This window comes from Lolium perenne, chromosome 7 (genome assembly GCF_019359855.2).
Source record: "Lolium perenne isolate Kyuss_39 chromosome 7, Kyuss_2.0, whole genome shotgun sequence".
Classification (NCBI taxonomy): Eukaryota; Viridiplantae; Streptophyta; class Magnoliopsida; order Poales; family Poaceae; genus Lolium; species Lolium perenne.
In genome coordinates, this window is record NC_067250.2 from 104,355,868 (window position 1) to 104,427,499 (window position 71,632).

General features: G+C 45.2%; 5 protein-coding genes, 1 long non-coding RNA gene and 1 pseudogene across 9 annotated transcripts; 6 read left to right on the top strand and 1 right to left on the bottom strand.

Moving 5' to 3' along the window:
• The first annotated feature begins 10,460 nt into the window (after nt 1-10,460).
• LOC139833373 (chaperone protein dnaJ 11, chloroplastic-like) lies at nt 10,461-11,562 on the top strand. The gene has a single exon (XM_071823644.1). It carries the CDS (start codon nt 10,760-10,762, stop codon nt 11,177-11,179), a length of 420 nt encoding a protein of 139 aa, XP_071679745.1. The 5' UTR covers nt 10,461-10,759; the 3' UTR covers nt 11,180-11,562.
• A 99-nt stretch (nt 11,563-11,661) lies between these two features.
• LOC139833372 (uncharacterized) lies at nt 11,662-12,842 on the top strand. The gene is made up of 2 exons (XM_071823643.1): nt 11,662-12,286; nt 12,362-12,842. The coding sequence occupies exons 1-2, from the start codon at nt 12,068-12,070 to the stop codon at nt 12,740-12,742; spliced, it is 600 nt and encodes a 199-aa protein (XP_071679744.1). The 5' UTR covers nt 11,662-12,067; the 3' UTR covers nt 12,743-12,842.
• A 17,149-nt stretch (nt 12,843-29,991) lies between these two features.
• On the bottom strand, nt 29,992-33,297 carry LOC139833340 (uncharacterized). Of its 4 annotated transcripts, none has more exons than XR_011748909.1 (5): nt 32,854-33,297; nt 32,078-32,155; nt 31,877-31,933; nt 31,651-31,769; nt 29,992-30,471 (listed from the first exon to the last, which is right to left on the bottom strand). It is a non-coding gene; the product is annotated as an uncharacterized lncRNA (long non-coding RNA). The 4 variants fall into 4 exon arrangements; XR_011748910.1 differs by having other exon boundaries at nt 29,992-30,230; nt 30,397-30,471; nt 32,078-33,297; XR_011748908.1 differs by having other exon boundaries at nt 32,078-32,159; nt 32,854-33,296.
• A 2,062-nt stretch (nt 33,298-35,359) lies between these two features.
• Nucleotides 35,360-36,193, top strand: LOC139833212 (chaperone protein dnaJ 11, chloroplastic-like; annotated as a pseudogene).
• Nucleotides 36,194-37,432: 1,239 nt separating this feature from the next.
• On the top strand, nt 37,433-38,719 carry LOC139833658 (uncharacterized). The gene has a single exon (XM_071823994.1). The coding sequence runs from the start codon at nt 37,433-37,435 to the stop codon at nt 38,717-38,719; it is 1,287 nt and encodes a 428-aa protein (XP_071680095.1).
• A 7,598-nt stretch (nt 38,720-46,317) lies between these two features.
• LOC139833047 (chaperone protein dnaJ 11, chloroplastic-like) lies at nt 46,318-47,196 on the top strand. The gene has a single exon (XM_071823161.1). It carries the CDS (start codon nt 46,535-46,537, stop codon nt 46,952-46,954), a length of 420 nt encoding a protein of 139 aa, XP_071679262.1. The 5' UTR covers nt 46,318-46,534; the 3' UTR covers nt 46,955-47,196.
• Nucleotides 47,197-63,439: 16,243 nt separating this feature from the next.
• Nucleotides 63,440-64,252, top strand: LOC139833107 (chaperone protein dnaJ 11, chloroplastic-like). The gene has a single exon (XM_071823278.1). It carries the CDS (start codon nt 63,577-63,579, stop codon nt 63,985-63,987), a length of 411 nt encoding a protein of 136 aa, XP_071679379.1. The 5' UTR covers nt 63,440-63,576; the 3' UTR covers nt 63,988-64,252.
• Nucleotides 64,253-71,632: the final 7,380 nt, after the last annotated feature.

Genomic DNA, 71,632 nt, shown 5'->3' on the forward strand with positions numbered 1-71,632 from the left:
ACCACGACGTCGCCAGACATGACCACGACCAGACCCTGGACCGCCGCCGCCGGAGAAGGAGAAGAAGATCCCGTGAACGCCGCCGCTCGACATGGAAGCAATGCGAGCGCCACAGACGCCGGCCGACCGCGCCGTCACCGCCATTAGCTTCGCCTGGACGTGTAGAGCACTGCCGCACCCTCGCCTAGCTCGACCGCTCGCCGGAAACGCCACGCCCATGTCGACCACCACCCTGCCCCGCAACCCTCACTCGATTCTATAAATAGGGAGTTCTCTGGAAGCAACAGAGCACACCACCTCACTCCCCACTCTTCACTGCCTCTCCTCAACCACTTAGCTCACTCGATTGTCGCCGGAGCTGCTCCAATTTGAAGATCGGAGCCGCCCGTACCCGGAGGTCGCCGCCGTCGATTGGAGCCGTTCCAGGAGAAGCCGCCGGTACCAGGAGCTTCTCCGTCGTCCACAACGTCATCGAGAACACTGCCAACCCTAGCTGGAGCTCTGGTTAGCCCTCCGACCCCCTACCCTCGCCGTGCCAGTGGCTCGATCTCGCCGGAGAAGATGACGCACCAGCGCCGTCCGATCTGATTCTAATCCAACGTCTCCCTTTAAAACGTACCGATTCGGTGTTTAAACGTCGCTGACGAGTGGACCCCACTCTGTCAGGTGGCCCAAACGCACTGGATGCGTAGCTGGGCCGTTTTCCTCTGTTTCAAACCGTTTCGGCCCACCTAGCTTTCCCGCCGGCCCTTTTATTCAAATTAGATTTAATTCAAATCCATTTCAAATCAATACTGGCTCCAACTTTGAAATTCAGTAGAATCAGTTTGGCTTCGCCAAATTTAACAAACTTTATATGGTTGGAAAGCTATGAAAAATATATACAAGATGCCACTGGTCCCATGTCAATATTAGTTGTAGAATTAATCTGATAAAAAGAAGAAGACAGGGACTTTTCCCTATTCAAATAATTATTAAAAATCAACCAAAATAGATATTAAGTTAATTCCAACTCTAATAGCTCACATTTGACTTACACTAATTGTTTATGCAAGAAAATGGTGTGGTCACTTTGCATGATCATGCCCTAGTTTAATTAATGGACAATATGGCTAGTTTATCTAAGTGATATTGTCCAAAACTATTATGCAAATCATATGAAGTATTATACTTCATTTAAATCTTGTCTCAAATGAATTCATGTGATGTTTGGACCCCTGGCCAAACTCACTTATATGAATTACTTGGAGATTTAAATCATTTGTAGCATTATTAAATGGTATGAGGTGGTCTACCTCATTTAAATCATTTTCTCAAATGATGATGATGAATGTTTGACTTAAGTCAATATAAGTTCATGTATGATTGTTTGAGAAATTAAATCTTAAGAAGATTTCAATGAGAGGAAATTATTTCTCAAGAACCCTATGGAAACTATCATTTACATATTAACTAAAAGGAAATTAAATCCCCTCAAGCAACACAACCCATGCACCCTAATTAGATTAATCGTGTGCATAGAATAGTTTGTGTGATTATATGTGATGTAGGGAATAGCCATTGAATTAGTTGAGTAATTATACTCGTATTTAAATTTAGACGCTAGCACCGGAGAATACCCGGAAGAGGAAGGTTGCTACCAAGAGGAGGAGGAGGAGAACTTTGAGAACTACCAAGGCAAGCTAATATTCTTGCAAAGTGCAAAGCCCTTTGGGGCAAGGCACCATTAGTCTTATCTTTTCGTACCATAAGCCTACCCCAAGTTTCTACATTACAAGTTTTACTTGTTGTTTTCCAAGAGTTACTTTTATAGTTAACTTTGGTCAAAGTGAAAGAAGTTACTAGAGTAGTAAAGTTGGTCTCTATCTAGCAAAGCAAGGTAGCACCCCTCATGATTTAGAGCTAGTGCTAATGAAATAAAACTGGACTACTCTAGATGGGAACAATGTGACTTGAACTGAATTTGAAACCTTGGAATGATGAAGCATTCCATTGAATGATTTTTGAAGGTGAATATGACCAAGAGAAGATGGTGATTTTTGATAAAAATGATATTGGTTTGAATGCGATACCTGTCCAATATTGAGTACCCCCACAATACCTGATTATGGGTAGGGCTTAACTGGAAGTTTATGCATCTTAGTATGAGTTCCCTCTGAACACACATCATAGGGGTTATGCTTGGGGCTGCCTCCGTTGTTGAGAAAATATGTGAATTGAGGTGAATTGTACGGCCAAGCCCTGTGCAGTTCCCAGGTTGACAGTTGGTCTTCACTGGGAGGCCAAGCTCATGGGGAGAGGTGCTCATACTAGGATTTGTAAGTGAAAGGTTATGGTTGATGATCCGCGTACTGTGTTACGATGATTCGGGGTAATCCCGACGGATGAAATCAAATGTTGTGGCACAAGTGTGCAACCTCTGCAGAGTGTCAATCTATTCGAATAGCCGCATCCACGGTTACGGACGGTTGGAAAGGCCATATAGTTTCCGATGTCAAATTCTTGAAAATGATGTTGAAGTGAGATGGGTGAAGTGAAATGACTTGTGGTGAATTGAATTGAAATCACCACTTGAATGGTGGGAATGACACTAATGTTCCCACTTGAGTTAGTTAGCACTTGAATAAGCTTTTCTCAAATACTTGTGAACTAAAATTGGCTATTATGCAAATAAACTAGAGCTTAGCAAACCTTACTAGAATGTCTAGCACTTCCATTAGTATTAGTTTGCGAGTACTTGAAGTACTCACGGCTTTGTCCCTGGCTATTCAAATAGCCAGAGTATGAAGATGAACAAGGAGATGACCAGCAGGACGCTTACGAAAACTAGGAGTCTTCCGACGTCAAGCATTGGCCTGTGGACTAGAGAGTCCTTGTATCTTACGCTTCCGCTTTGAACTTATGTTTGTTCGTTGATCAATAGATCAACTATTTGTGTAATATGGATCATGTGATTCCAATTTGTAAGACATTATGGGTTGTAATGAATGATGACTGTGATACTTAACTATTATGCCTCGCAACAACAATATTCCTGGGATTGCGATGTATGACATAATAGGAATTCGGACTTAAAAATCCGGATGTTGACATGATGCAGGTTTCTTGCAAGTAGACCGGAAATTCTTGACGAACACCCTCGAAACTGTCCCAGCTGTCGATGGAACCCGGAGGAAGCTTCTTTATCCAAGACCTCGCGGCTCCACTCAGATGTACATGATTGCTCTGCATGGCTGTTGCTCTGGTTCCTCCTATCAGCTTTACCGTCTCGAGGTAATCAACTAACCAATCCTCTGGATCTTGCAGGCCGTCGAACTTTTTGAAGTTATCGGGTAGCTTAAACCCTGAAGGAACTCGAGTTTTCCGGACCCTCCTTGTGAAGCACGGCAACCCACACATATCTTCGTCATCTATCTCCGGGGAGTGCCGATGTTCCCTTCTGTTTTGTCGTGCTCTGTCCACCCTTGCTTGTGCTGCTGTGTCTCTTGCTCCTCCTGTTCTTTCGGGAACTGTTGCTGCTGCCGCAGGTCGTGGACTATTTTGCCTTGCTGAACCTTCGGGAGGTGTTGATGCAAACGCTGTTCCCATGGCTCCAACACCTGCCATGGCCATGTTGTATAATGCTTCCCTTGGATCTCCAGGAGGTGGCCTAGACGCGAGGATAAAGGCTTGTGTCGCCATATACCCAGCTTCCGGTGTTTTGGGGATAATGTTTCCTCTCGTGTCTATCGACATAAAGGACATGTCGAGGTTTTGAACCAAGTGCTCTCTTTCTCCTTCAGGTATGTTTTACAGCCTTGATCTTGCTCTGTTTCGAGCTTCCCTATGGCTATCTCCCGAAGTTCCTGAATGTCGACTTAGTTCTACCCTTCGCCTGCTTGATGCGGAGGCTGCCTCCCTTCTTCTATTCAGAGCTGATGTCTATTTTTCCAATTCTCTTGCAGCTCGCGCGAGCCTATATTGATATGCTTGCAACTCTTCTGGCGTGGCTGTTGTGGCCATTGGTCCTGAACCATCCATAGCTCTTGCGGCTCTATCCCATGCTGCTTGTGGAAGTTGCACCCTAACACGTGGTGTAGGTCCGACATATTTATTGCCTAAACCTCGTCTTAGATCGGAGGGATCGACGTATGGATTTCCCAAATCGTCGAAAGCCTCCGACGTTTCCTCCTGATCGCGGCTTGGCTCTTCGATAGCATAAATCTGATGATATTTTGAATTCAGATCTTTGCCAGGTTTGGTGACACCATCATAGAGATTGGTGAAGACCTTGCCCACAGTGGTGGATTTGTCGATGAAGTTGAAGCTGTCGACGCTGCTCGAGTCATCGCTTATATAAGAGTCCGCAGATGACTCGAAGGACATGTCGCTGGAGATCTTGGCGAGCTTTTCGCTTGCCCTGGTGCTGATGAAGCGTGGCGATGAAGTCTCCTCTTCGCCTGACTCGATTGACGATGTTGAGTTTGAAGAATCGGAATCGACCGCCGACAATCCCGGCGAGATCGGAATTTCGAGACGATACGCTCCCTCCTTCTCGACGCGAAAGTGGAACTTTCCGAACGTCATCTCCATAGGCTCCTCCAGATACGCATATGCATCCAAACGGGAGGGCGGGTGAGGAACAAAATCGACAGGACCAGTTTCGATCTGTTTACCTCGATCCATCGCGTTGCTTGCTGTTGACAAAGTCGACGATCTTGAACGTGCCATCGAGATCAGAACCTTGACGCCTCTAATTCCCACAGACAGCGCCAATTGACAAGGTATTAACTTGTCAATGCCTACGGGTTGTAGACCAGGGTTTAGTTAGAAGTAGAGGGCAAGTAGATCTCGAAGGTTTCAGCCGAAAAGTACTCGACGATATGAAAACTAGGGTTTGTGAGACAATGAATCGATGCTTTCTTTGTCCCTCGACTCCCCCTTATACAGGAGGTGGAGCCGAGAGATTCTTGATGTACAAGTTACAGAGTTCGGGAAGGTTTCCAACTCCTCCCGTAATATTACAAGTGTTCTTTCCTAATACAACTCTAGCTTTCCTTAACTAACAAGTTGGGCTTCCGAATTCTTCTTATCCTTCGGGTTGTGGGCCTTTAGTAAACCCCGGGTACCATCTTCGGCAGGCCCATTGGGGATGCCTATGTCAGTGGGGCCCTGAACTTACCAGTCCAAAACTCCTGTTATGCATACAATTTCACGATCCCAAGATCATTCCATCGTGAATACATAACCAAACTGATACCAGATTACATCATCCATTACAGTACCTAATTACATATATTACGGAAGTCTTACATCATAGGCCATCAAGGCCGTAGTTCAACAAACAACAGCGGAATTTATTTGACTCCAAACAGCGGTGGAACCCAAGTCGGGCCTTTACCCTACATGCGGCTGACTGAGAGATCGTCCTAGTTCGCGTCTTTGGCGTCGTATTCTTCTTCGTAGTACTCCTCTTCAAAGTCTGGCCAAGTAAATAGCTAGGACAATAATGCCAATGAGTGTGTTTGAATGTACTCGCAAACCACCTTAGAGAGAAATAAAGGATATGCAATATGGCAGTAGCAAGGAACATGCACTATACTAGGGCGACAAGGAGCGAGAGGTGGTTCCTCTCGAGAGTATGAAGTCTATATACCTTTGTTGAAAAACTTTTTGTAAACCATTTTGTTTGCAGACTAATAGGTAAGGGTGACCCAATTTTCTTTCCGGCCATCTCATATGGCCAACACAACCATTCCAGCTTTCCACCGTACCTCCCATGTACCTTTTCCACCAGTCCCACGGACAGCACTTTTCCAAAACAATTTTTACAAAACCCTTTTATAAAATAAAACTCTTTAGGCTAAGCAACAGTCTTCCCGATCGTCCATAACCGCGGGCACGGCTATTCGAATAGTTTTCACTCTGCAGAGGTTGTACACGTTCCCCACAAGATCCGAATACTTATCGTGTGGGCATCATCCCTGCATAACAACATATGCCACGACAAATACCCGATCGCAGTTCTTCGCCTGCTCGCCTTAGCCTAAGACACGCCGCCTAGAGTTGTACCTCCCAACACCAGAGTTCGAGGAGTCGTTTACCTGGGCCCCCGACCAGTTCGATCCTCCGAAATGCCGCGATCAACTGTGGGGCATTATTCAATGGGAGCCCATAGGTTGTACCCCTGCCATTGGTACGCAATGGAAAGGCGTTCCCAGTTCGCTGGGAAAGCCACGGTCGATAGGTGTCCATGGTCAGACTACCCCTTACACTTGCAGGACCCAAACTAAGGCGAGACAAACTACTACGCTACGCCCCGTGCCCACTTTGGGATAATGTAGTTGTACTGTCTTTCAGTCCGGGTGAGTACTTAGGCGCGAAAGTTTTCAAAAACATTTTCTTTTCTCCACTTGTCTCCAGCAAATCTTCTTTCCATAAACATCTTTCCTTTCATAAACCCACACTTGGGCAGGGATACCCCATTCCAAGGTTTTCGAAAACTTCTTTTCAGGAAAACATTTCCATAATCATTTCTCTAGGGCTCCCAACCTATAGTCCGATTCTTGTTCAAAAATTGGCGACAAGGATGACAAGGTGGTAAGCACCATACCACTAATAGAGATGTGTTCAGTAGGTACCAACGAGGGATGCACCCTAAGGGTGGATCAATAAAACTCCGAGTTGCACTAACCACCGACATGAAAATTAAAAGACATGTACTTTATAAAACCTGTAATAATGCAAGAGCAAGATATATAGGATCAGAGATGCATCAAGAGATGGATTTCCTTGATCAGCAAAGTGTCCCTGGTCTTCCTCTTCAAATCCCCCGAAATCACTTCCTCCTCCTTCGGTTCCGATGGCGTTCGAATCTAGCGTCGCAAAAAAAACAACAAGCCATACCGAATCAACAAACCACACCAGAATAAATCACACAAAAATTTGGAAAAATCACAGTATGTAAAGTTTCACAAATACAAGCAACTGAAAGTGGTTTCACCCATTTATGGTTTTAAAACAAAAGATATGATTTTTTCAATTCCAGAATTGACTTAGGAACCATTTAAATGACCTAAATCTTTCTGGAAGTCACAAAAATGCATGCAGCATACGTACTGAAAGCTAACAACATATAGGACACACATGCACAACAATTATCTGCAAACAAATTATTAACTAACCTAGGAAAATTAAACAAGACAGTAACCAAAGAACATAAAAAGCAAGGAACACCAGTATCAGCGCATCAAAAACCAGAGCCAAGCATACCCATGGATAAATAATACCAAATGTGAGCTAACACCACTGCTTTGGCATTTTTCTGATTTGTAAATGATTTTACAAAATTCAAATACTAAAAAGGTATACTGTTTCAGTAATAAAATTCTTGGAATTAAACTGCAACTCGGAAAAATATTTCCTTTGTCACAAAATTACGCTATAGATATATATACCATTGGCACTTGGATTTGCTTCAAAAACATTAGCAGTTTTCAAATTAAAATTCATTTATTGGCTCTCTGGACAAATTTTAATTTGCTAACCAAACAAAATCCAGGAAGCTTTTGCATGTGGGACTAGTTCAAAAGAAAGGTACTCACATATAGATGACAAAAAAAATTGACGCCTATCGATTAAGTAAGTACACTTCACAGGCGGAGTGAGAGAACACGTGTATTTCCCCTATCGATCTAATTTGTCAGCATATAGCTAACGAGCCCAGCGCCTTTCAGAGTGACGTTAACGGAAGCTACTATACGCCTGTGTGAATTTATTGGTACACAGTTGACAAAACTCTGGAATGGAATAGAATTACCTAAAGTTTGGCGCCTCGAATCCTGCAAATAGGAAATGGTTCTCAGTTCACTCACCACTAATTCTGCGCGCGAGAGAGTATGCAAATCAACCGGTTAACTGGAGGAGTTGTCGTACCGAGAAGGCGTCACTGGCGAGGACGACAACGGCCTTGGAGCTGGAATACGCGCGGACGTCCCCGGCGGCGGCGGAGCACCGCAGACGATCTGGGAACATACGGACATCCCCGACGGCGGTGGAGTAGCGCAGACGAACTGGGAGACGCGCGGACGTTCCCGATGGCGGCGGAGCAGCGCAGATGGGGAAGAGGGCGCTGGGGAGCAACTCACGGTGGAAAACGAGGATGGTGGACGCGCGGGGAAGGAATATTGAGAGGACCGTGCGGAGGTCATGGAACGACGACCTGGGAGGCGTGGCCGTCCGTCCAGCTTGGCCAGGATCTCGCTGATGAGGAGGGGCGGCCGTTACTGTGGGGGCGGCGGTGACTTGCGCTCGTCAGGCGACAAGAATCCCCTGGAGACAAGGACGGCGCCGCCGCCGCTCATGTAGGAAGAAATCCACCAGGAGAGGGAGAGAAGGATAGTCCACGACCTATTTTACCAGCTTTCATTTTTATTTTTGATGAACCGATAGCCATCAATGACTACTCCGATATATGTTTTGGATAGTTGAAGTATTATACTACCTCCGTCCCAAGGATTAAGGCGCACGCGTATTTTAAGACGAAATTTGACCATAAAAATTAAAGAATTATATTATATGTAATTAGTATCGTTGGATTCGTATTGAAAAGCACTTTCTAATGATGTTAATTTTATATAAACAATATTTATATATTTAAAGTAATACTTAGTCAAACGAAAAACACGTAAAACGAGGCCACCTTATTCCTTGAATCGGAGGTAGTATGAATTATGCAAAAATTATTACTATTTTAATCAACGGTCACGAAAAATTAGATTACACGAAACCTAAAATTAGATTAGAGGGAACCTAGGTTTTTATGCCAATCACCATAAAAGAGCTCATAACATAATACAATCCACACCATTTTACGTCCATCCCTGGTTACTCTGAGCTATGTTATTTCAATACCAAGTACAGATTTATGCGCATGTTGTCTACTTAATAACGAATCCACTATAACTTGCAAAATACACTGGATCATGAAAAAAGTGCAAAGAGTCACGCCAATGGTTCATGTAATCTAGAAATTATTATGCTTAGAATCGTACATTAGAAACCGCTTTTAAGATATTTGCTAGGTCGCAAACTGTAGAGATTTCTGATATAATTATTTATAGTCTATATATTATGCAATTGTCAATAAAGGGTTCAAAAAAAGAACTCATATTAGAATATGTATCACAAGAATATTTTTCAGTGATACGTTGCAACTGTATAATCAAATATGACTACAAATATGTCAAATAATCAACAAATAAAATATAATGGTTAAGACTATAACATGGTAAAAGTTGTATACAATCATAAAATTTTAGTATAAATTGCATTTATTTTAATTTCTTGTAACTTTAAAAACATCGAAAATGGAAAATGAGACAAATAAAAAGGTAATTGTTTTCTGAACATAATAAAAAATAGAAAAAGATAAAAAAAGCTAATATAAAGGTCATCACCGATCATAATACTAGAAGAATGTTATCCCACTTGTATTCCCTTATATGATAATGTACGTGATAATGTAGCAAATTATTGTACTGTAGTAGTTTTGCAATGCTCCCAACTATATCACCACGATAAAGCACAAGTGTAATAGAGTGCAGAAAAAACCAAAAAATTCCGGTGATATACTTTCATCAGTGTCGTATGTAAATATAAAAAAAGCACCCGTGGCATACATACATGTACAAATAATATTTTAATCTCATTTTTATTTTTTTAAGTTTATTACTATATTTTCTTGTTTACAAGTGCATGCTCAAGTTTTTTTTGTTGCAGCGTAAAGAAAATGTTTGAAGCAAATAAGAGTGGTAATACAAGTCATAAAAAAGGAGTGCACAATAGATTCAGTCCTAGCCATGCATCAGTATTATTTTTTTAACAGTTCTACCGTAGAAGAAGCCCGGCCAGTAGTGTGATTAATTCTACCAAAACTTGCTAACATGTGAGTCGCTACATTTTGCGATCTAAATGTTATTCGCAAACAAAGTTATTCTAGACGTTTGGTCTGCAATAATTCCTCTAAGCACTGCGGGAGAAAGAATCAATATGCAAAAAAAAAAAAAAAGTAGAGTAGATGCAACGGATCCCAGATATTTTGATATAACTGTGTATTTGATCCGATCTAATCAAGGTTGTTCACTTAAAAATAAAGTTGGTCCGGTCCTTTAAAAAAAAAAGTACTAGGATGTTGACAACGATAGCATTGCTTCTAGATGCAAATCCATGAGCTGTCCGCCGTAGTATGATCAGTGAGGTCGGCTGAACTGCCGAACCCGCGGGCGCGTGTCTATATCAGCCCACCCGCCCGTAGCGAATCAGCAGGCACCGCCGGGGGGAAAGCAGGCAGGATGATTCTGAACCGACGAGGAGTGGAGCCCATGGGCCATGACCATGGCCGGGGCGGATCAGGCACCCACCCGGACCCGGTACAGAACACGGTCACATCACACCGACGTCCACCTCGCTCCCGTATTCAAAGGAAAGCCGACTTCCAAACCGCCGAGCCAGATCATGATGATGCCGCCGCTGACTCACACGACGTCCCGACCTCTCGCCACAAACAAACGGTGCCACCTCGAAGCAATCCGCCGCGTTATTATAAAGTCGAACCTGCCGGAAGCCAGCGACGACATACCCACCTCACCCGCCCGCCCGCCTGCTCTTCCTCCCCCACCACCAAATCCTCCGTTCCGTCTCGCCGACGCCGTTCCTCTTCTCATAGCCGCGGCCTCCTGGTTCCCCCATCGTTGCCTTGCCGCCCTTCCCTTCTTCCGCGATGATCTCCGCGCCTCCGCTCATGCAAACCCCGGCGTCGGCTGCAGCGGCAGCCGGGAACCGTCGGCCCGCCTCCCGCCGGACGGTGCGGTGCGCGGTGGCCGTCGCGTCCGCGGCGCCCGCCGGCAGGTGCACGCTCTACGAGGTGCTGGGGCTGCGCGCTGGCGCGACGGGCGGCGAGATAAAGGCCGCGTACCGGCGCCTGGCGCGGGAGCTGCACCCTGACGTCGCCGGCTCGCCCGGCGACGGCTTCATCCGGCTCCACGACGCGTACGCCACGCTCTCCGACCCGGACGCCCGCGCGCGCTACGACCGCGGCGTCGTCGCCCAGGCCTACGCGCAGCCGCCCGCGGCCAGGCCGTCGCCGCACAGCTTCTGGGGCCGGCCGCGCCACACCTGGGAGACCGACCAGTGCTGGTAGTGGTAGATCCGACCTCGCCTCGACCGGCAGCTTCGGACCTGTGAAACCAACGCCCGCACGGCCGCACCGCACTCGTTGGCCGCTCACCTGACATTTTTTTACTACGGTGAACACCCCGTGCGCCTGTGTACATCTAACCCACCGGCATCCTCTCTTCTGCCGTTCTGAATGTGTAGTCATCTTCAGAAACTTAGTACAACTAATCTTCGCGGATATGTAATCCTAGTAGCAATGTGATCGATCCCAGGTTCAGAATTTGAAGAAACCGGACTCCGCCCTTGAAAATGCAATGTGTTGGAGGCGCTAAAGCAGATCATAGGAGGACGATCAATGTACCAAAGATTCGCGATTTTTTTTTAAATAATACACTTTTTAATGTTTAATCCAGAAATAATATTCGTTTTTAGGAAATTTCAGAAATAATACACCGTCGGGGTAGTGGAACCCGAATTTACAAAATCGGGTTCGGCGAACCCGAATTACCGGAGTCGGGTCTGACAACCCCGATTTCTAGAATAGCTCTGCTGCGTCGGAAAAATAAAATATAATTCGGGGTGTAAGAACCCGATTTCAATTAATCGGGGTAGGTCAACCCGATTTTGGCTAATCGGGCCAGGTGAACCCGATTCCAATAAATCGGGATTGTTGAACCCGAGCATCAATTTTCCCGCCTTTTTGCGTTCACACAGTTTCCCGCCCGCCCTTGCCGCCACTCCTTCCCGCCACCCTTCCCGCCACTCCTTCCCGCCAATCGTTCTCGCCACCATTTCCCGCTATATTTTCCCGCCCCGGTGTCGAATTTTAGCCTATAAAAGCAGGCAGCGCTACTCTGGATTGCACAAGTTCTTGTATCTCTATCTTTGTTCTGTTTGCTCACTCTTAGCCATCATGAGTGTGCCGTGCTCTGACCAGGAGTTTAGGCCGGTGAAGGCGAAGGCTGCAAGTTTAACCCCGGGTGTGACTGCGGAGCGTTATTGGTGCGGCCGTCTTGCTAAGGTTAAGCAGGTGGAGGATTTCTCCGACCAGTTCGGCATGAAATTTTTCATGTGTGCGAGCTATGAGCATGATCCACCCCGTAGTTCAGCTTCGTCGTCCACGAGGCCGCCGGTATGTTTGTACTTAATTTTATGTTGGCTTAAATTTTTTTGTGAATGTGATTTAATGTTAGTGTTTGTGTTGCAGTCTCCCCCGCCCCTATGCAAATGGTATCACTGGATAGACACGGAGCAGCCGGACTGGGCGCGGCAGGAGGTTGAGGAGAAACACCGGCGTGCGTGGGCAACATTCTTTGAGGAGGAGCGTCAGGAAAAGGCTCGTGCTAATGCTAAAGCAGAGCGAGAGAGACAGATCCAGAAGCTAAGGGCAGAACAAGCTCGTAATCGCGAGGTGAATCAGAAGAGGATGGATGATGATGCTGCACGTAGGTTTGCAGAGGAAGAGGTGCGCAGGGAGGCTCGTGAAGCGGAGAGGAAGAGACTAAGGGAAAGAGCTGCTGAAGCGCAAGCGGCGGAAGAACGCGGCGACAAGTCTGGAAAATGGCCACGGTGGACGCAGGGAAAGTAGTGTGATGTGTCGTATTGGCTATGTATCTTAATTTCAGTTGTATCTTAAATTTTGTTGTAGTGTCGTTGTATCTTAAATTCCGTTGTAGTGATAAATCCTATTTTTATTTCAGATGCAATGTATCTTCGTTTCAGTTTTAGTATTATTTTTTCCCGCCTAATTTTTCCCGCTCAGTTTTTCCCGCCTTTTACCCCCGCCGTAATCTCCCGCCAATTTTTCCCGCCCATTTTTTCCCGCCTTTTACTCCCGCCCTAATCTCCCGCCAATTTTTCCCGCTCACCTTTTCCCGCCGAAAGTCATCCCTTCTAGCCTATAAAAACCCCCCAGTGTTTCCTTCTGTTTCAGTGTATTATCTCAGCAAGATGGATCCCCCATATAAGAATCCCCCCCATCTTTTCACCGAATCCATGGCCAAACCTCTTCTAGACGAGGCCCGCAAAGTGATGAGGGAGAGTAAGGTAGACACATTTGAGGAGTTCATCAGTAGCGACGCCTTGCTCCGTAAGGTGGGTAGGGAGTTTGAGAAATATTCTTATGGGTGGCCATTGAAGAAGATGCCTGCTCGCAGCCCACGGGAGATAAGGTGTGAGCTTATCGGGTTGAATGAGAAGTGGAAGTCACTAACTTGGAAGAATGAACGAGATATGGAAAGAGATTTCAACTTTCCATGGCTGTGGACGGTTGAGAGTGAGGACGACGATGATATCTTTGAGCCTAGCAGCAAGGCGAAGAAAGCTGCATCGTCGAAGGGCAAAAGTGCCAAGTCCTCGAAGGGGAAGAGTGCTGCACCACCGGTCGTCGACTCGGACGACGACTTCGAGCCTAGCACGAAGGCGAAGAATGCTGCATCGTCGAAGGGCAAGAGTGCCAAGTCCTCGAAGGGCAAGAGTGCTGCACCGCCGGTCGTCGACTCGGACGATGACTTCGAGCCTAGCATGAAGGCCATGAAAGCTGCATCATCGAAGGGCAAGGGAAAGGGTGTGTTGCGTTCTTAGTGTTCTAGTTATCAGTAGTCTCATGGATCTTGCAGTATGTTGTAGCGTTGTTGTACCGTTTAATTTGTTAGAAGAGAGGTATGTTGTAGTGGTAAGTTGTATCTTAATTATCAGTTCATGTTGAATTTGAAATTTTTGTTGAATTTGAAATGTTTGTTGAACACAAATAGTACTCATACATGGTCCATACAAATAGTAGTCATACATGGTGCATACAAATAGTACTCATACACTAGATGAAGGAAATAGTAGTAGTAATAAGTCTCATGACGTACAGATGACTCAGTGAGTGTCATCTCACTGACCACGCCCCCTTCCTCGACGCCTCTGTGGTGGTCCAGCCTGAAAAGGTGAGGGCGAGTACCCTCTGATAGGTGGCTGCCGCTGTCGTGGAGGAAGCATGTACCCCTGCTCGTGCTGACTGTACTGCGTGTGCTGTGTGGGATCTGGAGGTGGAGTGTGATGTTGACTAGACATCCAGTCTTGGTACATCTGCTGTGTTTCTTCCTGATCCTGAGCACTGGACCAGAAGGATCGTGATCCAGACATAGACGACATATGTGCATCACCTTTGATTGGATAAAAAAAACGTTAGTCATGAGGAAATTCACAAATGGTGCACAATTAATATGGATAGTGATCACAAAGTTTACAAATTAAAGCATAGTTCATAAAAAATACAAATTAAAACATAGTTCAGAAATATTACAAATTGTACCATTGTTCAGACTAATATGGTTCACACGTACTACAACTTAAGCATAGTTTATAAATATTACAAATTTTCTACTGTCTCCCTCTAGTTCTTCCCCTCCCACGCCTTCCTCGGTTGCCTCGCCTTCCTCGGTTAGCCGCCGCCGCTGCAGCCGCTGGGTAGAAAGTGGGACATAGGGGGTCCCTGTGTCCAAATTGGTTGCAGAGAAAACATTGCCTAGTTGGACCACCCGCTTCTACTTCATCCATATCATTTCTAATGCGCCTTGTCTCCCGTCGACCTCTGTTTGTACGCAATAACCTTGGGTCAGGGATGTACCGCCTTTAATTTGGTACCACCGTAGTAAAATTTCCCACAACTCTATATCCTAACATCTCACCGGTCCAGGTGTTCATCACAGCCTCTTTCATGTAATACGGAGAGACGAAAGAAATTGAGTCCATCCCTAGTTGTGTGGTAGCTGCCAGCACATGGGAGCATGGAAGGTGAAGCAACTTCGGTTTGTTGCATGTGCACTCACACGATGGCCATTCTTCATTTCCAATTCTCACCTCATGTGTTCTCACCGCATTCACACAACCAAACTTGTCGGTTGGTAAGCGCACCTCAAACCTCCTTTCCTGATTACCGATGGCCAGAACAGTGTGTGACATACCCTTCTTCATCTTCACATCCATATATTCCATAATGGCCTGACAGTACGGAGTGTTTGGATTTTCCAGCATATGACTCACAGCCAACTGGCGCCTCTCTTTGAAATAATTCATAGTGCCATATAAAATACCCTCCACAAGGGCTGTGAAAGGCAATGCCCTATTTCCCCTAAGCACGAAGTTGTATGATTCAGCTAGGTTCGTAGTCATCACACCATACCTAGCTCCATGTGTGTCATGCAGCAAAGACCACATTTCTAATGGCTCGTGCTCTATCCACTCTGCAAAATTTTTAATCCGTCGTCCAGGCCTCCTTCTAGTATTGGGTGGGTCAAATCCAAGCAGGTCACATAGCCCAATAGGATCTGGCTCGGGGGCTACTGGAACCTGTGTACCCTGTGCCACAGCTGCTGCATGAGCTGCTGCTAATGCAGCTCGGGCGGCTAACCTGTGCCGCACATGGTCCTTAGTGAACTCATCCAGCTTGTCGCGGAGAAAAGTGTACTTGCATTCTTGATTCTGCTTGCACAACTTCTTGAACAAATTCATAAGACCCTTGTTCCTAAACTGCGAGAAGAAATTGGCCCCCAGGTGCCGCATGCACCACCTACTCTGCATATCCTGCCATGGCGTCTCTTCATCAGGTCCGGCTTCTTTCAACGTCTTGATAGCCGCAAGTATACCTGCATGCCTGTCATGGAGCACGCACACATTTGGGCGATCTTTAACTATCGATTTTTTTAACTGCCTGAAGAACCATAACCAGCTAGCAGTGTTCTCGCTCTCAACAAATGCAAATGCGAGAGGCACAATTCGATTGTTGCCATCCACTCCAATTGCTGTCAGAATCTATCCCTTGTACCTCCCAGTCAGAAAAGTTCCATCTACACACATCACCGGACGACAGTGCATGAAAGCCTCTATGCATATGCTGAATGCGAAAAACACCCTGTGCAGAACCCTGACATTAGGGAACTCAGGTATCACAAAGTCTTGTATGTCCACATGGGTGCCCGGATTTCGGTCCTTCAATGTCTGCAGGAGACGGACGACACCGTCATAAGCATCATAGAAGGTTCCGAATCTGTTCTCCAGTGCCATCTGTTTAGCCCTCCATGCCTTGCCATATTCAATTTCATACTTATATTGAAGGTGAACTCTTCTCTGGATGGCTTTAACCCCCATCGCTGTATTCTCTACAATCTCCTTGTAGAACAGGCGAGCAAGCAGAGTGGATGTAAGGTTTCGGTGATCCTTCAGCATACTCGTAAGGACACAGGTGTGCGCCACGCAGTCGCTCACCACCCATGTTGTGTCATACTTCGGACAGTACCCATGCACCCTTGCTGGACATCTAGCATCGCTGCAGACCACTGTCAAGAATTTCTGACTTGAAACGGTGGTTCTGAATACCCTTTGCGTGTTCATTGCCCACTGAGTGATTGCTTCCTGCAGATGTCTCTTGTCAGCATATCTAGCACCAACTGAGATGGTGTTCATGCCGTACTCGTGCAGAATCGTGCCGATCATCGACTATCATTGCATCCGACAAATCAAGGTTCCAAGAAGAGGGGATCGGATCCTCCTCGTCGTTATCATCTGAAGTATCGGATCCACCGGATTCATCTGAGTCAAGCTCATAGTCCACTCCATCCTCGTCTTCCTCATCCATCATGTTCTGCATCTGGTCTTCTTCTTCATCCTCGCTTTCAAGCTCGACACTACCGTCATGACCACCTGCTGCATGGCTACTCTGCCCGGATTGGAAACTGCTGCCGCCAGCATCAGAACTTTGACTGCTCTGGCCTGGATGGAATTCACCCTCGCCTTCCTGGGAATTCACCACCTTCGCATCGGGAAGCATTAAGGCGATGGGGTGAGTTCCCCTGCGCTCGCATGCTTCCAACCAGTGCACCCACTGAGAGGTCCGCTCAATCGGCTTCAACCGCCAGAAAATCTAGGTACTTGAGCTGCTCCACAAAGCATGCACACCAACAGTGTATGCTTCGGGATTAAGCCCGAAATTCACGGTCAACCACTCCTTCAACTGACCAACTCGCCATGTTTTTGGGTTTGTCAGATGCAAATCCTCATACTGAAACTCGCTCAGATCAGCTCCCATCGGAGTTGTTCGGACCGTGCCATGACCGAAGTAAACAACGAATTTTACTCTATCTGACATATCTGCTCACCTATACAAATTACAGACTCGTCAAAAAAATCTAGCACCTACCCTCTAAAATAAATACAAATCTAGCACCTGCAGTCCTAAATAAATACTATCTATCGGTACATATTACACTAACTAATGTGCGAACCTAACGAACGCAACATGCATTATGATTACACCATATAATACCAGGAATTAGGGTTTACCCTTGAAGCGTGCCAAACACCTCTGTCAGCAGCTGAGCTCCTCCACCCCGCAGCAGCTCCACCACCACGCAGCAACAGCAGCACCACCACCACCAGCTCCACCACCACCACCACCTCCACCACCACCAACACCACCTCCACCAAAACGCCTTAAAAACTAACCCATCTATAGATCAGCTAATTCTACAGCATTTGGTGGTCAAACTACAACAAATAGCTGGCTAAATCGCTCAGAAATGAGAGAAAACGCTGCTGGACTGAGAGCAAATGAGAGAGAGAGCTGAGATGAACTGAGAGAGCTGCAGGAGGAAGAAGAGCTGGGCGTCGGCCAGCAGCACCGCGCGTCGGCCGGCATTTATTGCCCAGCAATTTCGGACACGGCGACCCCGAATCAACACTTCGGGATGGCCCTCCCCGACATGGCCTGCTCCTGGCCAGGAGACACCCCGACATCGCCCGCGTGTGGCCGACAAAAGCCGTCTCGAGCGCGCTGAGCCCGACAAAAGCGAGTCGGGCGTGCAGACCCCAAAAATAGACGTCTCCGCGCGGCCGGCCGGAGATTCCCTTCTCTTCGGGTTCGGTGACCCCGATCTAACTAATTCGGGCTTAGGGCCCCGACGGTGTATTATTTCTGGAATTGCCTTAAAACTAATATTATTTCTGGATTAAACATTAAAAAGTGTATTATTTAAAAAAATATTCGCCAAAGATTCGGTAACTCAGTACGGCTACCAAGCGTCTACATTTGCGAGCCATGTTTGATGAACGCTCCTCCCTAGTAATATCATATTACCGTCGATGATAAACTCGCCACGGTGTATAGATACATCAGATTTATAAATCCACGCTGCTAAGACGTCTCTATCAGGGGCGTCGGACCGTGCCTGAAAACTCGACCTTGTATCTAACCTTGTTTGCGTCTACTCTATTTTGGATACCTGGTGCCTGTATATTTGTTACAAGTGTTCGACTCTAACACGTAACATTTTATTAATTACAAGTCCAAGTGTTGCAGGACCGTGAACTTATGGATTTGGGTTTCACGGGACCCAAGTTTACATGGACCAATCGACAAGAGGCGAATAGTAACGTCAGGGTTCGTCTCGATCGAGCAGTGGCAAATGGTCGTTTTTCACACATGTTTGAAGACTGTTCTGTGGAAAATCTCATTACAACTTCATCGGATCACTATGCCATCCTCATTTCTTTGTTGAGCAGCACCAGAGATACTGTGCAGATCCCAGTTCAACAGGGGTTCAGGTTCGAGGCCATGTGGCTGCGAGCACCTGATTACCGTGAGGTTCTAGAGAAGGCCTGGACCGAGGGAAGTGATGGCACGAGGTCCTTGCAGTCGACGTGGGCAAATTTAGGGCGCACTGCTGCGTCTCTCAAGGACTGGAGCCGAGCCACTTTTGGCTTGGTTCGTAAGAAGATTCGGCAACTAGAGGGTAAGATCCGTGATATACGTGAACAGGTGTTGACCGAGGAATCTATGAAGGAAGAAAAGGGGCTGGAACACGAGTTGTGTGAGCTGTTTGAACGTGAGGAAATAATGGCTAAACAACGGTCTCGTGTTGAATGGTTGCGGGAGGGCGACCGGAACACCTCCTTCTTCCATGCTAGGGCCACAACAAGGCGGAAAACAAACAAGATTGATATGCTCTTTCGTGCTGATGGCTCCAAGTGTGAAGTGCAGGCCGAACTAAAGGGTATGGTTCAAGAATTCTATGAAAACCTTTTTTGTCTGAACCCTGTGCTTCAGTTGATGCAGTTCTTGATGCCATTCCGACTAAAGTTACGGCCGACATGAATGATGATCTTGGTAAACAGTATACTGATGAGGAGATTGGGGCTGCTTTGTTCCAAATGGGGCCGACCAAGGCACCTGGGCCTAATGGATTCCCGACGCTCTTTTATCAAACCCATTGGGATTTCTTTAAGGAGGAGATCTGTAATGCTGTTAGGGCCTTCATTTCTAGAGGAGAAGTGCCGGAGGGTTTTTGTGATTCAGTCATTGTTCTTATTCCAAAAGTTGCAAAATCAAAGGACCTGAAGAAATTTCGCCCGATCAGCCTTTGTAATGTGATTTACAAGATCGCCTCCAAAGTGTTGGCGAATAGATTGAAAGTGATTCTGCCTTTGATCATATCTGAGCAGCAGAGTGCCTTCGTGCCTGGGAGGCTTATCACTCACAATGCTCTAATCGCCTTTGAATGTCTGCATACCATTTGGCACCAAGATAATAAGCGACCCTTCTTCGCGTTCAAAATTGATATGATGAAAGCTTACGACAGGGTTGAGTGGAATTATCTCTATGGCTGCATGTGTAAGCTGGGCTTTGCCCCTTCCTGGATCCAATCGGTGATGAGATGCATCACATGTGTTCGCTATGCAGTCCGTGTTAACGGCGAGCTCACCGATCCTGTGGTTCCATCTAGGGGCATTCGACAAGGAGATCCCATTAGCCCATAACTATTTCTCTTATGCACTGAAGGATTGTCATGTTTACTGCAACAAAAGGAGGACCGTGGTGACCTCTATGGTATAAAAATGGTAGACTCGGGCCCCCTATCTCACATTTACTGTTTGCAGATGATAGCATCTTCTTTGCGAGGAGTGATAACAGGAGTGTGGAGTCTCTTAAAAATACCTTGAAGACTTATTGTGATGGTTCAGGTCAGAAAATCAACCTCGACAAATCCTCTATCTTCTTTGGTAATCACTGCAATAGTGTGATCAAGAATATAGTGAAGGACTGTTTGGAAGTGCAGAGTGGAATCCTGAATGACTTCTATTTGGGCATGCCCACTTCAGTGGGGCGTTCGTCCACTGCAACCTTCAAGTTCCTCTATGATATGATCTGGAAACGTATTAATGGGGTGACTGATCGGCCTATGTCAAGAGCTGGGAAGGAAACGTTCTTGAAGGCGGTTATTCAGGCTATTCCTACATACGTCATGAGTTGCTTTCAAATTCCAGTCTCCACATGTGATAAGATGAAATCTTCTATTGCCAACCAGTGTGTGGTGGGGAGTGGAGGATGGAAAGAAGAAACTACATTGGAGATCATGGGACTGGCTCTCTACCCCTAAAAGTCTTGGTGACATGGGGTTCCGAGACCTGCTACTGTTTAACCAAGCAATGCTTGGCCGCCAGGGTTGGAGGCTACTGACGGAGACACATTCACTGTGTGCCAGGGTGCTTAAGGGACGCTATTTCCCGGACACGGACTTCTGGCATGCTCCGAGACCTCGATCTTCTTCGTACACATGGAGGAGTATCCTATTTGGTAGGGATCTCCTACTCAATGGTATACAGTGGGGTATTGGAAATGGGCGATCAGTGAAGATTATGTCTGATAATTGGATCCCAGAACAGCCGCTGTATTTGGTAAAACCCCTCAAGCCTATTCCCAATGTCGCTACTGTCCACTGCTTGATCGATGAGAGGACGGGTACGTGGTGCCCGGAGACAGAGTATGCCTTCTTTGATCAAGAAACTGCTGATCTGATCATGCAAGTGCAAGTGGGTAGGCATGGAGGAGAGGATTTTGTTCGCTGGCCCTATACCAAGAATGGTATCTATTCCGTCAGGTCAGCTTACAACTTAGTCAGGTCTGATAAGTTTTAAATCGCGCGGAGTCGGCGGGGTGGCGGTATGTCCTCGTCTACTGCCACTGATGAGAAGCATTGGAATATGATCTGGAAGATCAATGCGCCACGCAAGATGAAAATCCACCTCTAGAGACTAGCTCATGACTGTCTACCGACTGGGGTTCAGTTGTGTTGACGCCAAATTCCTGCCAGCGACACTTGTGTTTTCTGCAGCAGGGTGGAGGACGTCGAGCATGCTCACCTCCAGTGTCAATTTGCAAGGGAGGTCTGGCGTTTGGTCAAGGAATCCTTCAGTTGTTGATACGTCTCCAACGTATCTATAATTTCAGATGTTACATGCTTGTTTTATGACAATACCTACATGTTTTGCTTGCACTTTATATCATATTATGGCATTTATTGGACTAACCTATTAACAAGATGCCACAGTGCCAGTTTCTGTTTATTATGTCTGTTTATTGCAGAAAAGGCCCAAAAACCAAAATGCTCGGAAAAATCCAGAAAAATTACAGAAATTCTATTTCGCTGGAAGACTCACGGAGCCAGAAGGGCAAGCCAGGGGGAGGCCCAGGGCCTCCTCACCATAGGCCGGCGCGGCCTGGAGGGTGGTCACCCCACCCTATGGTGTCGTCGCCTCGGGACTCTTCCGACTCCGACTCTTTGCCTATTTAAGCCGTCGTGACCTAAAACTTCGACACCAATTGACGAAACTCCAGAAAGACTCCAGGGGCGCCGCCACATCGCGAAACTCCAATTCGGGGGACAGAAGTCTCTCGTTGCGGCACCCTGCCGGGACGGGGAATTGCCCCCGGAGCCATCTCCACCGCCGTCTCCACCGCCATCTTCACCGCCATCGCTGCCTCCATGATGAGGAGGGAGTAATCCACCCCTGAGGCTGAGGGCTCCGCTATAGCTATGTGGTTCATCTCTCTCCCATGTACCTCAATACAATAATCTCATGAGCTGCTTTACATGATTGAGATTCATATGAGTTTTGTATCACTATTTATCTATGTGCTACTCTAGTGATGTTATTAAAGTAGTCTATTCCTCCTACACGGTGTAATGGTGATGGTGTGTGCATCCGTGTTAGTACTTGGTTTATGCTATGATTATGATCTCTTGTAGATTATGAAGTTAACTATTGCTATGATAGTATTGATGTGATCTATTTCTCCTACATAGTGTGAAGGTGACAGTGTGCATGCTATGTTAGTACTTGGTTTAGTTGTGTTGATCTATCTTACACTCTAAGGTTATTTAAATATGAACATTGAATTGTGGAGCTTGTTAACTCCGGCATTGAGGGTTCGTGTAATCCTACGCAATGTGTTCATCATCCAACAAGAGAGTGTAGAGTATGCATTTATCTATTCTGTTATGTGATCAATGTTGAGAGTGTCCACTAGTGAAAGTATGATCCCTAGGCCTTGTTCCTAAATACTGCTATCGCTACTTGTTTACTGTTTTACTGTGTTACTACTGCTGCGTTACTACTGCTTGTTTATCGTCCCGGGCAAAGCACTTTTAAGTGCCGTTGCCACTGCTCATATATATTCATACCACCTGTATTTCACTATCTCTTCGCCGAACTAGTGCACCTATTAGGTGTGTTGGGGACACAAGAGACTTCTTGCTTTGTGGTTGCAGGGTTGCATGAGAGGGATATCTTTGACCTCTTCCTCCCTGAGTTCGATAAACCTTGGGTGATCCACTTAAGGGAAAACTTGCTGCTGTTCTACAAACCTCTGCTCTTGGAGGCCCAACACTGTCTACAGGAAAAGGAGGGGGCGTAGACATCAAGCTATTTTCTGGCGCCGTTGCCGGGGAGGAAAGGTAAAAGGTACTCACACTCCGGATCCCGGCTACTAAGCTATTTTCCGGCACCGTTGTAAGTACTCGAAGCTATTTCCTTTAGATCCTGCAATTGCAACTTTTTGTTTCTTGTTTACACTAGTTTGGCATAATGGACAAGAATGAGCTTCTTATGCTATTTCCTGATTTAAAACATGGATTGTTTGATGCGAAAATTAAAAAACCTATGGAATCTTATTTGCATGCTGGTAGTAATATTAGTATGAACGCTTTGAACACCATTGTTGATAATGATATAGAAAGTTCTAAGCTTGGGGAAGCTGGTTTTCATGATCTTTTTAGTCCCCCAAGCATTGAGGAGAAAATTTTCTTTGATGATACTTTGCCTCCTATTTATGATGATTATAATGATAGTAGTCTTTTGTTGCCACCTGTTATGGAGGATAAATTTGATTACGATTACAATATGCCTCCTATATTTGATGATGAGAATAATAATGATAGCTACTTTGTTGAATTTGCTCCCACTACAACTAATAAAATTGACTATGCTTATGTTGGGAGTAGTAATAATTTTATGCATGAGACTCATGATAAGAATGCTTTATGTGATAGTTATATTGTTGAGTTTGCTCATGTTGCTACTGAAAGTTATTATGAGAGAGGAAAATATGGTTGTAGAAATTTTCATGTTACTAAAACACCTCTATATGTGCTGAAATTTTTGAAACTACACTTGTTTTATCTTCCTATGCTTGTTACTTTGCTCTTCATGAACTTGTTTATTTACAAGATTCCTATGCATAGGAAGCATGTTAGACTTAAATGTGTTTTGAATTTGCCTCTTGATGCTCTCTTTTGCTTCAAATACTATTTCTTGCGAGTGCATCATTAAAACTGCTGAGCCCATCTTAATGGCTATAAAGAAAGAACTTCTTGGGAGATAACCCATGTGTTATTTTGCTACAGTACTTTGTCTTATATTTGTGTCTTGAAAGTTGTTTACTACTGTAGCAACCTCTCCTTATCTTAGTTTTGTGTTTTGTTGTGCCAAGTAAAGTCTCTAATCGAAGGTTGATACTAGATTTGGATTTCTGCGCAGAAACAGATTTCTATCTGTCAGGAATCTGGGCTGTTTTCTCTGTAGAAAATTCATAAAAATATGCCAATTTACGTGCGTGTTCCTCAGATATGTACGTAACTTTCATTAGTTTTGAGTTTTCTGATCTGAGCAACGGAAGTATTTATTAAAAATTCGTCTTTACGGACTGTTCTGTTTTGACAGATTCTGCCTTTTATTTCGCATTGCTTCTTTCGCTGTGTTGGGTGGATTTCTTTGTTCCATTACCTTCCAGTAGCTTTGAGCAATGTCCAGAAGTGTTAAGAATGATTGTGTCACCTCTGAACATGTGAGTTTTTGATTATGTACTAACCCCTCTAATGAAGTTTATGAGAAGTTTGGTGTGAAGGAAGTTTTCAAGGGTCAAGAGAGGAGGATGATATACTATGATCAAGAAGAGTGAAAGCTCTAAGCTTGGGGATGCCCCGGTGGTTCACCCCTGCATATTTCAAGAAGACTCAAGCATCTAAGCTTGGGGATGCCCAAGGCATCCCCTTCTTCATCGACAAATTATCAGGTTCCTTCTCTTGAAACTATATTTTTATTCGGTCACATCTTATGTGCTTTACTTGGAGCGTCTGTGTGCTTTTGTTTTTGTTTTGTTTGAATAAAATGGATCCTAGCATTCACTTTGTGGGAGAGAGACACGCTCCGCTGTAGCATGTGGACAAGTATGTCCTTAGTTTCTACTCATAGTATTCCTGGCGAAGTTTCTTCTTCGTTAAATTGTTATATGGTTGGGATTGGAAAATGATACATGTAGTAATTGCTATAATGTCTTGGATAATGTGATACTTGGCAATTGTTGTGCTCTTGTTTAAGCTCTTGCATCATATACTTTGCACCTATTAGTGAAGAAATACATAGAGCTTGTTAAAATTTGGTTTGCATGAGTGGTTTCTCTAGAGTCTAGATATTTTCTAGTGAGGTGTTTGAACAACAAGGAAGACGATGTATAGTCTTATAATGCTTGTAATATGTCTTTTATGTAAGTTTTGATGTACTAGTTTATGCTTGTGTTTGCTTCAAACAACCTTGCTAGCCTAAGCCTTGTATCGAGAGGGAATACTTCTCATGCATCCAAAATACTTGAGCCAACCACTATGCCATTTGTGTCCACCATACCTACCTACTACATGGTATTTCTCCGCCATTCCAAAGTAAATTGCTTGAAGTGCTACCTTTAAATTTCTATCCTCTACCTTTGCAATATATAGCTCATGGGACAAATAGCTTAAAAACTATTGTGGTATTGAATATGTACTTATGCACTTTATCTCTTATTAAGTTGCTTGTTGTGCGATAACCATGTTCACTGGGGACGCCATCAACTACTCTTTGTTGAATATCATGTGAGTTGCTATGCATGTTCGTCTTGTCTGAAGTAAGGGCGATCTACCACCTTATGGTTAGAGCGTGCATATTGTTAGAGAAGAACATTGGGCCGCTAACTAAAGCCATGATCCATGGTGGAAGTTTCAGTTTTGGACATATATACTCAATCTCATATGAGAAAATTAATTGTTGCTACATGCTTATGCATAAAAGAGGAGTCCATTATCTGTTGTCTATGTTGTCCCGGTATGGATGTCTAAGTTGAGAATAATCAATAGCGAGAAATCCAATGCGAGCTTTCTCCTTAGACCTTTGTACAGGCGGCATAGAGGTACCCCTTTGTGACACTTGGTTAAAACATGTGCATTGCGATAATTCCGGTAGTCCAAGCTAATTAGGACAAGGTGCGAGCACTATTAGTATACTATGCATGAGGCTTGCAACTTGTAAGATATAATTTACATGATACATATGCTTTATTACTACCGTTGACAAAATTGTTTCTTGTTTTCAAAATAAAAGCTCTAGCACAAATATAGCAATCAATGCTTCCCTCTGCGAAGGGACTTTCTTCTACTTTTATGTTGAGTCAGTTTACCCATTTCTCTCTATCTTAGAAGCAAACACTTGTATTAACTGTGCATTGATTGTTACATACTTGCTTATTGCACTTGTTATATCGCTTTGCATTGACAACTATCCATAAGATATACATGTTACAAGTTGAAAGCAACCGCTGAAACTTAATCTTCCATTGTGTTGCTTCAATGTCTTTACTAAGAATTTATTGCTTTATGAGTAACTCTTATGCAAGACTCATTGATGCTTGTCTTGAAAGTACTATTCATGAAAAGTCTTTGCTATATGATTAATTGTTTACTCATTGCATTAACATTGCTTCGAATCGCTGCATTCATCTCATATGATTTACAATAGTATGATCAAGATTATGTTGGTAGCATGTCACTTCAGAAATTATCTTTTTATCGTTTACCTACTCGAGGACCAGTAGGAACTAAGCTTGGGGATGCTGATACGTCTCCAACGTATCTATAATTTCTGATGTTACATGCTTGTTTTATGACAATACCTACATGTTTTGCTTGCACTTTATATCATATTATGGCATTTATTGGACTAACCTATTAACAAGATGCCACAGTGCCAGTTTCTGTTTATTATGTCTGTTTATTGCAGAAAAGGCCCAAAAACCAAAGTGCTTGGAAAAATCCAGAAAAATTACAGAAATTCTATTTCGCTGGAAGACTCACGGAGCCAGAAGGGCAAGCCAGGGGGAGGCCCAGGGCCTCCTCACCATAGGCCGGCGCGGCCTGGAGGGTGGTCACCCCACCCTATGGTGTCGTCGCCTAGGGACTCTTCCGACTCCGACTCTTTGCCTATTTAAGCCGTCGTGACCTAAAACTTCGACACCAATTGACGAAACTCCAGAAAGACTCCAGGGGCGCCGCCACATCGCGAAACTCCAATTCGGGGACGAAGTCTACGTTACGGCACTCGCCGGGACGGGGAATTGCCCCCGGAGCCATCTCCACCGCCGTCTCCACCGCCATCTTCACCGCCATCGCTGCCTCCATGATGAGGAGGGAGTAATCCACCCCTGAGGCTGAGGGCTCCGCTATAGCTATGTGGTTCATCTCTCTCCCATGTACCTCAATACAATAATCTCATGAGCTGCTTTACATGATTGAGATTCATATGAGTTTTGTATCACTATTTATCTATGTGCTACTCTAGTGATGTTATTAAAGTAGTCTATTCCTCCTACACGGTGTAATGGTGTGCATCCGTGTTAGTACTTGGTTTATGCTATGATTATGATCTCTTGTAGATTATGAAGTTAACTATTGCTATGATGGTATTGATGTGATCTATTCCTCCTACATAGTGTGAAGGTGACAGTGTGCATGCTATGTTAGTACTTGTTTTAGTTGTGTTGATCTATCTTACACTCTAAGGTTATTTAAATATGAACATTGAATTGTGGAGCTTGTTAACTCCGGCATTGAGGGTTCGTGTAATCCTACGCAATGTGTTCATCATCCAACAAGAGAGTGTAGAGTATGCATTTATCTATTCTGTTATGTGATCAATGTTGAGAGTGTCCACTAGTGAAAGTATGATCCCTAGGCCTTGTTCCTAAATACTGCTATCGCTACTTGTTTACTGTTTTACTGTGTTACTACTGCTGCGTTACTACTGCTTGTTTACTGTCATGGGCAAAGCACTTTTCTGGTGCCGTTGCCACTGCTCATATATATTCATACCACCTGTATTTCACTATCTCTTCGCCGAACTAGTGCACCTATTAGGTGTGTTGGGGACACAAGAGACTTCTTGCTTTGTGGTTGCAGGGTTGCATGAGAGGGATATCTTTGACCTCTTCCTCCCTGAGTTCGATAAACCTTGGGTGATCCACTTAAGGGAAAACTTGCTGCTGTTCTACAAACCTCTGCTCTTGGAGGCCCAACACTGTCTACAGGAAAAGGAGGGGGCGTAGACATCAGTTGTCACCTTGCTCGGCATGAGTTTGAGTCTCCGAAGCTATGGCTGTTCCATTGTCTGTCGAAGGCGACAGAGCTGGAGGCTACCATCCTTACCGTAGAATGCTGGCATATATGGGACGCTAGGAATGATGCAAGGAATAATCTTACCGAACCTACTCCTAAGGTAACAAGTGCAAAGATTACTGCATATGTCAATATGATTGTGCAACACCGCTTCAAAACCAAACCCAGTTCAAGGCGTGAGTCTACTAAACCCTCAAGATGGACTCCGCCGCCACAGGGCGAGATTTTGGTTAATGTGGATGCAGCGCTGTTCTCTGATCGGCGCCGTATGGCCATGGGGGCAGTTTTCCGTGACCATACTGGAGCATGTCTGACGGCGGCCAGTGAGCCGTTGCAAGGCTTCACTTTGCCGGAGTTGGCAGAGGCCCTAGCACTGCGGCATGCGGTGTCCATTGCGATCGACAAAGGCTATGGAAGGGTTATCTTCGCTTCAGATTGTCTATCACTAATCTAGCGAGTCAATTCATGGGGCCAGGACCGATCTCCAGTTGGTTCTGTGGTGATGGACATCAAGATGCTTGTTGTACGTTTCGATTCAGCTATTTTCAAGCATGTTTATCGATCTCTGAATAAGGCGGCACACATTCTGGCTAAGACTTGTGATGTTTCTACTCTAGGTATTATTTCGAACTTTGCTCCGGATTGCATCCTGGAGACTCTCTGCATTGATGTTATGTGATCAATAAAGTGCCGTTATATGTCCAAAAAAAGATGTCCTTCGCTATCTTCAAACCGCCATGCACGACCATTTATGTACACTAGTAAAAGTGCACGTGCAATGCACATTTAACTAATATAAATTTATATTTGGTGACATATACAAGCACATAAGTGACAATAACTATTTGAAAATTCAATTCGGATTTCGGGTGCTTATGCTCTACCAAAAAAGTCATATTTCGAAGCATTATATTTAGCACTAAATTTTTTTTACACACGTCACATGACAAGTCGTTTTTTTGTGAAACGACTTTGTGAGCACGAAACACGTGAAAATGTACGTGTGATTTTTTTTGTTCCAAATTTAATAGAGGGAGCATATGCTCCCATGTTCCAAAACACCACTCTCGTAACTATTCCTCATTTACTCAAATATAGTAGTACAAATGATGGTTGGCCTTGTACTCACATATCTACTATACGTGTTTGATAAGTATTGTAGTCAATGCCCCATCATCAATGCTCTAATCGTGAAGCTCTATTCCTTCATTGGTTTGTCGAAGGATCGAAATTCTCTGAATCTAACCTGCATGAATTCATTCTCCATGAATGTTTCACTTGTATGGAGGCTGAAGATTATGGCCTAGTAGTCATGATATTATATATTTTGAAAGAAAATCTCATAATATTTTGTGGGAAGATGTAAAGATTTTATGTTATTGTTTCCCTCATAGTGAAGCCTAAGGAATGGCCTAGTAGTAAATATTCAAGCACCTGCCTATTTTTTACATAACAGTACCTCAAATGATTCCCTCGACAACCCAAATGACGTTAGTCCTCATATCTTTTCTTTTTCTGGTCAGACCATTGCAATGGAAGAGTTATTATCTACAAGAGTTAACCAAACACATTGAATTTCCCATACCGGTTCAGCAAAAATGAACTGAATTGTGTACACGAGTTACTATTTGATAAATGGCACCTGAAGCATATTAGAAGATAAAGATTGCTAATGAAAGAAAGGTAGATTTCATTTACCCAGCAAGTAATGTGTTATTTCAGATATGTACTGCACTCTTGTCGATAGTTGTATCCAACGGCTTAAATCTATGTCAAAACTGATTGTTCAACGAACTACCTTAAATTGATTCTTTTGTATATATCAGGAGAGTGATAGCAACTGCAGAAAAAAAATATGCGGATGACATTTCCATGGAACCACAACTATGTTTCGATTGAAATTAAAGGCAACAATCGCATCATGTAAATGATCAAGTTCATACCTGCACAGTACAGTATATAGAAAAACCTATATTGTTTAGCTCTAGGTTTGGTTCAAATGTAACAGATTTTTTAACAGGTCTAGGTTCAGCAGCACTGGCAACAATAATATCGAATTAAAATATCAATCTCCTGCATTGTAACAGTGAAAGTTATTAAATTTGTAACCATGAAAAATACAGATGAAAACCAATAATGGTAGAAAGGATTGCCATGTAATATTTGGCAAGCTCTACAGACCATCAATGGCACTAAAACATAATACAAACTTCACCATGTGCTTATGAGGATAGCAAAATAGGTTCATCACAGTATTATAAAGCACCACCCTCGGAGCTGTATCAAGTGAAGCACACAAAATGGTAGTGAAAATTCAATTCATGACCATTTATTTCTCAAATACAATTCGAGTATTTTGTCAAGGTGACACCAGTGCTATTCTGAAATCTGCATAGACCGGCACATCTGGATTAGATTGAAAATAAAAGTAATTTGCAATTACCATGTTTGTTTCGTCTTCAAATGAGGAGCGATTCCTTGATCCAAACAGTAAGGCGGTTGTCTGCTTATTCTTCATCTGCGAAAAAAATTTAAACCATAGTCCTGGGCATTAGTAAGCACCGCACAATGAATTATATCATACTAATTAACTTCAAAAGAAAATACACTTATAAGAATTCCTACAGTTTCATACCGATATGTCTATGCGCCAGGAAAGTGACATTCATCTAACAAAATATTATTTCTAGATAGCGATCAAGCTGCAGATACAGCCTAAATCTCTACAAAAAGAAAGGGAACTGGCAAACGGATCAAGCTGTAGGTACAACCTAATCGGTTTGTGAGGTAAAACATGAAATTGGTACAGCCTAAAAGGGGGCCGACAAAGCTCTCCTCTTCACAAAATAAAACAACAACTCAAGTAGAAAAGTGTTTTTGCTAAAACTTGCACAGAAATACATTTATAAATAGCCAAAACTTCAACATTTATATGATCCCCTGATATTTTGCACATATCAATTGCTTCAAGCACTATACTTAAATTAACCATAGAACTCGAAACTCTGAAGAAAAACTATACCATTAATTTTACCATTAAATACCTTCCCATGAACTCATGCCCAAAGTTGGATTCAGTAACATAAATCTTCATGAGATCAACAAGCAAGGCACGAATAAAACAAGAATTACACATATCCCAACTCACATTTCATCACTTCTAGCCTAGGTTTTGATGTCAAAGGGAGTCCACTGGTAATCCAGGGTTAATAATTACTCTTACCATTATTAGGATGGGTAATAATCTTAATCTATCAAGTATATGTATAATATAATATAGTTTGAAATCCTTTACATACTTTGCGCAAGTAGCAAAAAGAAGTGTATTCCTGGATTGCTCAATATGAGTGTGTGCAGGGCTCATTGTGTAGACAATGGTTATTCTTGCATTGCCTCACAAAGAGGAGTGTAATATGCGTGTCAGCTTTGAATCTATGTAAGGGATATGGCCACGTTTTCCCTTGCAGACGGAAAATAATACTTCAGATTATGTTATACGGTAAAACTATGGCCATTGGTCGAAGAGCATGCAAATGGGCTTAAAGGAGAAATGTCAAACTGTAACACCAAATGGAAATCAGAATTATTTTACCTAGTGAATCTTCTAAAGAAAGAGGAACTGTCTATGCAAAAATAGTGAAATACATTTATAAATAAGTAAACCACTGGCACTACAAGCTCTTGCGAGAAAACAGACCTGAGTTGGTGAACAACCTTTCCCTGTGTTAGCAGACTTCGATTAGTATGACTACCTTCTTTCAACCTCATACCAGCTGAAGTAGTCTAAGATCCACGGTAACCTAGGTAAACAAAGTTCTGTCCAGAAGAACCTCAGTGAGCATGGAACATGTTATACCAAACAATCAAGAATATATACCCACAAAAGAAAGAAAAAATCATGAATAGAGAAAGAAATCCCATACCACACAAGACACAAGGGTGCTTGATTTGCTTCTTCATCAAACAGAACTTTCGATTGCCTGAAATTAACAAAAGTCGGTCAACAAGCTTCATTCAAATCTGTTTCCCCAATCTCCCTTTGAGCTATAGCGCAAACTTAATTAGGCAAGTTACAAAAAGAAAGAACATGGTGCATGTTTTGTTTCAGTAATTTCAGCCTGTACCTTCACACATTGCAAGAAGATCCTTAAGATGGTCCTTGTCCTTCAGTGTTTCCTTGGTGAGTTTTTCAACAGTAATCCCTTTCTGATTAAATTCAAATGAGAAAGTGAGAGATCAATATGCAGAGGGTAGAATGGCACACTTCCAGATCATGAAGAAGTCTAAGAGGTGTCGTATCATGGCTCAGAAGATCCCTCGCAGCTTCACTGTATATCTCTATTGCTGAAAATTTCAGCAGCCATTCTCTTTCAAGGTGTTGTAGCAACGACACACAGTGAGCCAAATATCACCTCAGAAAGGTGAACGAAACAGCATTCGTGATCCCTAGCACGCATACACACACCTTCTCTATGTACTCATAGATGTCCATCACGCTATACTTGGTAATTCCAATCATCGTGCAAGTATTTACGCTGCTCGTTTGACCGTAAGCGAATATTCTTGCTGCCAACCAGAAAAAATTTATGCGCAAAATGTAAGTCGGTTGGCAGTAGCAGTTCATCCAATACCAAAATATGATGTATTGGGGCTACTTCATTTCTATTCCTCAATTCAATGAGAATATATGTACATGGTGAGCTTCTAAATTTTAACTACAACATCTGATCCTCAATTTCAATCAGAATATATGTATCTAATTCACAAAAGAACTGCCCCTGCTTCAGTTGCACATGAGACAACGCATAGGTGACATAAAAAAAAAAGTACAGTGCATAACGATGGGGAACTGGAGCACATGAACCGTGAGACAGAAGCAAAGCGGGATGGTAGGCAGTACCATCGGAGCCGGACGGCGGGACGGTTTTATCCGGAAATCACTCTCGCAGCGCGTGGTGGTGAAGGGAGAGAATGGCTGCTGCGCGGCCTGTTCAGATCACGTGACCGAGTTGGCGGCAGCGTCGTCGATGTCGGGTGCGGGGATTGCAGCGGCGACACACGGAGATTGCGGCAGCGGCGTCTGCTGCTGGTGTAGTACATGCAGGGCGTCCTCGCGTGCGGGCGGCTGAACGTCCTCGCGTGTGGGCGGCAGGGCTTCCTCATGTGCCGGCGGGTGCAGGTCGGCCTCCGGTGGAGGATCTCGCGTCGCTCACGGCGGTGTGCGGTTGCCGGCGTCGGCGGGCGCGGCTGGAGGGCTGGGGTGGGAGGGCTGCGGCGGAGGGCGACGGCGGCATCTGGGGCGATGTGGATGGGGATGTTTCAGGGATTGACGGTTCGGTCAACTAATTACGCAGGGATTTTTAATTAGCGCGTGGGTAGTTGGTGTTCCGCTCCCGTCAAACACGAAGACGCCGTGAGGCGTTGGATATTTAGATTGCACGGCTGAGATCTGTTGGATCAGACCCTCTGGGTCTTTTATTAGTAGAAGAAGATGGATTTGAACCGTTAATTCACCTGCAGCTGTAGTTTGTTCTTCTCTTCAGCATAGTCAATGCTCCCTTGTAAATTAAGCTCTATGATGCTCTTTTTCTATGCTCCCAAGTTGTTGTTGCAGGTGAACAAGAGGAGGGCCCAGCTAGGAGCAGCATGCCGACACGGTATTTTGGCAAAATTATTTTAGATTAAAAATATGCAAGAAAAAGATGCATGGTGGCATGAAGACACTATGGTTGAAAACAACAACAAGAAGAACTCATATGAAATATTATCTGGAACGTTACAACACTTTCATACCAGATATATGTAGCACACTGCGTACAAAACATATTAACTAATTAATTATATGGTATATATATACAACATAACAGAATCCACATCATTTTACGTCCATCCGTGGTTACTCTAAGCTATGTTATTTCAATACCAAGTACAGATTATGCGCATGTTTTCTACTTAATAACGAATCCATTATAACTTGCAAGATACAATGGATCACGAAAAGAGTGCAAAGAATAACACCAATGGTTCATGCAATCTAGAAGTTATTATGCTTAGCTAATCATACATTAGAAACTGCTTTTAAGATATTTGCTAGGTTGCACACCGTAGAGATTTCTTATATAATTGTCTATACTCTATATATTATGCAATTGTTAATAAAGGGTTCAAAAAAGAACGCATGTTACAATATGTATCACAAGAATATTTCCTGGTGATACGTTACAACTGTATAATAAAAGATGACTACAAATATGCCAAATAATCAACAAATAAAATATACTGGTTAAGACTATAACATGGTAAAAGTTGTATATAAGCATAAAATTTTAGTATAAAATGCATTTATTTTAATTTCTCCTAACTTGAAACACGTCTAAAATGGAAAACGAGACAAATAAAAAAGCAATAGTTCTCTGAACACTATAAAAAATAGAAAAGGATAAAAAACTAATATAAAGATCATTGCCGATTTTAATGCTAGAGGTATGATATCCCGATTCCCTTATTTGATAATGTACGTAATAATCTAGCAAATTATTGTAGTTGTAGTAGTTTTACAATGCTCCCAACTATATCAACGATAAAGCACAAGTGTAATAGAGTGCAGAAAAAATCAATAGATTCTATTGCAATATTTTCATCAATGTTGTATATACATGTAGAAAAAAATCACCAGTGTCATACATACATGTACTTACAATATTTTAAACTAATTTTTAGTTTTTTGAAGTTTATTACTATTTTTTTTCTTTACAAGTGCATGCTCAAGTTTTCTGTTGCAAGGTAAAGAAAATGTACGAAGCAAATAAGAGTGGTATTACAAGTCCTAAAAAAGGAGCGGACAATAGATTATGGTCCTTAGCCTTACATTTGTATTTTTTTTGAACAACTCTACCGTAGGAGAAGCTTGATAGTGTGATTAATTCTACAAAATTTGCTAACATGTGAGTCACTACATTCTGCGATCTAAATGTTATCGCATAAAAGTTAATCTAGATGTTTGGTCTTCAATAGTTCATCTAGGCACGGCTGGAGAAAGAATCAAGATGCTAAAAAGTAGATGTAGACGCAACGGATCCCAGATATTTTGATATAGCTGTGTATTTGATCGGATCTAATCTAAGTTGTTCACTTAAAAATAAAGTTGGTCCGGTCCTTGAAAAAAAAGAGTAGGATGTCGACAACGATAGCATTGCTTCTAGATGCAAATCCATGAGCTGTCCGCCGTACTAGGCTGAGTGATGTTGGCCGAACCTGCGGGCGCGCATCTCCATCGTGCACCGCCGCGGGAAAAGCATGCAGGATGATTCTGAACCGACGAGGAGTGGAGCCCATGGGCCATGGCCATGGCCGGGGCGGATCAGGCACCCACCGGTACAGAACACGGTCACATCACACCGACGTCCACCTCGCTCCCTTATTCAAAGCCGACTTCCAACCGCCGAGCCAGATCATGATCTCCGCGGGCTCCTGGTTCCCCCATCGTTGCCTTGCCGCTCTTCCCTTCTTCCGCGATGATCTCCGCGCCTCCGCTGATGCAAACCCCGGCGTCGGCTGCAGCGGCAGCCGGGATCCGTCGGCCCGCCTCCCGCCGGCCGGTTCGCTGCGCGGTGGCCGTCGCGTCGGCGGCACCGCCGGCAGGTGCACGCTTCACGAGTCTGGGCCTGCGCGCGGCGCCACGGGCGGCGTAGATCAAGGCCGCGTACGAGCGCACGGCGCGGGAGCTGCACCCGGACGTGGCCGGCGCGGCAGGGGACAACTTCATCAGGCTCCACGACGCCTACGCTACGCTCGCCGACCCGGACGCCCGCGAGCGCTACGACCGCGACGTCGTCGCCAACGCCTACGCGCAGCCGCCCGCCTCCAGGCCCTCGCCGCACAGCTTCTGGGGCCGGCCGCGCCGCACCTGGGAGACCGACCAGTGCTGGTAGATCCGACCTCGCCTCGACCGGCAGCTTCGGACCTGTGAATATCACCGCCCGCACCGCACTCGTTGGCCGCTCACCTGGGATTTTTTACTACGGTGAACACCCCGTGCGCCTGTGTGCATCTAACCCAGCGGCATCCTATCTACAAAAAAACTTTTGTTGATTTTTTTCCCCTAGCGTAATATCTAGGGTTAGTCTCCTCTGGCGGCGTCGAACCCGTCGAGAGTTTCTACCGTGGATCACCCAAGATCCGTCTATCTCTCCCCGGTGATCGGTGATCGGACTCCCGTCGTTGACGGCGGTTCCCCGAAGGAGGAAGTTGGAAGTTGTAGAACCCCTTGGGTTCCAGATGGCGGAAGAAGCGGAGCCAAGCTATGCGAAGAAGAAGAAGAGAGAAGAGAACGTTGATGATCTCCTGGAGAGGTTGCATCTTGAGGAAGACGAGGTGGAGGATTTTGTCTGGGAAGATGAAGTCTCGGAATCTGAGGTAAAAGCCAAGTGGCTGGCCATTGTGCGTGTTCATACTTCTAAATTAGGGTTTAGCCAAAGTGCATTATTTTCGGACATGAGATCAGCGTGGAATCCTGCAAAGGAGGTGATTTGGAGAAGAATTGAGCAAAACCTGTTTACTGTCCAGTTCAATTGCCTAGCGGATTGGAATAAGGCGATGTACCAGGGACCATGGCTGTTTCGGGATCAAGGTTTAATCATGGAGGAGTATGATGGATTTACTAATCCTTTGTCCATTAAATTGGACAAAATTACGGTATGGGCACAGATTCACAAGTTACCTGATAACTATCTCAAGGAACATGTGATTAGAGGAATGTCGAGATGTGTTGGTGAAGTTCTGGAAGTTCAGATTAAGCTTCCGGCGGGGTTTATTGGCAGTTTTGTGCGAATGAAAGTAAAATTGGATACTAGCAAAAAACTGAGCAGATTTGTATCTATGACAAGGGATAATAAGAAAGAATACTACCAAGTCAAATATGAGAAGATGCCAGATTTTTGTGCAAACTGTGGTATGATTGGGCATTGGTATGAGGAATGTGGAACGGGCGAGCATGATCCAGATTCTTTTGAATGGGGGGATTTTATCCTGGCAGATGGTGGCAGAGGTCGTGGGAGAGGCCGTGGTCAAGGAAGAGGCCGAGGAAGTAGAGGTGAAGATATGGCTGCTCGTGGAAGAGGTAGAGGCAGAGGTATGTTTACATCGCATGCGGGGGCTGATCCGAGAGGATCATACCCTACTGATGAGATGGACTATGAGGACTTCTCTTCTCACAATCCATCTGCGCGTAAGAGATTAGCTTTGAACTCGTGTGTGACCGATGGTACATTGGTGGATGGAAAAACAGGAGTGGGTGTACTGGATAAAGTGGCTGCGATTGAGGATCGTCATGGTTCAGGAAAGGACACAGACAAGGACCTGTTTGCTACTCCACAGAAAAATGCAAATAAAAAGAAAGCGAGAAAGGATGGGGAAGATTCACAACATGATACAAATATTGAAGGATCGGCGGCCTCCCTCGAGGAGGACCGCCGGGAGCAATGAAAATATTAGGCCTCAACTGCCACGGTCTTGGCGGGGCCGCGGCAGTGTTATCGCTTCTGGATGTCCAGAAGCGTAGAGGGGCTGATGTCATATTCCTCTCAGAAACTCATCTAGATGAATTCCCTGCGGAGTGTCTGCGCAGAAGGTTAAGAATGGATCATAAATATGTTGTTAGGAGTGATGGACGCAGTGGTGGTCTCATGTTAATGTGGAAGAAGGAAATTGGAGTGGATCTATTGTTCAAATGTGATAATTATATTGATGTAATTATTGGCAGAGGAGTGGAAAACATATGGCGTTTCACGGGGATGTATGGTGAACCAAAATGGGAGAACAAATATTTGACTTGGGATTATTTGAGGAACTTGCATGCGCAATGTAATATGCCATGGCTTGTTCTTGGTGATTTAAATGAAATTCTGTATCCGTTTGAGAAAGAAGGAGGTAATCCAAGACCTCTACATTTTATGCAAGCATTCCGTGACGCCTTAGTGGACTGTGATTTATCTGACCTGGGGTATGTCGGGGATAAGTTCACTTGGCATCGGGGACATATAAGAGAAAGATTGGACCGGGCTTTATCTAATGAAGCTTGGAATAACAAATTCCCACATGCAGTGTTGGAAAATCTCCCATACTGCAAGTCTGATCATCGCCCTATTCTTCTTAGTTTGGAAGAACAACTGGCTCATGAACACTTGGGCCCAAAGGTGCTCCGTTTTGAAGCTAAATGGCTGAAGGAAGCACAGTTTAAAGACATAGTGCAGCAGGCTTGGGAGCAGTCGGGAGCAGATTTGAGTAATACCGATTTGGCGGGTAGGCTCTCAGCGGTCCACAAGCAGCTCCATAAGTGGGATCGTTATACTTTGCAGAGATCAAAGAAAAGGATCAGAGCTGCACAGAGGGAGCTGGAACAGGTGGCAGTGGATGACCTGTCAGATGAAAATATTGAGAAACAAAAACAGTTAGCTTTGGAGATTGAAAGGCTTCTGGAGCAAGAAGAAATTCATTGGGCACAGAGGAGCAGAGTGAATTGGTTACAATTTGGTGATAAAAATACTTCTTATTTCCATAGATCTGCTAGCACAAGAAGGGAGCGGAATAGAATTAAAAGATTGAGAAATGATCAGGGAGCCTGGCTAGAAGGAACTGCTTACTTGAATCCTATGATTTCTGATTATTTCTTTGATGCATTTTCAACAGAAGTTTATGACACTGACCCAGAACTTCTGAGCAAAGTTAACCCCCGGGTTACTAATGAGATGAATGAGGTACTTCAGTGACCGTTCTCCCCAGAGGATGTCAAAAAAGCTTTATTCTCTATTGGTGATATGAAGGCGCCTGGATCTGATGGCTTGCATGCTATATTTTTTAAAAAATGTTGGCACATTATTGGTGATACCTTAACTCAAGAAGTTCTGGCTGCAATAAATAATAAGGTGATCCCGGAGGGATGGAACGATACAGTTATAGTACTGATCCCTAAAGTGGAGAGGCCGGAAACTATAACACAGTACAGGCCCATCAGTCTCTGCAATGTTCTATATAAGGTAATATCAAAAATGATTGCTGTGCGGTTAAAATCTTTTCTTGATGAGATTATTTCACCGGTCCAGAGTGCTTTTGTTCCTGGTAGACTTATTACAGACAATATTTTAGTTGCTTATGAAAGTATCCATTACATAAAGAATAAGAAAGAAGGAAAAAATGGGTATTGTGCAGTCAAGCTCGATATGCATAAAGCCTATGACAGAGTTGAGTGGAGATTCCTAGAGAATATGCTTAATAGGCTGGGATTCCATCAGAACTTTGTTCAGCTTATTATGGCTTGTGTTAGTTCAGTGAATTATAAAGTAAGATACAATGATCAAGAAACACAAGATTTCCTTCCTACTAGAGGTTTGAGACAGGGGGACCCTCTATCCCCATATCTTTTCTTAATTTGTGCAGAAGGATTATCAAGTTTACTGGCTCATAGAGAGGAGGTTCGTGGCATAGAAGGAGTAAGGGTGTGTAGAAATGCACCGTCAGTTTCACATCTATTATTTGCTGATGATTCCCTGATCCTTATGAAAGCAAACAGAGTTAATGCAACCTCGTTGAGACAAGTGCATGAGCATTATTGTGCAAATTCTGGACAGATGGTGAGTGAGGCTAAATGTAGTATTTTTTTCAGTCCTAATGTTGATGTACAAGTCAAAGAGGAGATGTGTACAGAACTGAATATCATGACTGAAGCCCTATCAGACAGATATCTGGGGTTGCCTGCTATGGTGGGGATGAAAAGGAGTGATCATTTTATGTATCTTTTGGAAAGAGTTATCGCTATTTTGCAAGGATGGAAAGAGAAATTGCTATCTATGGGAGCAAAGGAAATACTGTTGAAGGCTATTATTCAATCAATACCGGTTTTTGCAATGGGAGTTTTTAAAATTCCGAAGAATATTTGTAAGGACATTACTGATGCTATGGCTGCGTTTTGGTGGGGAGATACTGAAGAACAAAAGCGTATGCATTGGAGCTCATGGTGGAAAATGTGTATTCCAAAAACAGAAGGAGGAATGGGTTTTAAGGATCTGAACGCCTTTAATCTAGCTATGCTTGCTAAACAAGCGTGGCGATTATTGACAAAACCTGATTCTATTTGCGCACAAGTGCTCAGAGCAAAGTATTACCCCTCAGGCGATCTCCTTAATGCTGGTCCAAAAGGGGGTTCATCATTTACCTGGCAAAGTATTGTAAAAGGTATCCAAACATTCAAGAGAGGTCATATATGGCGTGTGGGTAATGGGCAAAATATCAATATTTGGAAGGATCATTGGATCCCTGGTAACCTATCAAGGAAAATTGATTCTTCAAGAGGACAGAACCTTCTCCGAACTGTAAATGAGTTAATTGATCCCTATACTGGATTATGGGATGAAGAGTTGGTTAGGGACACCTTTCATCCATTGGAGGTTCAAAAGATTTTGGAGATTCCTATAAGTCCAAATCTAGATGATGATTTTGTGGCATGGCATAAAACAAAGACCCATATTTTTTCTGTTAAATCTGCTTATTACACTGAATGGGAACATCAGTATCGGATAAAGATTGGAAGAACAGATGGGCAAGGGACATCTATGAAGAACCCGGTTTGGGATATTCTCTGGAAGTTAAATTTGCCATCGAAAATTAAAATTTTTGGGTGGAGGGCTTTACATGGTTTGATCCCTGGTGTTGGGGTGCTGGCAAACAGACACATTAAGGTTTCAGCTCAATGTCCGATTTGTATGCAGGGGTCGGAAGACATACGACACCTTATGTTTACCTGCTTGAGAGCGAAGGAAATCTGGAAGTCTCTGGGGTTAGAAGTGGTGATTAATGAATTCATAAGTTTAGACAGATCGGGGTCTGTTATTTTAGAGGAGATTCTCAGAAGCAATGTTAAAAAGTCACCTGTTCTAGGACAACTTGGGCTACAGGAAACTATTCTAGTTGCTTCATGGTACATTTGGTGGCAACGAAGAGAATTTGTTAAAGGTGAAAAGGTGGCGCCACCAGGCCGTTCAGCTTTTTCTATTCAAGCTCTGACACTAAATTTTGGTATAGCAGCTAAACCATCTGTGCCAAAACAGTTGCGCTGGACGAAACCACCTCGGAACAACTATAAGGTAAATATAGATGCATCATATTTTCCCAATGGCAGGGGTGCTGTGGCTGTCATTATCCGTAATCACCTTGGTGAGGTGATCTCTGGTGGAGCATGGCCAAAGCGTAATCTGATGGATGCTAAAGTAGCGGAAGCAGAGGCACTTCGACATGGTCTGTTGTTGACCGAAACACAGGATGCTCTCCAGTTATTGTTGAATCAGATTGTCTCGAATTGGTTGAAGCTTGCAATGGTGCTGATCTTTGGGGGCCATATACACCAATTTTGATTGACTGCTTTCAGATTGGACAACGTCTAGGAATGCTCAAGATCCAACATTGCCCAAGAGAAGGAAATATGGTTGCTCATAAACTTGCAAAAAGATGCTTTGAGACTGATAGTATTATTCAGTGGGAGGGAGATCCACCTAGTTATGTTTTAGTAGATGCCCTTAATGATGTAGCTCTTTTGAGCAACGATGTAATTGAACAATGATTCCAGCAGCAAGTTTCAGACGCACTCTTTTCCTTACCAGGGTACCGAAGGGGACTGGAAGGTTTTTAATGAGGCGGCTTGTTTGCTAGGTTAATATATTTGTGATTTCAAAAAAAAAAAACCCAGCGGCATCCTCTCTTCTGCCGTTCTGAATGTGTAGTCATCTTCAGAAACTTAGTAAAACTAATCTTCGCGGATATGTAATCCTAGTAGCAATGTGATCGATCCCAGGTTCAGAATTTGAAGAAACCGGACTCTGCCCTTGAAAATGCAATGTGTTAGGCGCTAAAGTAGATCATAGGAGGACGATCATACTACCTCCATCTCAAAATTCTATATTTTTTTCCAGAAAATCAAACTATGTCAAGTTACCAAGTTTTTATCGAAAATTATTAACATGAAAAGTACAAAATCAATATCATTAGATAGATAATTAAATATATTTTCATACGGTATCTACAAAATATCATATTTATTCATAGATTCTTCTAAAACTTTAGTCAAACTTTACTTCGGTTTGACTTTAAAAACAATGTAAGCCTTAAACCTTGGGATGTATGTAGTATTCCGTAACTCAGTTCGGCTACCAAGCGTCTACATTTGCGAGGCATGTTTGATGAACGCTCCTCCCAAGTAATATCATACTACTGTCGATGACGGACCAAGCATGGGGCAGCACGCGAGGTGGCTATTTGGAGTGGGCGGGCGGTAAAACCATCTTTAACGCCCCAGCACGGAGACACTCACACATGCGACGCAGCTGGGCCGGCCCAATAGGATACCCCATGAAGAAAAAGCACCTTGTTGGAGGAGAGGACGAGATCTCACCGGAAATGAAGGCGTCGCGGCTGACCGCGGTGTCTCTGGCGGTGGTGAGAACTAGAACTTATGGTTATGGGTGCTAGTGCGTGCAAGACGATGCCCGACGACGACTTAGGGTTGGGGATGTTGGTGTCGGCCGTTGGGGGATGATCGAGGAGTGGAGGCTAGGAAGAAGTCGAGTGCGGCATTGACCGATCCGTTGGCAATGAAGGCGTTAAAGAGGGACTCCGTGGGTGGGTGGCCAACATGGAGTACAACATTGTTGTTGTGCCGGTGTGGACCCAAGCGGTCGAGAAAAAAAAGGCGAGACCAGAAGCATGGCGCGACGAACGATAGAAGCAAGTGCACATCGGCGGTTAAATTTTGGGAAGAAGGAAGGTGAAAGTTTAGATCTGATTTGGAAGGGGTGTTGGGAAGAAGAGCCGGGAATTTTTTTCTCTTATTCTTGGGCTAGGGTTTGTAAGGAGGAAGAATGGTATGTGGTGCCATTTAAATAGGCCAAAGGGTAGGTGGCTTGGACTAGTTTGATCTACGATAATATGTAGGCTTTTTGCCGCCTGTTTTATTTTAACTAAAGGAGAAAACATTTTCTAGTTTTAATTTAGCTAAAGGATTGGAAAGTATTTTATTTTATTTATTTTTAATAAGAAAAGGAGGGGAGTGACTTTATAAACCATATGAATACTTTATCAAAACAAAAATAGTATTTTGGCAAAACTTTTTTAGATTAAAAATTATGCAAGTAAAATATGCATGAAGACACTATGGTTGAAAAACAACAGCAAGAAGAACTAATATGAAATATTATCTGGAACGTTACAACACTTTCATACCAGATATACGTAGCACACTGCATACAAACATATTAGATAATTATATTGTATATATATACAACATAATAGAATCCACATCGTTTTACGCGTCCATCTGTGGTTACTCTAAGCTATGTTATTTCAATACCAAGTACGAATTTCAAGTACGAATTATGCGCATGTTGTCTAATTAATAACGAATCCACTATAACTTGCAAGATACAATGGACCACAAAAAGAGTGCAAAGAATCACGCCAATGGTTCATGTAATCTAGAAGTTAATATGCTTAGCTAATCATACATTAGAAACCGCTTTTAAGATATTTGCTAGGTCGCACACCGTAGAAATTTCTCATATAATTGTCTATACTCTATACTATGCAATTATCAATAAATGGTTCAAGAGTGATACATTACAACTGTATATTAAAAGATGACTACAAATGTGCCAAATAATCAACAAATAAAATATATTGGTTAAGACTATAATATGGTAAAAGTTGTATACAAGCATAAAATTTTAGTATAAATTGCATTTATTTTAATTTCTCCTAACTTGAAACACGTCTAAAATGGAAAACGAGAAAAATAAAGATGCAATAGTTTTATGAACACAATAACAAATATAAAAAGATAAAAAACTAGTTTAAAGATCATCACCGATTCTAATCATAAAAAAATGGTATCCCAGTTGTATTTCCTTATGTTATAATTTACGTAATAATCTAGCAAATTATTGTAGTTGTAGTAGGTTTACAATGCTCCCAACTATATCACCACCATAAAACACACGTGTAATAGAGTGCATAAAAAATCAATAGATTCTGGTGCAATATTTCCACCAGTGTCGTATGTACATGTAGAAAAAAAATCCAGTGTCATACATACATGTGCATACATTATTTTAATCTCATTTTTAGTTTTTTTAAAAGTTTATTACTATATTTTCTTCTTTACAAGTGCATGCTCAAGTTTTTGGTTGTAGGGTAAAGAAAATGTACAAATCAAATAGGAGTGGTATTACAAGTCATAAAAAAGGAGTGCACAATAGATTCTGGTCCTAGCCATACATCGGTATTCTATTTTAATAACTCTACCATAAGAGAATGCCAGTACTGTGATTAATTCTACCAAAACTTGCTAACATGTGAGTCGCTACATTCTGCGATCTAAATGTTATTCGCAATCAAATGTATTGTAGACATTTGGTCTTCAATAGTTCCTGTAGGCACTGCGGGAGAAAGAATCAAGATGCAAAAAAAATTTGATGCAACGGATCCCAGATATTTTGATATGACTGTGTATTTGATCGGATCACTTGAAAATAAAGTTGGTCTGGTCGTCGAAAAAAACTACTCCAGGATGTAGACAGCGAGAGCATTGCTTCTAGATGCAAATCGTTCCATGTGCTCTCCGCCGTTCTTGGCTGAGTGATGTCGGCCGAACCCGCCGGCGCGCGTCTCCATCGCGCAGCGAATCAGCTGGCACCGCCGCGGGAAAAGCAGGCAGGATGATTCCGAATTTGACGTGGAGTCCATGGCCATGGCCGGGGCGGATCAGGCAGAGTAGTCACCCACCGGAACACCGACGGATCGTCCATAGGGCATCTCCAGCGGCGCGACGCATTTCGGACGTCCAAATGGACGCGTCGTGTTCGTTTGCGTCAGACCAAATGGTCGAAATCGTCCGGGCGTCCGTTTGCGTCGGGTGGCTCCAGCGGCACGACGCATATTTTTTTTTCATTTATGAAGCCATAATTTACATGAAAAAAAAAACATAAAAAAGCCAGAAAGGCGTTGGTCGTCATCGCTGACGAGGTCAATCAGCTGCGGCGTCGGTCATGGAAGCTCGTACGCCGGCGGTGGAGGAGGTACCGCCGCACGGGCAGGAGGCTGTGGCCAGGGATCCCACGCTGGAGCAGCAGGCGGAGCGCGGACGTTGGAACGCGTCGGGGTGGCCGGAGGAGTCGCCGACCTCCCCTATGCGAGCGCTGACTCGCGGAGCTAGATTGCGAGCCCGTCCCACAAAGCGAGCTCGTTGAGCTCGTCCTGCTCGCTGTTGGCCAGTGCCATGGCAATGGCCTCCTCCTCGGAAATGTCCGGCGGCTGGGTCTCCGGATCCCACGCCGGCCCACCGTCGTCGTGGTCGTACTGTGCCATGGTCACGTCCTCGTGCGCGTCCTCGTCCTCGTCGCCGTCCTCGTCCGCGTCCTACTGGTCGTTCTCTTCTTCTTCGGCGGCGATCTCGAGCTCGAAGTAGTCTACGTCGGCGAGGTAGGCAGCGCGACGCCGCGCGTCGAACTCCCACGTCCCGAATGAAATCCAGTTGTACGAGTTTAGCGCGTACGCCGGATCCTCCCGCAGATCCGGCGGCAAGATCGCTCGGCAGCGGCGCACCTCGTCCCGCCGCTCTCGGCCCTCGCGCGGCACGGGGGGACCGGCACGCGCCGAGAGTTCAGGTACCAGCCCCCTCTCGGCAAGTTCGCGTCCGACCAAGGTACCGGCCGGTTTTCCTCCCATAGCTGCCGCGCGAGGTCAACGCGGACGTACCGGCCGACCCGTGCCTTCTTGCCGGAACGCGAGCCGCTAGCCTCCTGGTCTTCGTCTTGCGGAACGGCCTGCATTTCTTCCCCATGGCGTCGGTGTGGTGCATACTGTGGGATTTGGCAATGGTTTGGTCGGGAAAATGGCGCCGGCAGCGTCCCTTTAAGAGGCTTCGACACCATCTTGCCTTCAATGGCCTGCCAGTGCAACGCCTACTAGCTGCGCACGCTCGCGGAGCCAAGGCATGCCATTAACGCGGTCCTGCAAAGCTGCAGCGCGCCGCCCAGAAGTAATGCCGCGGAAGACGAAGCAGTTGTGCCGCTGCCAGACGTGCCCGTACGAGGACCGAACGGACACTTTGCGCGTCCACGCAGCGTCCGCAAAGACGCAAACCTGACGCATATTTGGGCCAGGTTTGCGTCTCCACGGACGGCCCGGTCATTTTGCGTCGCCCCGGTGGAGGTGGTGTTATACGCATTTTCGGTCAGGGCAGACGCAAACGGACGCTCCGCTGGAGATGCGCTTATTCAAGCCGACTTCCAAACCGCGGAGCCAGATCACGATAATGCTGCCGCTGACTCACACCCGCCCTCTCGCGAGAAACAAACGGCGCCAACTTGAAGTAATCTGCCGCGTTTTAAAGAAGAACCTGGCGGAAGCCAGCGACATACCCACCTCACCCGCCTGCTCTTCTTCCCCCCACCACCAATTCTGCGTTCCGTCTCGCCGTTCCTCTTCTCAGATCCACGGACTCGTCGTCATCCGTCTCCATCCTTCCCGCGCTCTCACACGCGATGGTCTCCGCTCCTCCGCTGATGCAAGCCAGGGCGCCGGCCGCAGCGGCAGCCGGGATCCGTCGGCCCGCCTCCCGCCGGACAGTTCGCTGCGCGGTGGCCGTCGCGTCGGCGGCGCCGGCCGGCAGGTGCACGCTCTACGAGGTGCTGGGGCTGCGCGCCGGCGCGACGGGCGGCGAGATCAAGGCCGCGTACAGGCGCCTGGCGCGGGAGCTGCACCCGGACGTGGCCGGCACTGCCAGCGACAACTTCATCCGGCTCCACGACGCCTACGCCACGCTCTCCGACCCGGACTCCCGCGCGCGCTACGACCGCGACTTCGTCGCCCAGGCATACGCGCAGCCGCCCGCCTGGAGGCCGTCGCCGCACAGCTTTTGTGGCCGGCCGCGCCGCACCTGGGAGACCGACCAGTGCTGGTAGATCCGTCAATACCGCACTCCTTGGCCGCTCACCCGAGATTTTTTTTTTCTACGGTGATCATGCGTCTGTGTATATGTAACCGCCGGCATCCTCTCTTTTCCCCATGTGAATGTGGTAGCGATCTTCAGAAACTCGTGTAGATAGAGAATTAATCTTTGCAGATACAACATATGTAACACTAGCAGCAATGTAATCCCAGGTTCAAAATTTTAAGGAACCGAACTTTGCCCTGCAAAGTGCAATGTCTTCCTGTCTCATCCGCCAAACCGTATTTCTTGGGCTTTCGAGAAAATTGAAAAAAAAAACACCATATTCAGAAATAGAAAATCATTCTAATTTTAAATAATCGTAAAAACCCACAAGTTCGCTCTCTATTTTTCTTACGTCACACTGATCGCATGCTTTTACTCCTTTGACATTGCTTCTGACAAGTGAGCCCTGCCTATAAGTGACGTGGCAAATGGGTAACACTTGAAGCACACACGGTCCACCGATCCTATGTTGTGGATTAGTATTATTTTTGTAAAACTCCAAGACTTTTCGCCAAGGAACCCACTTATTAGATCATGTCTCCTCTCTCTTTTCTCTCTCTATCAAGCGGACCTCATATGACATATCATTTCTAATCTATATCTATCCACAGAGACTCCCTGAGACTCCCCGCCGCACCAAAGCTCTCGGCGCCGCCCACTCGGGTCATCGCCCACGCGTTGCCCTGCTCCGGCTACACGCCTCCCTCGACACCTCCCCTACTTTCGGACTTGCCGTGGTTTTCACCAAACAGCCCCATCTACCAGGGACATCATGAGGATTGTCGACGCAGAGATGATTTCGCGGAGGCCTCTTAGACTCCAGCGATTTTTGCTAAGACTTAGCTAGGGCGAGGCGCTGGCTTGCAAGTTAGGCTCGATATCTCGGTCATGGATCGCATCTCGGGCCACCCAACATCGTCGATCTCAAGGCCGTCTACGAGGACCAAGAGGAGCTTTGCGTCGGCGGGGAGCTCTTCCACCGTGGCGAGTGGCATCCTTGCGGCTTACTCGTGAACGTGTTGGGAATGGGGCTTTTTACAAATAAAAAAATGATAGAAATTAGACAAAGCACTAGAAGTAGAAGATGCAATATATTGTGTTCTTTCGCATAAATACACAGGAACGCGATGTCAGGTCAGCCTGCAGGGTTGGCCTTTGAGGGTCAAACGAGCTAAAGTGTGCAATAATTGTATTTCATGAAAATTTTAAATTGTGATGGTTTTTTAAAGCACTAGCCCAAATCATAGTGGTCCTTTTTGCAATTTTCTGTGCGATTTCATATTTGTTTTTTTCCCGCGATCGATGCTGTCTTTGTATTCTTGGCTATGGCTGGCAAACCAGAATTGAAGACGACGTGCTATCGTGGATCGGTGGGTCTTGTTTATTCGATGGCAGCTAATAACGACTGCCAAGTGCCAACCGGTGCCTGACCTCAAATTTCCGTATGAATATTCCATTTCATGGATTGCGGGATGCAATGCCATTTTCTCCTTCTCTTTCAAGATCAAACATGGTCACTGACAAACGGCGGCTCTTCGTACCGTCGGACGCCGGCCGCCTCTTTGTTAAAGGTTAAATATAGCAACTTGGATAATGTTTTCACTAATGCGTAGGCCCCGTCGATCGGGTCTACTGTCTACATACCATACAAAATGTTGATGTTGTGGTATGTCGTAGCAAAGTAAGATACATGCGACCAGCGACTGCAGAAAACACAGGTTCAGGCTACTTTTTGAGGGCAACTACGGCGGGCAAAAGCCTGCCTGGACCTTTTTAAAATTTTCATATTCAAAATCCGAAATACAGAGAAGAAAAAGCCCGAAGCCCAAAAACGAAAGAACAGCTAGAACTAAGCTAAGCTACACTGTACAGAAGCATGTACAGAAACAGAAAGAAACTGGCACACTATACAGAGGCAGCTAGATTGCGAAATCTTACACTCCAGTCAAGGAAAATAAATTTTTGATTTTCATTTCCGCAGCGGTGTGACCAAAGAGAAAGGTCAGCAGCACATCTGCTGAAGACGTGGGCGGTCGGTTGGTCTGTATTGTCGAAGACCTTGGCGTTTCTTCTTTTCCAAATATTCCAGAGGGCAGCGATTAGAACAGTTGAGCGAACCTTGCATACTTGAGCTCCGTCCCACAACTCCTGAATAGAGGAGCATCCAGAGACATCCTGGTGAAGCGATGGGATGGCAGCCCAGAACTGTTGAATCGACCTGCAATGGAGGAACAAGTGCTCCGATGACTCGAACATAGCACAGAAAGGGCAAGCATCTGAACTGGCTAAACCTTTCCGGAAACGACGCAAATTTATGAACAGCCGTTGCCGGCCAGCCAACCAAATAAAAAGCCGACATTTATTTGTTGCAAAAAATTTCCAAGTCGGAATTGCAAAAGGAACCAAAGGCAGGTGGTGAAAAGTAAACATGTAAGCCGATTTAGTAGTTAAAGCTTTGCCATTGAGATGCCCAACCCTGATGTCTGGAACAACCGTGTCAAGACCTACCGACAGTGGCGGAGCCAGGCCCCAGGCTGCACGGGCCTTGGCCTGGGGCGTGGGCTGAAAACTTAGGCTTGACTGTAGCAAAATACGCACTGTAGCGAGCACTGTAGCTACTGTAGCAAGAGGATGGCCCGGGGCGTTGCTGGATCCTGGCTCCGCAACTGCCTACCGAAGCAAGCAAGGATTGCAGTGATCTAAGCTCAATGGAGGCTGCGGTCGATAGCCTTGGGTGCAGCGCAAGTTCAAGGCTAGGGGACGAACAAGCAAAAGCAACACTACAGTTAGACCTAGAGGAGTACAAGAAAAGAGCCGGGTACCTATCCGCTAAGGTGTTCCCTTCGAACCAAAGATCAAGTCAGAAGGAGGTAGAAGACCCAGAGCCAACTTGCACAGAGGTTACAGATCTAAACAGAGGGAGGCAGACAAGGTTCAGGCTACTGTATATGTGGTTTTCGATATTAGTATTCTTATTAGAAACAACTAATTCAATTGCTTCAAGAAAATTGCTTCCCACGGTCAATGAATTTTATACCTCATGTGTTGAACTTTTATCATGTCTAGTTTATTTGTATAGGAATATAAGCTGACTCCAAAAATATGTATCTACGTTATAATTTTTTTTTGGGTTTTTTTTTTGCTTACTTGTTGTTTACTTGAGAAAGTCATTGCAAGTTCTACCTTATAAATTTATCCATAACAACATAAAAAAAATAACTAATTGGATGGAATACTTTCGACCTAAACCTTCTAAAATATTCAAAGTATTATCATAATGACTCCCCATAGACCTCTCGTTCACACCCGAGGGGCGACAGGGAACCCTAAAAAACCTCCTCATGTGCCGTTGTCATAGGGTGCGACCGGTCTGAGCATGGCCGACGTCGGCGGGTCCCATCACACTCACACGTTCGACAGTCTGGGCCCAGGACGACACTTTACGACTTGGGTGTGGCGTGGTGCGGCTGCCGCACGCTATGGCATGGCTTCCTCGTTGGTGATGCAGCAGACGACATGGACACCTCTCTGGCCCGATTGGCGGCGAACGCCGCGAGCCTTGTGGCTTCTGCGCGGGATGGAGGCGAGGCGGTTTGCACCGATGCGGTCGGAGACGACGATGGCGGCGACCTTAGTCGTTGTTACCTTGTTGGAGGTGTCATTGCTATTATCTCTAGCCTCCACCCAAGATGTTTCGGGGAAACCCTAAATCTGGGTCTCCCGAGTCGGACGATGGTGGCACTTCCGGTGTCACTCTCCCTCTTGGGAGCATCATCTTAGAACATGTGATGCCTGGAGGGGTCTGCTGGTGGAGCGGTTTTTTTATCTACCACGGCGTGAGCGGTAGGTCTCAACGACGGGGTGTAGTGGGTCTCAGCGGAGGACGAATGATGATGGATGCGTGCATGGCAATGATGGCAACAAAGCTACATGTGTTTAGCAACATAGAATGATGCAGCAAGCGAAACTTTCCTGACAATGTGACTCTAGAGTCTATATCAAACTCTTGGTTTAAAAGTGGTTCTATCCTTTATCCTATTAAAACAATGTGCAAATGCAAAAGAAATAGTTTTGTGCCCCAACTCCACCGAGGTGTTTGATAGACATACACTGGAACACAACGGTGTTTTTACCTAGGCTCAAGATTCTCGAAAGCAAACGAACCCGCGTCCTACTATATTGGATTATATGTTGATGAACTGGAGGTTACAAAGATGAACACCGTGATCTCTCCTTCTCGAGATGCTTAGGCAGGGAGGTGTCGTGTATTCTTGCTCGTTTTAGGGTTGCAAAATTACTAGAGTCTAACCGTCTAGCTAGTGGCCATGGACCGCTTTCATTCCGACATAGTGGCCACTTAGCATATGCTACAAAGCTTGATGCGTCGCACAAGACGTGGCACGCAACTGCCACATCCGCAGTGGTTACTCGGCACGCGGCACATGAGCTGTCAGGCAAGCAGCTTGCATGTTTGCATGGTTAAGATGTCTGTGCCATGTCCTTTCAAACCGGTGTTATCCGCCGAAGCGGTGCTGGTTTGTCGGGGGAGGGGGGGTTCAGGCAAATGCGTTACGGAGATCTCTTGCGTATGTCACCGGTGTCGTTTTGCCCCCACGTTGCGAGGTGTGTTCCTTGAACCCCTGACTTTTCCAAGGGTTACCAGGGCAGCGTGGCTTCGCGATGCCACAGGTAATAGGCTTCTGCAGCTTAATGGTTGTACCGGAGTCGTCGTGTGCTCCCGCTCGACCACCTTGAAAACATTTTCAAGGTGTCCCGGTAAAGAAACGCCTCTTGTTCTTGTCGAGGAAGAGTGGTTGTGGCCCATGTGAAAGGGGCCATCGAACCCTTAGTTCTCACGGGACCTACAAAAGTGGGGAGAGTAAACTCCTCCCTTTCAGAAGGAAAAAATTGTGGTAAAATGAGATAGAGTTCACAGACACCGACGCTGAGATATTTTGTTGCTACAGTTAGCGTTGGTATCACAGATCTTTGCTATTCCTGTGTGCTTGTAGTTGGTTTAAAAAACCAGATGTGGACAGATCTTTGCTATTCCTGTGTGCTTTGATATACTCTAGTCGATCTGATCTGCTCAACGACTAAAGCCGGTTGGATTTTAAAAACAGACATCGAGAGTGACGGCCTTGCTTCTAGATGCAAATCCGTGTGCTCTCCGCCGTACCAGGAGCAGTGAAGTCGACCGAAGCCGCGAATCTGCGGGCACCGCCGGCATCATTCCGATTCGACGTGGCGGATGAAGCAAAGGTTGAGGAACATGGCCACATGACGCCGACGTGCACCTCGCTCAAGCCGACTTCCACATGGCACATCACGACGATGCTGCCGCTGACTCACGCCCCCATCCAAACCTCACCAGCGCGTTTATAAAACCTACTAGCCCGGAAGCCAACGATATTCCCAGCTCACTCTCACCTCAGCATACTTTACCAGTTTTCCTCTTTCCCCACCGATTTATTTGATGGCTATCGTGGATCGGTGGGTGTTGTTTATTTGATAGCAGCGAACGACTGCCAACTGGGTACGTGACCTCAAATTTCCGTATGAATCCATTTCATGGATTGCGGGATGCAATGCCATTTTCTCCTGCTCCTTCAAGATCAAACATGGTCACTGACAAACGGCGGCTCTTCGTACCGTCGGACGCCGGCTACCTCTTCGCTCAAGGTTAAATATAGCAACTTGGATAATGTTTTCACTAATGTGTAGGCCCCGTCGATCGGGTCTACATAAACCATACAAAATGTGATTTTGTGGTATGTCCTGGCAAAGTAAGATATATGCGGCCGGCGACTGCATAAAACACAGGTTCAGGTTATTGTATATGTGGTTATCAATATTAGTATTTTTATTAGAAACAATTAATTCATTGGCTTCAAAAAAAATTCTTCCCACGGTCAATGAATTGTATACCTCAAAACCTCATGTGTTGAACTTTTATCATGTCTAGTTTATTTGTATAGGAATATAAGCTGACTCCAAAAATATGTATCTTCTACCTTACAAATTTTTACTGGGATTTCTATTTTCGTGCCCTCAGTTCCTTAGTTGTGCTCAGTTTTCTCCAGCTCCTTAGTTTTTCCTCAGTTTTTCCCAAGTGCTTGTTTGAAACCCGCAGAAGCAGCTCAGACGGCAGGATTCCCGTTAAGTTGACCGCTCCGTGCTGACGTGTGGGGCTGCGTTCTGTGGGCCCGCGTCACGTGGGGCTGGTAGAAAGGGACCGCGTGGGACAGGACGAGATAACGTTTGGTTGCACGTGAGCAGGAGCTGGATTTTTTCTCTCTCGGCCATTGGCATTTCCCTTTTAAGAGTACCTTTTCTGCCTCCTTCTCTCTTCCTTTTTTCACCTAATTAGTATCAAATCTGGAGAAGCTTGCATTTCTGTCTTTCTTCAATTATTATTTGTTCCTTTTGGCCCTCGTTGTTTGCCCAATATGGCAACAAATCTAGTAGGGAGCCCAATCTAGTACTCCATCTGGTCCATATGTATGTAGTTAAATCTAGAAGCAAATCTACAGGGAATGTACGATAAATTCACAAGGTCATATAGTAGAATAGGGATAGATAATATAGATAATAAGCTGCATTCAGCAGCCAAATATAGTAGGGTTCGAGGTTCTTCACAGCAGTACATCACCATCATACTAACAACATAACAACGAGGGATCCCTAGCTAACAACAAAGGGATCCCAACAACAAAATGGAGGAGGCAGCAGCAACACACGTCCAGGACTCCGCCTACCCCATCTGCCTCTGCCTCCACTTGTTGCTCCCCTTGGGAGCCTTGGGCTTGAGCGGAGGCATGCGCCCGCCGGAGATCTCCACCCGCTGGATGCTGCGGAGGTGCATGCCGCAGAAGGAGTTGGGGTTCACCGACGCGCTGACCTTGGGGTTGGTGTTGCCGATGTTCTCGGCATGCGTGAGGAGGCAGTTGAAGTCAGTGCCGCCGAGCCTCCTAGTGCAGAAGGGGCACCTGTAGACACCCTTGGCGATGGCGAGGTAGGAGACGTACTGGCCGACCTGCAGCCTCCGCAGCACCTGGCGAGTCTTGATATCATGGTGCTCGTCATAGCTGTCGACGTCGCTGCCAGACAGCTGATCCATATCAAACGGAATTTATTAGTGAATGAGTTGCAACGATGACTAACGTGCATGATAACAAAGTTAGGAAAAACAGAGGCAGCCTCAGTTAGAGTGGACACGATTATATGTCTACAGGGACGGTGTAAGCGAACCAAAGCTCATGCACAACAGATTTGTACACAGAAATGGTTCGCTGAACCCTCCCTGTAAAAATCTGTGCCCACCGATTCATCATAGGCAAATAAACAGATTCCAGATCTGAACTTGAACACATTCCAGATTATTTGCAAAATTAAACGGTTGATATCTTTTGATTCGTGCATAAAATAACTGATTGAGATCCTATGATTACTTGCATAAATTAACTGATTGAGATCCCATTATTACTTGCATAAATTAACCGAACGGCCGAACCCCAAATCTTAAACGAAATCAAGGAGGGATCAAAGCAAAATGGAATAAAATCGGCGCAAATATTAGCCCAATACTCATCCATCCACAGATCCATCTACACCAGCAAAAATAGGGTTCAAAAAGGAATGGGGAACAAAAAAGGAAGCAAACCGTAGTTACCTCGTTCCATGGGTCCTCCATGGAGGTGTCATAGCGGTTCGGGGGCGGGACGTACGGCACATACTCATAGGGGTCATATCCCGGCGGGATCTGACCGCGACCGGCGGCAGCAGCCTCCGATGCACCGGCGGAGGAGGCGGCGACGTCCGTTGAGGGGACGGCGGCGACGTCCGTTGAGGGGACGGCGTCGAAGAGGGAGGCATCGCGCTTGGAGCCGATGGCGCCGTGGACGATGGGATTGGCATTCTCCTTGTCCATCTCGCCGGCAGAGGAGAGGGAGAGGGTTTTTTGCTTTGGAGAAGATGATGGGACGTGAGAGAGGCGGCGTTGCGTAGGCGAGTGAGAGTGACAGAGATAGTGGGAGGAGGCGTCTATAAAGGCAAGGGGTGGTTAATGCGACCCGCGTCCTACGCGTCCACCGCTGCACGTCTGCACGTCTTGGACTTCTGCAATGCGACACGCGTCCACGATTGCACGTCTTCGACTTCTGCACCGCGACCGGCGTCTACGCGTCAACAATTGCACGTCTTCCATTTCTGCACCGCAACACGCGTCCTTGAGTCTAACCCTGGAAATTTAGATATACTCAGGTATAACCTCGAGTATTATAGTAGCATTTTTTGTGTGCTCAGTTTTCTCCTTGAGTGCTAATACTGGCTAGTGCAATATGCTCAGTTTTACCTTCAAGTAGCTGGTCAACAGACAGTCAACAAATGGGATTAACTAGTCAAATGAGTCATTTAATGTGCAAAAAATTCCGAAAAATAGTGGCACATACTCATGGAGTCTTTACCACAAATTGTCAGTTCTCAAAACATAGATAAGTCATAGATAAATCAAGTTTTACCACAAATTGCCACTTCTCAAAGGCCTTCTCAAATCACCTAGTAGCTATGAAGGTGCATGGTTTTCCACAATAAGCCCTTCCCAAAACAGCTTTCCCCAAAACATACTTTGTCTAAATGAGGCCACAATTCTCACACTCATGTATATTTGTATTGCAAATAGTTTGAGATAGGCCAAGATGGGTTTTATTGTACAAAACACGCATTTTCCATTTTTTAAATCTCATATTTGAATCCCTTAGTCTGTTTATTACATAGGTGCCATTGGTTTCTTGATACTACTCAGTTTTGCCCTCTCCCTCCACAAATTCTCTCACATGTGCAACATTGCCCTGATTGGTCTAGCCCATGTCACGCGGACCGTGCCCGCCGACCGTTGATCGTATGATCTAACGGGCAGGATAACCCCTCTCTCTCTCTGTCGGCGGTTACCTTCCACTCTCTAAGTATGCTAAAGGGCGGTTTACTCCCTTTTCTGTATTTATTTTCACGCGCTAAAAATTATAAACTCTTTTAGGCATTAATTTTCACGCAAAAATGATAAACCATCACCGATTTGTTGTAGCCATTAATTTTCACGCAAAAAATGATAAACCATCACCTATTTGTTGTAGCCATTAATTTTCACGAAAAAAATGATAAACCATCACCGATTTGTTGTAGCCATTAATTTTCACGCAAAAAATGATAAACCATCACCGATTTTTGTATCCATTACCTTTCACGCAAAAAATGATAAATCATCACCGATTTCTTGTAGCCATTACTATTCACGGTAAAAATGATAAACGAACCAATCTATCTATCTCTATATTTGAAGTTTGGAAGGGTTCACCATCTAGTTATGTTAACTTTCGAGGTTTTGACCTGAAAACAAATGGGTATTATAAAGGGAAATAAAAGTTCAAAAAAATGTAAAAACGAAACAATTAACCTATCTTTGTATAGAAGATCGTCTGTATGATTTTTGAGGTCATTTAGAGAAGGTAGAAAAAATCCCTTTTGAGAAGGTCGAAAAAACCTAACTTGTTACAAAAGCTGGTTTCAGTGAGACCTAACCAAATTTGGCATACATTATGCCATATCTATAACAACAAGGGAAAGTTTCACAAAATTTGAAATTTATGGCGAAAATGATGCCATACATGATGCTGTTTTTCGAGGTTTTGACCTGAAAATCAATTGGTTATTATAAAGGGAAATAAAAAGTTCGAAAAATATAAAAATGAAACAATCTATCTATCTATGTATAGAAGATCACCTGTATGAAATTTGAGGTCATTTAGAGAAGGTAGAATAAATCATGTTGTTAGAAAAGCTGGTTTCAGTGAGACGAAACGGCATGCGTTTAAGCAAAGTGATTTTTTTGAACATCTCCAAATGACCCGAAATTTGCCATACATGATGCCATACGTGTAACAACAAGGAACCTATCTAAAAAGTGTCAAAAAAGTTTGCCCAGCCGTATAGCTCTATCAAAAAGAACCTCACCATGGCGCTATTATAATTTTGGGCTCCCTAGTTACAAACTTTCGTTACCTAACCTTCAACACGAAACTTGTTTCAAATCACTTTTGGCGTACAAGAAACAAATCCCTCCTTGATTCGAGTACCACAGCCTCCAAACTTTGCCGATGCCGATATCGGCATGGTCAAAATGGCTATGCTCGCCGCCACTACTAGGTCACCGTCGGGATACACCCTCAATCCCTTCCCCTCATTCGATCACTGACACACCAGAGATACCACCGAGGCCAATGCCGAACATGCATCCACGCCGATGTGGGCACGGCCACGCCGCCCCGCTATGCTGGACGCCACAGGCCACCGCGAGGTCTTTCCCTTCGCCACCACACTCTTCTAGCACCCATCTATACACGCCAGAAAGGAGAGACACTAGTTTTCTCTACATTGCTCGCGTTCGTGTCGGACACGGTCAGTCAAAGTTTTGAGGTAGTCGTCGATGTCGTCGACCATTTCTTCTCTTCTTTGCATGGTTAAACGCGTCTAGTTCATATCTATCTAATGCGTCTGGTCTCGCCTCATGCAGTTCTTTGTGGACGTCTATCTCATCTCGGCACCCCGCAGGCCACCTCCTCCGTGCCATCGCTGTAGAGCTCCGTTTAAAAATCTATTCCTACCCGTGTAATGCCCCTTGTATCAGCGCCATGGCCCACTTGTCATTCGATATACCGAAGCCCCACTCGTGCGCGTTTTGGTCAGGGATACAGCGATGCTTACGGTCAAACAAAGATGGATGGTCTGACGTGTCTTTGCGGGCTCTACGTGGCCCCACCAGTCAGAAGATAACGGTCAACCGTCGGGCAACCGGCCGTTACAGCATATGTGATGGTTTCAGACAAGGTCTTGGGGAAAACTGAGGAAAAACTAAGGAGCTGGGGAAAACTGAGCACAACTAAGGAACCGAGGGCACGAAAATAGAAATCCCTTTTTTTGGCTTTTATTATTTGTTTACTCGAGAAAGTCATTGCAAATTCTACCTTATAAATTTATCCATAACAACATAAAAATAACGAATTGGGCGGAATACTTTCGACCTAAACCTTCAAAAATATTCAAAGTTATTGTCATAATGACTAGCCATAGACCTATCGTTCGCACACGAGGGGTGACGGTGAACCCTAAAATACCTTCACCACTGCAAGCCCCTCCCCCTCCTCACGCGCCGTTGTCATAGGGTGTGGCCAGTCTAAGCATGGCAGGCGTCGGCGGGTCGCATCACGCCCTCACGCCCGACGATCTCGAACCAAGATGAAACTTTACTGCTTGGGTGTGACGCGGCCGTCGCACGCCATGGTGTGGCTTCCTCGCCAGTGACGCGGCTGATGATATGGATACCTCTCTGGCCATATCGGCGATGAACGACACAACCCTTGTAGCTTCTGCGTGGGATGGAGGCGAGGCGGTCGACCGATGAGAGCCAGGCACCGATGCGGTCGGAGATGACGATGGTGGCGTCCTAAGTCATTGCTACCTTGTTGTAGGCGTCATTGCTATTATCTCTCACCTCTACCCAAGAAGTTCTAGAAAAACCCTAAATATGGGTCTCTCGGATCGGACGATGGTGGCACTTCTGGTGTTACTCCCTCAGGCATCATCTTGGAACACCTGATGCTTGGAGGGGTCTGCTGGGGGAGCGGTTTTTTATCTACCACATCGTGAGCGATAGGTCTCAACGATGGTGGCTGACGAATGGTGATGGATGCGCGCAGCGCAATGATGGCAACAAAGCTACATGAGTGTTTACCAACTCATTGGTAGCCAATCGCAGAATGATGCAGCAAGCGTAATTTTCCTCACAAGGTGACTCGATATTTCATGTCGAACTCTCGTCGTAAAAGTGGTTCTCTCCTCTTCAAACAATATGCAAATGAAAAAGAAATAGTTTGTGCCCCCAAATCCACCGAGGTGTTTGCCAGGCATACACGGGAACACATCGATGTTTTTATCATGGTTCAAGATGCTCAAAAGCTAACAACCCTACGTCCTACTATATTGGATTATATGTTGATGAATTGGAGGTTACAAAGATGAACACCACGATCTGTCCTTCTCGGGATGCTTCTGCGGAGAGCGTCAGTGTATTCTTGCCTGCTCTCTTTTTCCTAGGGTTGCAAAACTACCAGAGTCTAACCCTCTAAGTAAAACTTGCTAGCTGGTTAGGTAAATTTCTTTGTTATGGAGATAGGCTTGTGCTCATTAATTCGGCTCTAATGAGCTTGCCTATGTTTATGCTTTCATTCTTTAAAATACCCAAAGGGGTGCGAAAAAGAATGGACTTCTTCAATTAGATCACGTGTTTTTGGCGAAGTGATGGGCACAAGAAGAAATACGTTTGACAAAGTGGAACATTATTTGTAGATCAAAACACCAACGAGGTCTTGGGGTGGAAGTTTTAGAGAACAAGAATATATATTTATTGAGTAAATGGTTATTCAAACTTTTAAATGAAGACGGGCTGTGGCAGGAGCTTATAAAGAATAAGTACTTACACTTGAAAACGTTAGCTCAAGTGAAGCCAAATGCATATGACGTCGACTCTCCATTTTGGAAAGGTTTGCTAAAACTTAAAGATGATTTTTTCAGTAGAGGTTATTTTAAAGTTGGAAACGGCTTACAAACCAGACTTTTGGGATGATACTTGGCTTGGGGATACTCCTCTAGCTCAACAGTATCCGTTATTGTGTAATGTTGTCCAAGACAAAGATGTTTCGGTGGCACATGTCTTATCCAATAATCAGTTAAATATAGTATTTAAACGGACTCTAACCGAGAACTAATGGGAAATGTGGTTACATTTGATTCGAAGGTTGATGGATATTCATTTAAACATGATATTGATGTATTTTTATGGAATCTAATGGCATCTGGCATGTTCATGGTCAGTTCCATTTATATAGATTATATGAATGGTCATACAATTTACTTACGCAAATACATTTGGAAAATTAAGGTATCATTGAAAATTAGGATTTTTATGTGGGTCTTGCATCGTAAAGTTATTTTAACTAAAAATAATCTTGTCAAAAGGAATTGGAATGGTAATAAAAAATGTTGCTTCTGTTATAAAGATGAAACAATTCAACACTTATTTTTTAAATGTCCTCTTGCCCAAATAGTTTAGGGTATTGTCCATATGAGTTTTAATATTGCACATCCAACTAATATAACAAATTTATTTGGAAATTGGTTAAGTGGTGTGTGCAAGAAAGATAAAAGCCCAGATTCGAGTGGGGGCATGTGCTTTACTATGGGCAATATGGAACACGAGGAATGACTTTATTTTTAACAAACCATATGCTTCTTATTTTGTTCAGATTATACCGTGGGCTACACACTGGATCCGTATTTGATCTTGTCTCCAGCACGAGGATCAAATGAAGGATATGGTTTCTGGGTGCAACTGTTTGGAAATGGTAGCACATGATTTATGCGGTTGGTTCGATTGGCGGCCTGTTATTAGGATAGATTTCTGATTTCACATCTTAGATGACTTGTCTCTTTGTGTTTGAGTGGCTGATTCATGCAGCAACACTTTATGATCCATGAGTTGTACTAAATATTATGATAAATAAATTAATAAATGTCATATGCATCAATTGATGCAGAGGCTGGAGAGTTCCCCCGTTTAGAGAAAAAAAAGTGGCCATGGACCTCCTTTTATACCGACCAAGGGTTTGCACAGTGGCCGCTCAACATATGCTACAAAATTCGATGCGTCGGGAAAGACGTGGCGCACAACTTGATGCGTCCGCATTGATTTCTCGGCATGCGACACATGAGCTGTAAGGTAAGGAGTTTGCCTGTTTGCATGGATAAGATGTCCATGCCTTGTCCTTTCAAACCGGCGGTATCCACGGAAGCAGCGTTGGTTCATCAGGGGGCGCGGGGCAAGTGCAATGCGAACGTGAAACCATGTTCCTGGGATCTCTGGCGTATGTCACCGGTGATGTTCCGCCCCCACAGTGTGAGGTGTTCCTTGAAACCATGGTTTCTCCGAGCATTGTTGGGCGATGTACAAGAATGGCTTCACAATGCCACCGATAATAGACTTCTTCAACTTAATGGTTGTACGGAGTCGTTGTGTGTTCCTGCTTGGCCACCTCGAAGATGTATCTTCAAGGTTTCCCCGCAGGGAAACGCCTCATGTTCTTGTCGGGAAAAGTGGTTGTGGGCCATGTGAAGGGGGCCATGGAACCCCTGATTCTCACGAGGCCGAAAAAAAGCAGAGAGAGAAAGAGCATCCTAGCCGGGTTTTCCAAACCGGCCTCCAAATGAAAATAGGAGGCGCCAGACAAAATTTGGCTCCTAGTGGCATTTCTGAAACGGGTCTTGCACCTGGTGGGGCCCAATTTCATGTCCAGTTATCCAAGGCCGCCCTGACCCACACGGCATGGCCTGGGAACGCCGGACTCGAGCCGCGCCGCATGAAATGTTCGATACAGACATTTAGGCACCAGACGCTAGTGACCTAGATGCCATCCTACCGCCACAGCGCCTCCTCCTTCTTCCGGGCCATTCCCACCCCTCCAAATTGCCACCGCCATCGACAAATTTTTTGAGGCCTCCCGTCGATAAAACCGGCTTGCCGACGTAGGCCGCGTTTGGGTGTTTGTTTCTCTTTAGTCTTGCCAGCCATTTCCCATCGCGGGGTGCGCCGATCTCGCGTGTCGCGCTTGCTCGCAAGGTTTTCAAAAAAATAGGTGTTCGACAAAATGGTTGAGCCGGATTTTGCACCGCCGCGCCACCGTTCGGTGCAATCACTCAAATATTTCTTGATTTGCACGCTATGGATAGCGAGGATGAGATGATGATGTATTTTTTAATGGAGGAGGAAGTCAATGTTGCCACCGATGAAGATGGTCAGTTCATGATTCTCGCCATTCTTGTTCAACTTGAAAGGAGGATGAGGTGGCCCTTCCCAAACGTGGATGGTCAAAATGCGGGAGAAAGAAATTGAAGCCAATGCAGCGATTGGAAGGCAATGTCATGCTCTACACCGACTATTTTTCCGAGGATCCTACATACATGTCGAAGGATTTTTGTTGGCGATTTAGGATGCACAAGGAGTCAATAACATAGTGCATGGTGTGGGAGAGTTTGATACATACATCAAAATGAAGAGAGGTGAAGTCGGACTCCAGGCTTCTCATCACTTCAGAAATGCAGTGTGAAAATTAGGATTCTAGCGTATGGAGCTCCTTGATATCTGAATGATGAGTATCTACGGATGTTTGAATCCACTGCTTAGGAATCCATGTACATATTTTGATGGGCGGTGTGGTTGGAAAGTTTGGACCACACTATCTTAGAGGGCCAACCCAATAGGAGCCGACTCGTATCATGGCACAAAATGAAGCTATAGGATTTGCAGGAAGGAAGTGGAGTGGGTTTTTGGTGTGCTCGAAGCTCGGTTTGCCATTGTCGGGTATCCTGCTGTTACTTGGTCTCAGGAGGAAATGTGGGAGGTGATTAAATGTTGTGTGGTCTTGCACAACATGATCATCGAAAGTGAGCGCAAGAATCAACCAATGGATGATCATCCGTATTATGGTCAGGATCCTCTTGCCCATCTTGATAACGAGCTTCCTGCATATTTTACATATTTCCTCGCCATGTATACGAAAATTCAAGAAAGGGTATCCATGCGCAGCTTTAGAATGATCTTGTCGAGCATCTACGCAGGATGAAAGGTAAGAACTGAAAGTACTTATTTGTGTGGTACAAGTACTTATTTGTAAAACAATTTATTTGCATGCTAGACTGTTTATTTGTATCCTAGACTATTTATTTGTGCAGTATACTTGATTGAAATTGCAAAAAAAGAGTTAATCAACCCTCACCAATCGGCTAGGGATGTCGCTGGACACTGCCGTTCCCCAAAGATAGTATCCCAGGCCGGGCATCACAAACGGTTCGCACCGAACACCATTTGGAGCACCGGCTGGGATGCTCTCCCTTCCTGAAGCAAAAGTGGTGATAAAACGAGATAGAGTTCAGAGACACCGAGGCCGAGATATTTTTTTTTTGCCACAATTCGTGCTGGTACCACAGATCTTTGCTATTCCTGTGTGCTTACGTTAAACTGTGGTTGATCTGATCTGCTCAACGACTAAAGACGGTTGGATTTTAAAAACAGATGTTGACAGCGACGGCCTTGCTTCTAGATGCAAATCCGTGTGCTCTCCGCCGTACCAGGAGCAGTGAAGTCGACCGAAGCCGCGAATCTGCGGGCACCGCCGGCATCATTCCGATTCGACGTTGAGGAACATGGCCACATGACGCCGACGTGCACCTCGCTCAAGCCGACTTCCACATGGCAGATGACGACGATGCTGCCGCTGACTCACGCCCCAATCCAAACCTCTCGCAAGATACAAACCAGCGCGTTATAAAACCTACTAGCCCCGGAAGCCAACGATATTCCCAGCTCACTCTCAAGTCTCACCTGCATACTTCTTCCCCCACCGATTCTGCCACAGCACAGCCACGGCCTTGCGATTCATCCCTCCGTCTCCGCGCTTTCCTTTCCTCTCCTCTCCAGTCTCCACGATGATCTCCACGCCTCAAGCCCCGGCGGCCTCTCTGTTCGGCCGGGCCTCCTCCTGCTCCTCCCGAAGGGCCACGGTCCGCTGCGCGGTGGCCGTCGCGTCGGCTGCGCCGGCCGGAAGGCGCACGCTCTACGAAATGCTGGGGCTGCGCACCGGCGCGACGGGCGGCGAGATTAAGGCCGCGTACCGGCGCCTGGCGCGGGAGCTGCACCCGGACGTGGCCGGCGCGGCCGGCGACGACTTCATCCGGCTCCACGACGCGTACGCCACCCTCTCCGACCCGGACACCCGCGCGCGCTACGATCGCGAAGCTGTTGCCCAGGCCTACGCGCAGCCGCCCGCCTCCAGGACGTCGCCGCACAGTTTCTGGGGCCGGCCGCGCCGAACCTGGGAGACAGACCAGTGCTGGTAGTGGTACATCCGACCTCGCCTCGCCGCACCTCACTCCTTGGCCGCTGACCTGAGATATTTTTTTTCCAACGGTGACCACCCCATGCGTCTGTGTACATGTAACCATCGGCGTCCTCTCTTTTGCCGTTCTGAATGTGTAGTGATCTTCAGAAACAGTGAAACACGTCTAGGTATAGAATTAGACTTTGCAGATATGTAATATGCTAGCAGCAATGTGATCGATCCCAGGTTCAAAATTTGAAGAAACCGGACTTTGCTCTGCAAAATGTCTTCTTGCCTTCTGCCAGACGTATTCTCGCGGTTTCATGTTCATAATGCTTTCTTTCCGGCGACGGCGAGCCGTGCCGGCCGTCTTTGTTTTCTTGGCTATGGCTGGCAAAAGAGGATTGGGGACGACGTGCTATCGTGGGATCGGTGGGTCTTGTTTATTCGATGCAGCCAACGATTGCCACCTGGGTGCGTGAACTCAAATTTCCGCGTGAATATTCCATTCCTTGGATTGCGGGATCCAATGCCGTTTTCTCCTTCTCAAGCATGGTCACCGACGACCGGCGGCTCTTCGTACCGTCCAACGCCGGCCACCTCTTTGCTCTCGAACTTAAACAACTTCCCCCGGCTCCCGAAAAAAAAAAAAAAACACTTGGGAAATTAAGTTCGTTTCCTCGCAGTTGCCAACCAGAGAAGAAGGAAGAAGAAGATTGCAGCATTGCAAGGGGAGGATGGGATTGAGGTGGTTTCAAACAATGATATGCTAAAAATTGCAGTTCACATTTACAAAAACCTTTTTGGTAAAGAAGATAAGATGGACATTACATTAATTAAACCGTGTCTAGGAGGAACTAGACACTTTTTGATACAGCAGAAGCGGGACTTGGCGTGACAATTCCGAAATTTGTCCCTAACAAGAATCGAACTCTGGTCATGGGGTGCGCCACTGCGACCCCAACCACTGGGCTAAACCAACATCGTCGATGGACATTACATTAGATGATTCCTTTTGGGATCCTAATGATTTGGTTACGGAGGAAGAAAATAAGTTGCTTGATCACTGAAGATGAAATCAATGAAGCTATTTTTGGCATATGCCGAAGCAGTTCCAGGGCCTGACGGTTTTCTTTTTTGTTTTATTAAAAAAATTGGGAGCTGGTTAATGGGAACCTGATTAATCTCGTTAGAGATTTTGAGAAAAATAAGACAGACTTGTTTAGTATTAACTTTGCCATGCTTACTTTGATTTAAAAGGAAGCAGATGCATGTAAAACCACTTTTGTAGCCCAGGCTACATGTACCCCAGGCTACATGTAGCCCGGTGCCTTTTTTGTTTTAAAAACTTTAAAACTTTTGATTTTAAAGTTTCAGAAACAAATACGTAGACGTAGAGAATGTTGGAATCTACCAATGTGTAAATTTTTAAATTGAAATTCATTGTATTTTTTCCTCAGTAAAAATGACAAAATCTCACAAAATGACAAAATCAAGATTATACTGTATTGTTCATTACTATTCACCAATGATGCAAGATTTGTTATTTTTACTGAGTCGAAAATATAATGTATTTCAATGTGAAAATTTACACATTGATCAATTCCAACATTCTCTATATCATTGTATTTTCTTCGAAACTTTTTGACATGTCTAAAATGAAATTAGCATAGATTCAAAAAACGGCCTACGCGTAGCTCGGCCTACATATCGCTATAGGCCCATTGCACTGACTAAATGTAGATTCAAAGCTTTCTCAAAGCCAAAAAAATATAAGCCCATTGCTCTGACTAATTGTAGTTTCAAAGCTTTCTCCAAAACCTGTACTAACATGCTAGGGAAGATAGCAAATCATCTTATCTGGCCTAATCAAACAGCTTTTATTAAAGGGCGGTACATTCTGAAAAGGGTGGTTACGGCCCATGAAAATTATTCATGACGTACATAGCAAAAAAGAGCAAGACATAGTACTAAAACTCGAGCTTACGATAGAGTTAACTGGACATTTTTGGATCTGATGTTGCAACAAAGATGCTTTAGCCCCCAATGGTGCGATAAGATTAGATACCTGGTTCAAGGAGGTTTGGTGCGAGTTCGTATTAACGATGGTAACAGTGATTACTTCCTGACGGGTAAAGGGCAAAGACAGGGGGATCCCTTGTCGCCGCTACTTTTTAGCTTTGTGCCTGACCTTTACATGGATGTTAGTTAAAGTTGCTCACTAAAATTTGATTTCTAGTTTTACGCGGATGGTAAACTTCTTTTCATTAAAAATGATGTGAGGCAAGCGCATAATTTAAAATGGTTACTATCTATCTTTGAGCACTTGTCAGGGATGCGAATTAAGTTTAATAAGAGTGACCTGGTACCTATTAATGTACCAATATAGGAAGTGAATGTGTTAGCCCAAATTTTTGGGTGCAAAGTTAGCGAGTTCACTTTGAAATATTTGGGTGTGCCGCTACATTTTGGTAAACTTCGTAAACAAGATTTGCAACCCCTGATTCATAGTATTATTACATGTATTGCCGTATTACACGTATTGCCGGATGGGGAGGGAGACTTTTGAATCGTGCTAGTAGACTGGTGCTAATCAGGTCGTGCTTAGCAAGTATACCTATCTATCTTCTATCTGTTCTGAAGTTTCCGAAATGGGCGGTACCAACTATTAACTCACAGATGGCACATTGCTTGTGGGATAACTATGAAGAACACCATAAATATCTCCTAGACTCGGGGGCTACTCTTATTGGACGCTGGACGCGCACCTGATAAAAATAATATAGACATCAACAACCGAAGGAATTCAAAGAAGAACCGACCCGAAGGTTCCAGCAAATCCAGGTTCAAGCCCAAGGACTTGAATCTGTGTAAGGTAACGTTGTTTTTCCTTCGGCAGTTAACCAGTATCGGTTTGCCGAATAAAACTGGGATCGTTACTTTTATCTCTTACGTACGATCAATTGTTCGGCTACACCCGAAGTCTCAGAGGACCTGATATACTCAAAGTATCAAATGAAGAAGGAAGTTCAAAAACATCGACAACAAGAACTTCGAGTAGTACAACTTGAGTCTATGCACGGTTGCAACATCCGTCCCTAGACTCGGGGGCTACTCCCATCGGGAGCGCTAGACGCGCACCCGATACCAAGACACTTCAACTTTAGCATGAATAACTCCATCTTCATTTATTTATCAGGATATTCGGATCAAGACAACTTTAGTCCCTGTCTGAAACTTTGCTTCGGCCAGTCACTCAGGGGCTACCGAAGTGGACATTACCCTTCGGGTACCCAATATTGGTCCACCTCCTTTGGCCCAACAAGGGTGTAAGAGCAAAGTTTACACCCCAAGTTTTGTGTGTTTGATGACAACACTTGAGTAATCTCACCGTGTGCCTTGAGTATCATTGTTAGATTTGCAAGTGCACGGTGACCTCGCTGGACACGTCAAGATCGGAAGACTGAAGCGTAGTTGAAAGGTTTTCTAGTTTTGTGTGTGTATCGCGAGGTGACATGGCTGGAGAGAAAAAGGGGAGAAAATCAGTTTTAGCCAGGCCGGTACTACCGGTACCTGTAGCGGTAGTACCGCTACCCCTAAAGGTACCGCCCCACGGTACCGCTCTGAGTTCTGCGCTGAAATTGACCCACAGTACGAGTTGCGGTACCTCTGCAGTACCTGGAGCGGTAGTACCTCTCACGAGCGGTAGTACCGTTCACGGTACCGCCTAGGTACCGTAACTAGTTACGGATGTACCGCTCTGGTACCACTCCGATACCGCTTCGAGTCCAGTAAGGTTTGGACCCTGTTGCGGTACCTCGAGCGGTACCGCGAGCGGTAGTACCGCTCTGCGTCCACGTGGACCAGATCTGGGGGAATTCGAACTCAGAGCGGTAGTACCGCTTCCTAGAAGCGGTAGTACCTCTTAGGCAAAAACTGGACATAACGGTTGGATTTGGAGGAGCCTATTTAAGGGCTCCTTCTTCCCCAACACGATTTTATCTCTTCTCTCTCTCCTCCATTGTTGCTGAGCTTAATCCTTGAGAATCTCCTTCACCATCCAACCAATCTTGCCCAAACTTTGAGGAGTGGTGGAGGAGACCCCGATCTATAGTTCTACCAGGAGAGATTTCACCAATACTAGCTATTCCTTAGTGGATCTTGGTGGTAAGGTTCCTATGGTGGAGCATTGGAGAAGGGTTCCTATGGTGGAGCATTGGAGATGTGCAGCTATGGAGGCTAGCTTGGTGATGTACTAGCTCCATAGGGTGTTGGGAGCATCCTTGTGTGTGGAGCTCGCCCCAACCTTGTGAAGGAATCACCGCCTCGACCGGTGCCTTAGTGGAAGAGGGAGAGCACCTTCGTGGAGCTCTCTCGAGGAAGAAGGTGAGGCCTTCCTTCGTGGTGTGGCCGTCTAGTCTCTTGTGTGAGACTAGCACCTCCTCAATGCAGACGTACTTCCTATTGTGGAAGGAACTGCGGGAAACAAACCTCGCCTCACCTCCGCGCCCCCGGTTGTCTCGCTCCTTACTCTCGTTATCTTGTTGATTCCTTTACTTGTTGCACTTGTCCGAGAATCATTGTAGGATCACCCCTATCGCTAAAGTTCTCACCTTTACCTTCCATTGCATAAAAATTGAAAAAGACTAAAACTTGCCGTAGCGCCATTCACCCCCCTCTTGTTCGCTACGATCCATTCAAGTGGTATCAAAGCAAGGTTTTCTTGCTCGGGCTTTACCGCCTAAGAAATGGCCGAACAAGAGGCGGATAAGAATGGGTCACCTTCCCTTGTGCCACCCGCTCCATCATCTCCCATCGATTCCACAACGGCTACGTTAGATGACCTCAAGAAATTTGAGTCATCCATCGTTGCCCAAATGAAGGCGATGATGATGGAGTTGGTTGCACAAAAACCAAACCCTCCACCAAAGGAAAGTGCCGAGGATCCCCCACCAAAAGCTAACCCCTTACTCTTGTTGATTTTATCGCGCAAGCGACAAAAGATCCACAAAAGGAAGGGTTTGGGGAGACCGACACTTCAACAAAAGGGAAGGATGATGAGACACCGGTTGCGGAACGTCTAGGGGGTTATCATGCGGTGCCACCACCAAATGATTACACCATAAACGTTCCAATACCTATGCCGCATATCTTGTCGCATGGTTCACCACCGTTACTTGAGTCAAACAACTTTGAGAATTGGCAATTCTTAATGCGTTCTCATGTGCGCAGCGCTTCTACCGAGCTTTGGCGTATCATCGAGGAGGGCTATTCACCACGAGATCCAAAGAGCTTGACAAGAAGAGATGTGGTGGATGACCAACTCAACGCCACAGCCATCAACATGATTCACATTGCCATCACGCCCAAGGACCGTGCTCATATCCGCTCGCTTAAGACCGCCAAGGAAGCATGGGATAAACTTGAGAAGCTTTTCCTCGGAAATGCAAGCATCCAAAGCTCTTGTTTTGATGAAGTGAACAACATGGCCGACAACTTCGTCATGATTGAAGGAGAGTCCCCCGAAGAAATGTATCGGCTCCTCATCGCTCTTGCCGTACGAATGCAAGATCTTGGAGCAACGTTTGTGGATGACCATTGGATCAAGCGCAAGTTCTACAACGCTCTCCTCCCTTATGAGGAAGTGAAGTTGACGGCCATCCGCCAAAACGCCTCCTTCCGTGCTATGACATCCGATGAAGTCCTTAGCGAAGTCATCGCTTTGGACATCTCCAAGAAGAATGCGGAGGATCTTGTTGCTCGCGCCCACAACTCCCGCAAGCCCAACCTTGCATTGAAGATGAAGGTACATGAAGCTAGTGAAAGCGATGAGGATCCCGTTGAGTGGGGACTGATGGCGTGTATTTCACACGTTCGTTGGGCAACCCCAAGAGGAAGGTATGATGCGCACAGCAGCAAGTTTTCCCTCAGAAAGAAACCAAGGTTTATCGAACCAGGAGGAGCCAAGAAGCACGTTGAAGGTTGATGGCGGCGGGATGTAGTGCGGCGCAACACCAGAGATTCCGGCGCCAACGTGGAACCTGCACAACACAACCAAAGTACTTTGCCCCAACGAAACAGTGAGGTTGTCAATCTCACCGGCTTGTCAGAACAAAGGATTAACCGTATTGTGTGGAAGATGATTGTTTGCGAAAACAGAGAACAAAGATTGCAAGAGATTGTATTTCAGTAAAGAGAATTGGACCGGGGTCCACAGTTCACTAGAGGTGTCTCTCCCATAAGACGAACAGCATGTTGGGTGAACAAATTACAGTTGGGCAATTGACAAATAAAGAGAGCATGACCATGCACATACATATCATGATGAGTATAGTGAGATTTAATTGGGCATTACGACAAAGTACATAGACCGTCATCCAACTGCATCTATGCCTAAAAAGTCCACCTTCAGGTTATCATCCGAACCCCCTCCAGTATTAAGTTGCTAACAACAGACAATTGCATTAAGTATTGCGCGTAATGTAACTAGTGACTACATCCTTGAACATAGCACTAATGTTTTATCCCTAGTGGCAACAGCACATCCATAACCTTAGTGGTTCTTGTCACTCCTCCAGATTCATAGAGGCATGAACCCACTATCGAGCATAAATACTCCCTCTTGGAGTTACTAGCATCAACTTGGCCAGAGCATCTACTAATAACGGAGAGCATGCAAGATCATAAACAACACATAAGCATAGCTTTGATAATCAACATAACAAGTATTCTCTATTCATCGGATCCCAACAAACGCAACATATAGAATTACGTATAGATGATCTTGATCATGTTAGGCAGCTCACAAGATCCGACAATGATAGCACAATGGGGAGAAGACAACCATCTAGCTACGCTATGGACCCATAGTCCAGGGGTAGACTACTCACACATCACACCGGAGGCGACCATGGCGGCGTAGAGTCCTCCGGAGATGATTCCCCTCTCCGGCAGGTGCCGGAGGCGATCTCCTGGATCCCCCGAGATGGGATCGGCGGCGGCGGCGTCTCTGGAAGGTTTTCCGTATCGTGGTTCTCGGATGCGGGGTTTCTGGCCACGGAGACTTTTTATAGGCGAAAGGGCAGGTCAAGAGGCGGCACGGGGCCCCACACCACAGGGCCGCGCGGCCAAGGGGGGCCGCGCCGCCCTAGGGTGTGGCCCCTCCGTGGCCCCTCTTCGTCTCTCCTTCGGACTTCGGAAGCTTCGTGAGAAAATAGGCCCCTGGGCTTTGATTTCGTCCAATTCCGAGAATATTTCCTTACTAGGATTTCTGAAACCAAAAACAGCGAGAAAACAAAGAATCGGCACTTCGGCATCTTGTTAATAGGTTAGTTCCGAGAAAATGCACGAATATGACATAAAGTGTGCATAAAACATGTAGATAACATCAATAATGTGGCATGGAACATAAGAAATTATCGATACGTCGGAGACGTATCAGCATCCCCAAGCTTAGTTCTGCTCGTCCCGAGCAGGTGTAAAACGATAACACGAGATAATTTCTGGAGTGACATGCCATCATAATCTTGATCATACTATTTGTAAAGCATATGTAGTGAATGCAGCGATCAAAACAATGTATATGACATGAGTAAACAAGTGAATCATAAAGCAAAGACTTTTCATGAATAGCACTTCAAGACAAGCATCAATAAGTCTTGCAT

Coding starts and splice junctions, on each gene's coding strand:
- LOC139833373 (XM_071823644.1), top strand. CDS start 10,760: ATGATCTCCGCGCCTCCGCTCATGCAAACCCCGGCGTCGGCTGCAGCG.
- LOC139833372 (XM_071823643.1), top strand. CDS start 12,068: ATGAGTGTGCCGTGCTCTGACCAGGAGTTTAGGCCGGTGAAGGCGAAG. Junction 12,287..12,361: donor CGTCGTCCACGAGGCCGCCG/GTATGTTTGTAC, acceptor TTTGTGTTGCAG/TCTCCCCCGCCCCTATGCAA.
- LOC139833658 (XM_071823994.1), top strand. CDS start 37,433: ATGAAAATATTAGGCCTCAACTGCCACGGTCTTGGCGGGGCCGCGGCA.
- LOC139833047 (XM_071823161.1), top strand. CDS start 46,535: ATGGTCTCCGCTCCTCCGCTGATGCAAGCCAGGGCGCCGGCCGCAGCG.
- LOC139833107 (XM_071823278.1), top strand. CDS start 63,577: ATGATCTCCACGCCTCAAGCCCCGGCGGCCTCTCTGTTCGGCCGGGCC.